The sequence below is a fragment of the Ursus americanus genome, chromosome 32 (genome assembly GCF_024610735.1).
Source record: "Ursus americanus isolate L20-20 chromosome 32, mUrsAme1.1.p, whole genome shotgun sequence".
NCBI lineage: Eukaryota > Metazoa > Chordata > Mammalia > Carnivora > Ursidae > Ursus > Ursus americanus.
This window is the reverse complement of record NC_142158.1, coordinates 15561860-15633948: the sequence shown is the minus strand read 5'-3', so window position 1 is coordinate 15633948 and position 72089 is coordinate 15561860. Positions and strand designations below refer to the sequence as shown.

The following is a 72089-nucleotide window of genomic DNA, read 5'->3' as shown; positions in this document are numbered from 1 at the left end:
AGAGAGTGCACGAAGGAGTTCTACTTGCAAGTACGTGGAGGGCAAATCAGATTCCGTTAAGTCCCCAGCAGCCTTGTTACAGTAATCATGACAGTAATAAGGACTTGCAGGCTGATGTCATCTCTGCCATGGCTTCTCTGCTATTTCAGCCATAAGAAGGCATTGCCCATGGTGGGGCTTTCCCATCTTGCTGAGAGAACAGTAGGCAAATCTCTGCCTCCATATATGTCTCTGGGCTTCTTACCAGTCTCCCAGGGCCATTCAGCGATTCTGAATCACAGAATCTGATTTTTCATACATTTCGGAAATTATGAAGCACCGTCTCTTCTATTTGCAGATGAGAAACCCATGGCCAAGAGGAACAAAGTGCCCAAGGTCATCCAGCCAGTCTGTGGCAGAGCCAGAGCCAGAATTCTGTCTTCGGACCCCAAACCCATGCTGGGTCCACTGCTGCCAGACAACGGCTGTCACTGAAACCCCATCCCACTCAGGAAACAGTTCAGTTCCTTAAAGTGAAAGGTTGACCTACCAGCGTCACTTAATAAATGCTTTGTTTCAGAAGCAGAGGAGATCATGTTGCTGGCCCTCGAGCAGCTCTGATTGTGGGAAAGCAGGAGGATGACCTAGCACCTCAAGCACTTACCGTGTGCTAAGCACTTTGCACGTGTTCTCTCATTTAATCCTGATGGCATCACCGCAACGCTATTGAGAAACTCATTTTACACTTTCGGAAACATAGGTGCCAAGTGATTAACACACCCGAGGTCACAAATATACATAGCGGCAGAACTGACCTTCAGAACTCCTTCACCCTTGAGCCTGGCTTACAGACTTGCTGCCTTTCCATGGCCTCAAGCTCTGACCCTACCACATTTCTCCTGGGGTCGACTCAGCAAGGAACTGGTTCACAGCTCTCCCAGGAGATTTTTTTCCTAACTGTGGATGTTCATTTGCTAGGGCTGCCAGAGCAGAAGTACCACAGACTGGGGAGGCTTAAGCAACAGAAATGTATTCCCTCATTGTCCTGGAGGCTGGGAGTCTACCACCAAGATGGCGGCAGGTTTGGTTTCCCCTGAGACCCCTCCCCTCAGCTTGCAGATGGCCATTTTGTTGTGTTCTCACATTCATTGTGTCCAGTCTGAGTTGTCTGGGTCCTAATCACCTCTTCTTCAAGGACACCAGTCACAGTGGATTGGCGCCCATCTTAATGGACTCATTTTAATTTAATTACCTCTTTAAAGACTATAACTGCAGATAGTCACATTCTGAGGTACTAGTGGTTAGGACTTCAGTGTATCAATTTGGAGCGGGCACAGTTCTTCCCATAACACCCGGATTAGCCTCACACACGGGTGTCTCCTCCGAAGCAGTTCTGAAATCCACAAGTGTAGACATGATGGACGAAGGTGGGGGAGAGGGGAAGAGCAGGGGGCATCTTTTCTGCCCAGAAAGTTGCACAGATTTCGTTTCAAACACCTTTCCGTGACCCTTTTTACCCCCTTGCGTGATTTTACTACTTGGTCATTCCCTGCCCCATCCATATTCTCCAATGAGCACTTTACACTGTGTGTCCCTGCTCAAAAGCATCATGTACCCACTCTGTAGATTGTGCTCTGCTCAAAGACACTTGGGGCAGGGGTGAAAGATGGCTGAATCCAGCCCTGAATCCACTTGCCAAGGCAGGGGGTACAGGACTGCATCTTCCTAAGAATGGGATGTCTTTTTCTTGATGCAAAAAAAAAAGCACATTTCTCTAATTGGTCTTCCCAGATGAGTACTTTCTCTAATTGGCCCAAAATCTTCATCTGGGCTCATGGGGCCCTGTCCCTGCCCTCTTCTCACCCACCTCCCCCCACAGCACTCTGAAATTTGGCTTTCTTCTGGAGCTGCCCTCTCTCATTCCCCTTTCACCCACCCAATCTGGTGACTTGCTCTCAGGCTCTATTCCACATCATTGGACATGGTACACCTTTCAGGCTTTGACACCCGTGACCTCCTAGAGTCCCCAGCATCTCCCTCCTGGCTCCTCTCCCACCTCTGAGGTAAGTGTGCTGACCTCTCTGCCCTTCTCTTTGAATTGATCTTGGAGATCCCAGCCACACTCCCTTCTCCACCTCAACTACATGGGAAACTTACGGATTGTTGCGTATCTATGGCCTTCCTTTCCTTCTGGATCAGACCTGTCTGGGGGCCATAACAGCCTGCTTACAGTAGGCAGCTACCCACTCCTCAAGCCCAACAGATCTGCCAATCAACTCCTCATCTTCCCCGACAGAAAAGTGCCTATGCTCTGTTTCAGATCATCAAAATCCCATTTCCTTCCAGCTCAAAACCTCTCTCATCCATAAAATGTTCCCTGAACTGCCCCCCTGCTCCTGAAACAATGGTCTGGATCACTTCTTGAACATCCGTCATTTGTGGCTTGATGCCGAAATTGTTTCCCATGTCTGTGGATATGGAGAGAGATGGATAAAAACAGAAATGAAATAAGAGGGATGCGGGGGAGAGAGATGGGAGCGGGAATATTCCATCTTTGTAAGTGCATCCTTGAAGGCAGAATCCTCTGCCTTGCATCTTTGGGTGTTCAATAACACCTGACGTGGTTACTCATACAGAGAGAGAAATTTGCTTACATTTACTCCCAGGAGGGTAAAGCTGGGTCAGGAATGGCAGTAGGAGTAAAGTCTATGCACATTTCAACTACAGGGCCTGGGATTTATTCCTATCTCTATTTCCGAATACCTCTAGGGCCCAACTATTTCTCCTGCTACCCCCAAATATACCAAGTCAAATTTTTAAGTTGACTCCAAACTCTGTGTGTTGCTAAATTCTTCTGATTCACCACCACCTCCTTCTATTATTTATAATCTCAGTGAGGGAAAAGACTACCAGCATCTTCCAGAAGCAAACACACAGAAGCTTTAATCCTCTATTCCTGGCTATTATCCTCTCAGATCACTCTTCCTCAGCCACTCTCCCTTCCAAGTTCACCACTCTCTCTCCTATCTTTTTTCTTTTGATCCTCTAGCACAAATGTAACCTATTTCTTATTCCCATCGCAGTGCTGAGAACCAAGCGCCTTCCAGGGCATTTCTTCTCCACTTGGAGACTGAAATCTGGAAAGGAGCTGTTGGAAGGAACTGATGTCTTGGGTGAAATGCCCAGACATCACTCCTGAGGCCCTTCGTTCCCTTGTGTAGACCCTGCTTTTTATCAGGTAGCATTTTCCTTCCGCCTGCAGGATTTCCTTTAATGTGTCTTGTGGGATCTACAAGTGATGAATTCTTTCAACTTCCATATATCTGACCGAGTCTCCACTTTTCTTTTGCTTTTTGAAAGTTATTTTTGCCGGTAGAGAATTCTAGGTGGATAATTATTTGTTTGCTTGTTTGTTCTTCCAAAACCTTAACATGTGGCTCCACTGTCTTCTAACTCACATTGTTTCCAAAGAGAAGTCTTCTAAAATTCTTATCTTTGTTCCTCTGTATATAATGTGTATGTTTTTCCTTCGGTCACTTTTCAGATTTTCTCCTTTCCATGATTTTTTAAAAGTGTTAATCTAAATTTAAAAATCTGCAGGCGCCTGGGTGGCTCATCGGTTAACCATCAGCCTTCTGCTCAGGTCATGATCTCAGGGTCCTGGGATTGAGCCCCACGTCGGGCTCCCTGTTCAGCGGGGAGCCTGCTTCTCCCTCTGCCTCTGCTGCTCTTCCTGCTTGTGCTTTCTCTCTGGCTGTCTCTCTCTCAAATAAATAAACAAAATCTTTAAAAATTAATTAATTAATTAAAAATCCGTCATGGACTTCATCCCCACCACCATTCTTACCCAGTTGAATTTGATTATGATGTGCCTTGATGTGCCTTTTTTTCACATTTCTTCTCCTTGATTTTTGTTCCCTTTCTTGGATCTGTGAGTTTATAGTTTTCTACAGTTTTAAATCTTCAGCCACTTTTTGGTCCCTTCCTACAACTTCATTTACACATACATGAAGCTATGAGTGCTTGACCCAGAGCCCACTGATATTCCATTCATGTTTGTTCATCTTTTTTCCTCCGTGTGTTCCATTTTGAACAGTGTCTACTGCTGGGTCCTCAAGTTCACTAATATTTTCCTTCACTGTGTCTAATCTGCTATTAAGGCCATGCAGTCTAATCGTATCTCAGACATGGCATTTTCATACTTAACTAGTTGACACAGGTCTTTTTTATTTTTAACTAAATGTCATGTTTTCCCTCCATATGCTCATAATTTCTTCTATCTTCTTAAACTCATGGAATGCAATTCTACTGGATGTTTTACTCTCTTCTACGCCTCTTACTTGGTGGGTCAGTGCTGCAAGGCCCCGTCACTCTTTACCCAGACAATAGTTCGGAAATGTTTTTGCAGCCTGTTCCCCTTTGGAAATGAGGCAACATCTCTCCCTGAACAAGGGCCAAGTTAGCTTCTGTTTGTAGTGGATCCTTCAAGTTCAGAGTCACTTAAAATGCAAACACATTGAGTGGCATCCATCTGGGCCATATTGTGTTTTGCTGGTGAGAGGGGTCATATGTTGGTGGCTTTGCCATGAGTACTAGAGTCCTTTTTCTCTGACCCAAGAATCTCGTAGCTTCTGCCAGCATCCAGGAAACACTAACAACCTAATTTGTTAGCTTGTATATATGGTAAAAATCAAACCCCAGGCCCAGCAGAATACAACAGCAAAAACTGAATAAAAAAGTAGAAGTGATCTGGATTTTAAAAATCTCAAATGAAGCTTAGGTGAGTGTATGTACACATACTCTCACACTTTGTTTACTTAATTATAAACTTTTAAAACCAAAGGGGGGGCACCTGGGTGGCTCAGTCGTTAAGCGTCTGTGTGTCTGCCTTTGGCTCAGGGCGCAATCACGGCATTCTGGGATCAAGACCCGCATCAGGCTCCTCCACTTGGAGCCTGCTTCTCCCTCTCCCACTCCCCCTGCTTGTGTTCCCTCTCTCACTGGCTGTGTCTCTCTCTGTCAAATAAATCAATAAAATCTTTTTAAAAAAACAAACAACCAAAGGAATTCAGAGTAAATGGAGTCCTCCTCTCACTGGCATTGGCTGAACCACTATCATTTTACAAATATTACATTTTACAACCACACATTTGCATTCACAAAAAGCAAAGCATCCATACATATTTCCTATGTTGACTCTCTGTATAAGTGATTTCCTAGCCCCATGTAAATCCCTCAATGACCAGTGTGTTCTGGAAGTCCCCGCATTAGTGCTTCAGGCCTGGAGGGCAGCTGTATGGCTGATATGGGTCCCACTGAGCCAGGGCAGTTGAAGAGGGGGAAAAATGGAAGCAAATACTGCTGATCAGCAGCCTGAAAAGGCAAAAAACAAAGGTGAACATGAAGTAAGTGAAGATGATAAGGCACAGAACTGAATGTGGAACAGCGCAAATACCATGAGACACGAGCTCAGCGAACAATGGAACAGCAGCATCATGGACAGAGGGATGCCTGTGCTCAGGAGGACCTGGCCTGGAACCCCGGCATGATGACCCCTCAGCAGCCCCCTCTCTCCCCACTGATGCACGCACCACCAGATTCCACCACCTCCTCCTCCCTAGCCAGCCAGGTACCAGGTCCCATGATGCCTGGGTAGCCCCTGCCAGGCCCCATGACTCCCATCACTCCCTACTCTTCTGGGAGCAGCCTTACCCTCTGGCATTCCTCCAAGGCCAGGACACATCTCAGAACCCTGGTATCCCTCACAGCACCCGACAGCACGTGTCCCGACCTCATTTGTTTGGTCCTGTCATTCAGAAGCTGCAGACCCTTCCAGGACTGTCCAACCTGTCAGCAGCTGCCTCAAGTGACACTCTCTGGCCCTGGGAGAGACAGTTCATCAGCAAGCAGTTATCACTCACCTATTTTGTGTCCAGCTAGGCTAAGCACCATGAGAGTTAAGAAAAGAAGACACAGAACTTGTCCAGGAATGAGCTTATCATTGAAGTGAAGAAATAAAATTAAGAGAAAACCATTAAAATACAATGAAATTTTTAAAAAGACAATGAAATCAAACATAATTAGGTTCTGGGGGGAAAAGAAGATAAGGTCAAAAATCAATGCAGCTTGGAGCAGGGCATTCGCTGAGCTGGGATCAGTCATTTGTGCCCCAACGGGATTTTGTAGGGGGCCAGGCAGTGTACCTCTGATTCCTGGAGAGCTGGGCCATTAGGAAACCAAGAGCAAACCAAAGTCATCAAAGACTTACATTCATCATAAGGTCTGAAGCTGGTTGTTGGCAAGAATGTAAGATTTTCGGGGGCGCCTGGGTGGCACAGCAGTTAAGCGCCTGCCTTTGGCTCAGAGCGTGATCCCAGCGTTATGGGATCGAGCCCCACATCAGGCTCCTCCGCTGGGAGCCTGCTTCTTCCTCTCCCACTCCCCCTGCTTGTGTTCCCTCTCTCGCTGGCTATCTCTGTCTCCGTCAAATAAATAAATAAAATCTTAAAAAAAAAAAAAAAAAGAATGTAAGATTTTCATTCCAGGCCTCCTGATAGACTGTCAGCTCTCTTTAGCAAATCCACGCTAGCTGCATGGCTCCCCAGAAGCTTCCATTCAGATCCCCTGTATTTCTCTACTGCCCTGAAAGTCTCATCCCACATTCTGCACAGAAACAGATGTAATGCCATCATCCAAGACCCCTATCTGTGAGGACTTGTATGATCATGTTTTTCTGAAGCCTCGGCCAGGCAAAACCAAGATTCGTCATTTGGTATGTCTTTTTTCTTCTGGGGGTGTCTCACTAGTCATTTTAACAGGTAGTTCCAATCTGTATAGAATCTTCTATTGCTTGACAAATAGTAGATGCTATGGGTACCCTTCCCATACCTGCAACACTCTTTCTTGGGCTTAGTTTCTGGCCATGGTAACCATGAGCAGAACAAGCCAGAAATGATAGAGAATTAATGCTCCCAGGAATACCCTTCCACTAATGATGGATGGAAAGTTGAAAGACAAACACCCCAACTTTCTCTGTTTTCATCTAGGGTGACTGTGGATACCGCGGTCTCCCGGGGGTCCCAGCAGGATTGAGCTCCAGTTCCCCACAGTGGTACCTAGTTTGATAGCACACCCTTAATTGGCCTCCTTCCCTCCCTCTCTCTCTCTTTCTCTCTCTCCCTCTCTGTCTCTTTCTCTCCCTCTCTCTCTTTCTCTCTTTCTCTCTCTTTCTCAGTCTCGCTCTCTCCTTCTCTCCATCTCTCTCTCCTCCCCCTCTCTCTCCCCCTCTTGGTGTTTTCAGGGATCATCTTCCAAATACATTACTTTCAGTCAAATCTTTATCTCAGGGTATACTTCTGGGAAGAACGCAAACACAGACAATCACTAAAATGAAATCCAAACTAAATGTGTTGTGAACACTAGTAGACCTGAACTATACAAACCTATGATTGGGGTTGAGTCTAACAGCCACTTTAGGTGTTTCTGCAAATATTTATATTTATCACCAGCTACCTGCTTGGTGGGGCCCAGGGAAAAATGAAAATTGTTTAAAAGCAAGGGGACAAATGTTGTCAAAGGTATGGTAATATAGGGGCGCCTGGGTGGCTCAGTCAGTTAAGTACCTAACTCTTGATTTTGCTTCAGGTCATGATCTCAGGGTCCTGAGACTGAGCCCTGCGTCAGGCCTCGCTCTCAGCAAGGGGTCTGCTTGAGGTTCTGTCTCTGCTCCTCCCACCGTTCATGCTCTCTCTCAAATAAATAAATTCAATCTTTTAAAAAATAAATAAAATAGATAAAATGAGATTTAAAAATGAATTTTTAAAAAGGTACTATAATATAGAGCCTTTTCTTTTCTTCTTCAGTCTCTCAAACTTGCCATGGTGTTTTTATTCCTTGTTATTTAATGCCCTATAGAAAAATGAAGCATTTTAATTATTAGCATGAGTTTTACGGTTCTTCTTTACATGTGCAATGCCAGTGTTATTGTTCTTGCAATGCCATTTTTAAACGCAAATCTAAGAGCATGTAACTTGTAGAATCACTGAAATTATATAATTCATATTTTGTAGTTCACTTTGTTCTCCCCGAAACAGTGGAAATGCTATTAAAAAAAAACTGACTCAACTGTTTTTATTTCATTTCATGATATACACACATGCTACCAACAGCCTATACCTCTCGCTTACTGGTGGGTAAGAAAGAACTGAAAAAAAAAAATACGTATCATTTGCTCTATCTTTCCATTCCTTTTTTTTTTTTAAGATTTTATTTATTTACTTATTTGAGAGAGAGAGAGAGAGAGAGAGAGAGAGAGAATGAAAGATTATGAGATGGGGGAGAGTCAGAGGGAGAAGGAGACTTCCTGCAGAGCAGGGAGCCCAATGTGAGACTCAATCCCGGGACTCCAGGATCATGACCTAAGCCGAGGGCAGACGCTTAACCAACTGAGCCACCCAGGTGCCCCTCCATTTCCTTTTACGTCTTCATTTTCAGCGAAAGTACTTGGCTTACACTGGGAGGCAACAGCAGTAAGGAAGGACATGACAGGGTTCCGTGATTATCTGTGTTTCTCAGAAGACCACTGCCATCTTTCTGGAGTGGAGTAAGTTCTGTGTGCACTTGGACTGCCAGTGCCCCCTCCTTCTTCCACGCTCCCACCTCAGTCATAGGCAGGCTTACCTTGTATTTGCTTTGAGTCTTTCCTGGACTCGGACATGTCAGGGGTCCCGTGGAATTCCATGCTTATGGGGCATCTCAAACGATACACGTAGATGGGCAGTAAGAACAAGAACCAATGGACATCCATATTGTGTGTAACTACTCAGCTCACATGCATATTCTGCTATCCCATCGGACTTCATTTACAGAACAAAAGTTCAAAAACAATATTATTAAGAATTTCAAGATCGTGACAGCAGAGTGTTACACCAGAAGGTGTGGGGCCCTTCTAAGAGTGGGCTCCGAACCACTGCACAGTTCACCCACCCATGATGCCGGCCCTCCTCACCAGCCCAGAGAGGGCAATTCAGCACGTGAACACCCGGAACTGGGAATCGCAGTTCTGCATTACGACGGACAGATGACCCAACAGGTGACCAAGGGCAAGGCACAATTCCTCGTTGGTCATCAGAGTCCTTATGAGTTTCTTGTATATGACCTTTGCAAAGGTCCTATTTCCAAAATTGTATCATTGTACCAGAGAGAGAGGGATCCTTAAAGTTCTTTTTCATGTTCAAGCAGGTCTCATTTAAGACCTACAATGAATTTATTTTTTTAACGATTTATTTATTTATTTAGAGAGAGAAAGAGAGTGAAAGAGCACGAGCAGGGGGAGGGGCAGAGGGAGAAGGAGAAGCAGACTCCCCGCTGAGCACAGATCCCGACTATGCGGGGCTCCATCTCACAATCCTGAGATCATGACTTGAACTGAAATCAAGAGTCAGACGCTCACCCAACTGAGCCATCCAGGGTCCCCGGACTACAATGAATTTAAAGAACATACCCGCCCCCTTCTTTGGGGTTCCCCTCACTCTCACTGGTAAAAGTGAAAAAAGCCTGCCCGCTTTAGAACATATGTGGCAAGAGCAAACTTCTTCCTAGATGTTAAGATAAATTCCACGGTTATTTTTCTCTGACACGCTTCGGGCTTTGTAGGCTTTCCACTGAGTCGTTTGTAAGCCGGAGTGTCCCCACAGACAGATGCACGCATGCCCTTGGCTTTGTTTAAGCGGCCACATCCTCCTGGTGGGGTCACTGAGGCTGCAGACGGGAGGCTTGTTGTGCTCCCTGGCTTCCAGCTGGGTTCCCTGCACCTGCCTTCACCTCTGTTCAGTACGTTGCTGGAATGTCCGCTAGTTTTCCGTATCAGGCCCGCGGAGGAACACAAACATTTTGCCTTTTCTGACCGAGACTTCGTGTGTGTGTGTGTGTGTGTGTGTGTGTGTGTGTGTATCTAACTTCCTAGAAACCAGAACTGTTTTCTCTTGCCAGGCGCCACAGTGGGCCTTCCTGTGCAGGAGGTCATTTCAATAAGGACTCGGAGCTTAGTAAGTGGAGAAAAGAAGGTCATTCTCAGACAGGATGTTGGGAAGACGCCCTGAGTGAGCCTTGCTGGGCAAGAGACGCCAACGGGACCAAGAATGTGGGCCAGTCCCCCAGGAAGTTATTCAAGAGCCTGCACTGTATGATAAACAGGCAACCAAAGCCTTTCTAAACAACAAAAATCACAATGCTCCGAATTCCAGAAAATCCTCGAACAATGACTGGACATTCCTTATCCCCAATTTGCTTATTTGTGTACCAAATACTTTCAAAGAAACCAGAAACTGGGGTCTGACTCAGGGCTCAGAGCTTAATGAAGTGTGCAAGGACATGTGTGGGCAATAGCCCTGCTCCCCAGCGCCATCTTCCTTTGTGAGGAGCGCGAGTCTCCTGTTGCTGTACCAGCCCCCACGCCTGGAATTCCCTCTGCTCCCAAGAGCCATCTTGGGCTGAAGGCCAGCATGAAGTAGCTTTAAGCTTGGTCAGCAGGACAGGGTCGAAAGGCGGGGGAGTTGCCTCTGCTGTTCATGTCACCCAGTTGAGCAAGTGAGTTGGATCAGGTTAGAAAGTTCTTCCTGAATAAACAAAAAGACTATGTGGGAAACTAGAAATTTCATATATATGGGAATCTATATCCACTTGGCTTGGAAAAGGTATCAGAGCTCCCTGAGGCTACATTTTTTAAATTAAATTATAGCAGGAATTATTATGTATCTGTGTATACAAAGAGAATGTATACATAAGTATAAAATGATATTCCGAATATTGCCTTATAAATAAACATAACTATCTGCAGAATATGAGATTTAATTCTACAGACAATGATATGTGTCTCATTGTCCTGATACTTGTTCATCGGCAAGACCAACCCTTCATAAGAAGGAACAGAAATTCTCATTTATTATTTTTCTCACTTGTTCAGTAAAGTTGCCCTTGAAAATTTTTTTACACTTTTCCTTTCCCCACGCCACCTGCACACCAGATTCCCCCTTTATCTGCTCCAATTTTGCTTCTATTTTGTCTCTATAACTTCTTTTTTTTAGGATTTATTTATTTATTTTAGAAAGAGGGAGAGAGCATGCATGCATATGGTGGGGGAGGGGTGGAGGGAGAGGGAGAGAGAGTCATAAGCAGACTTCCCACTGAGCGTAGAGCCAAAGGTGGGGCTAGATCTCACCACCCTGAGACCATGACCTGAGCCAAAACCAAGAACCAAGAGTCTGAGGCTTAACCAACTACACCACCCAGGCGCCCCTTGTTTCTATGACTTCTGATGTGCCACCCAGTGTACTTACTGTTTATTGTTTACCATCTGTCTCCCACACTCCCCCCCTTACAATGTGAGCTTTCAAGGCAACAAGTTTTCTTGTTCAGGTATTTCAAGGATGCAGACCAGTGACTGGCACATACTAGACACTCAAAATTAATTTATGCAAGAACGAATAAATGAATGAATGACTGAAGGCATCTGCCTCGCTTCCAAAGTTCAACAGCATCAGGCAGATGAAAACCACTGGTCAGTGTGGATCTTCCTGGAAGGCGGGGTTGGTACCGGGTGAGGGATAATTTCTGGAGGATGGACGGCTCAAACTCACAGGCACTAATTAAGATTTGACAAAAGAGGTATAGTATTGAACAAACAGGGCCAATTCGAATATGGCAGGAAGAGCTTCGATGGCAGGTGTTTAGAATTGAAGCCATGTTCCCTGGGATGGGCACGGATCCTGGTGCTCGGCCCTGGTACGCTGATGGGAGGTACCGGGCTTGAATGTCTAGCTGAGGGCTTCTGTTTGGAGAAGCTAGCAGCAGAGCCCGAAGGCCCTCGAAGGGGCATCTTTGCTTCATTATTACGTTAATCCGAAGGCTGAGGTTTCTTGAAGGGCGCCTTCCTGTCCTGGGTTTGTCTCACCAGACCGCTGCACCCCGCTGAGCATCCTTAGGGCCGTCAGTCGTCTGTCTCTGTCACCGGAGGGCAGGTGGCCAACTGGATCTGAAACCAGCTTGCGGCCTCTAAACAAAATGTACGCTACTTAAAGGACACGATGGTAAATGGAAGTGCCTGGGGAGGGGGAGGAAGCTGAACCTAGGTACAGAGTTGGGGGACTCCGAGGTTAACTCCCCGTTGAAATCAAGCCTGAAAGGAGAAATCACCTTTGTCCAGCACGGTTTTCATGAGCGGCGTCATCTGCAAAGGAGCAAAGGTACCGCACAAAGTCAGAGCGAAAGACAGCCTTGACTTGGTTCCCTGGATTCCAGCAAGCTTGCCAAAAACCTGAAGGGGCTGGGGGAGAGCCTCTGCTTTTATAAAGGGTCTTAAATGTAAAATCAAACTACCGTATATTGTTTTAGAAACACGCACTCCTTGGCAGCTCTCCTGCCGTCTGAGTGGTCAGCAGGGCCCATTTCAAAGACCTGCCCCCAGCTCCACTCATCAGACTGGGGCAGCTTGGAAATAAGCCCCTACGCCCAAGGCCAGGCTGCCTTACTCAGAACGAAAGTCGAAAGTCGAAGGCAGTGGCTTCTCTCCCCTCCATCCCCTGGCATTACTCAACACGGATTTTCAAGTTTTGCTTTCACACAAGTCAACCCAGGGCTTGTTTTCCTGGGAGGTTCAGATTTTTTTTTTTTTTTTTTTTTTTTTTGCAGGTGGTTCCCCGGGAGGCCTCCACTGTTTCCCCAGCCTTGAGAGCTTTATATTCTATTTTCGGCCTCTGTGCATGATAACTCTTTTGTTCTCTTTGGAGCCCTCATGCTGACACGGCGTCCTTCCTCCTTTATAATCTGTCTTTCTGTATATTTATCTCGGCAGGACTGTAGCTCCGAAGAAAGAAAAGTCAGCTACAGGTTTATTCCCTGCAGCTTAGCTGGCTGTTTATGTCTATACACAGCGTTCACCCCAGAAAGGAATGTGTGCAGCTGTAGGCATCCCAGAAAACAAACCATCCCGATGTCAGGTAACAGAGTCAGGTACCCGGGGAACTCACAACAGATCTATTTGTGCCTTTGTATGAGAACAAATGGTACCCATGAGGGCCCCAACTGGAGTGGGGAAAGGGGGGGGGGTGTTAGGAGAAACAAAACAAGTGGTGTTGCAATCTGGTTTTCTTCCTTTCCCAGGCCTCCTGCACCCCGCCCTTGGGGCAGCCAGGCCAAGAACAGGAGTCGATTCTTGACGGGAAAGCTCCAAAGGAGACCCTTGAAGGTTCTGCCTTGGGGTGCCTGGGGGTGGGGTGGTGGTTCCTGTATCTCCCCCACTGATCTACAAGTCCTATCTGTGGCTTTCAATGAGTCCTTTGTACTTAGTTACCTATTCCAAGTTCCTAAAAGAAAGCTGATTAACAGATGATTCAAAAAGGAAGCTTCTGGAAGCTGATAAAAATTGCTTAGGCTTAGAGGCAGAATGGATTTTTTATGCTATTCCATTCTTCTACAGAACCTTTTAAATAGACACAACAAGATTTTAAAAGGCAAGGTCTAGGGAGTCTAATTGGGAAAGAGCCTGGGGCACTCCTCTTCGAACCATTTTCTAACTCTGACAAAAATCAAATGAAACACACAGCGTAGACTCTGAGCCACCTGTTTTCTCCCTTCCCAGAGCCCTTTTCCTTCTGTTTCTCACTTTCCTGGTTCCCTTAAGTCCTCCTGCTGGGATTGCTTTTCTCAGGGGTTAAATTCCTCACTGCAAATAAAAGCTCTCTCCAGGCTGCTGTCCTGGGTCAGCCTCAGCCCGTCCCTGGCCATAGATGCTATCGGCTCTGTCCCCTGCGGCCCGCACCTGGCCCCGAGCTGCTGCGGCAGCCCCCACCGACGTCTCCCTGCCCTGAGCCAGTGTTGTGGCCCGACTGGCCCTCCATGCTTCTTGTTATGATTGCAAGATTCACCCAGCAACCGCCACCGAGGAACTTTGAAAAAACAAGGTTTATTACTCACAGGTCCTGGAGGGCACACCACAGCGCGCCCAAGACCACACAGTGAGGGTGTGCGGGGTGGGGGAAGAGAGAGAGAGAACTCACAGACCTGGGGTTTCGCTGCAGTGGGGTCGAAAGTGGAGTGCCTAGGGTTTTTCAGGTTCACTTTTTATTGGCGAATTTAAAACAAGAGCAGGAAGGAAAGCACAGGAAGGGAAAAGCAGGGTCACTCGAACGGTCTGTTAGTTCGGCCCTCGGAGCTTTCTGCAAGGAGACCTTCATGGGTGGGGTGGCCTGGCTCTGTATCGAGTTGTGGAGTGGGCAATGTGCTGATTCGAGAAGACCGTCTTTGAGATGGCCGCCTCAGCGATCAAAAGCTTCACGTCAGGGACCCGCCCTAGAGCTGCCCTGCGAGAAAGTGCTATCTCCCCTCCACCCCAGGCCCCTGCTCCTGGGTGACGTCCCAATGAGCCATCCACGATCTAGTGGAGACGGTGCCCTCGTAGTGGCCTGGACAGTCCGATCAACCCCAGACAGTGTCCTTTGGATTCAGTGTCACCACGACACGTTACAGATCTGACCACGGCCTCCATTCAGGAGGGCGAATTCCTGATTGTTTTGTTCCTTTCCTTTGTCTCTTCAGGCTCTGCAGTCTTGATGCGCTGATAGGTGCTCTGGCCCAGCTCTCCAGGGAAGGATCCCGGAGTGCCCCGTAGCTTTATGTCTCTTAGACACCCCCGGGCTGCATAGGGTAGTCCACAGTTAGGAATTCGGGGCCTAGCCACGAACAACCCACACGGCCCCTGTGGCTGAGCAGTCAGGAGTTACAATCTCAAGACTTTGGATTCCAACCAGGATTCTTGGGCATCGGCCTGAGTGAGGCCTGCGGGATGGGGCTGGATGAGAATGAGCTCAGAAGAGAAATCAGGTGCCCCGTCACCATTTTCTCTCCTGACATAAAAGCTTCTCGTCCACTCCCACCCCCGGGGGTGCAGACAATCTGTCCTGGAAAGTGACTTTGGTGGAAAAGAGACCCCAGGAAGCAAGCTTACGTGTCGTTTCTAAACCACAGTGCAGGCCCAGGGTCCCAGTCAGCATCTCTGGCTCTGGAAAAACACATCATTAGCTGTGCAGCTAGTGCTGCTGGAACTCACACAGGCTTCCCTGGATTAGTTCAATACTGCACGCGTGTTCAAACGCGTCCAGCGATGAAATCACCAGGGCCTTCCAGAGCAATAGCCCCGATGCAGTCGAATTGGGCAACACTTATCTTATGCCTGTTACATGCAAGGTAGTTTGGCCATCACTAAAGGGAGTGAAAAAGCCAACAGTTCCAGGGATGAGGATAGAGATACGCAAATAACTATAATAAAGAGCAGAGGTTTATTAGGAATCAGATGTAATTGGACACCCAAATAAAGTGCTGTGGGAGCACAAAGAGGAGGAAGACGTGACCTTCACTGGGAGGTGGAAGTGGGAAGAAAGACTTCGCATCACCTGGGCCTTGTGAGCAGGGTCTTAAAGGGATTCTTCCTGAGTGAGCCAAATGAGAAGTCGTTCAGGGTATCTGCGTCCCCTGGCTTGTGGGTGCTGCCCCAGAACTTCTCCTCTCTTCGTTCTGTTGTGAGTTTGAGGTATCTAGGAGAAAGGACTCCCAGGCAAAGACTGATATTCTGAATATCAAGTCACCAGGAAGGCACAGGCAGTAACCAGTGGGAATGGACATACGTAAGCCATAGGGCAAGTACACGCCTACGAATGTCATTCCCACTTCTCGGGGTGCAGCTGTTGGGGGAGAGAAGAACAAGATGTCAAAGAATTTTGGGGGCAAGGTTTGGGGGAGAGCAGTCACTCTAATGCTTGGTAGGGTTTTTTTAATTTTGATTTTGGGTTTTTTTTAAGGGAATCTTTGGATTTATTCTAATGGGTATGCCTTGTTTTTATCATTAAGTAATAAAGATACAAAAATAATCTACTGACTTTAAAAGAATTTTTCAAGATATGCAAAAGGGTTTCAAAAGGAGACTGTAAAACCACCTTATACCCATTAGGTTGGCTACTATTGAAAAAAGAAAAAGAAAAGAACAAGTATTGGCCAGAACAAGGTGGAGACATCCGAATACTCGTGCACTGTTGTTGGGAAGGTAACAGGGTGTAGTTACTTGAACAGCGATATGGCGGTTCCTCAAAAAAATTCCAAATAGAATTACCATATGAGCCAGGAGTTCCACTTCTCGTTATATACCAAAAAGAATTGAAAGCAAGAACTAGAACAGATATTTGCACACCCATGTTCACAGCAGCATTAGTCACAACAGTCAAAAGGTGGAAACAACCCAAGCGTCTATCAGTAAATGAATGGATAAACCAAACATGGTCTATACATATAATGGAATATTACTCAGCCCTAAAAACGAGGGAAACTCTGACATATACAACAACATGGATGAACGTTGAGGACATCATGCTGAGTGAAATAAACCTGTATGATTCCACTTATATGAGGTCCCTAGTACAGACGAATTCAGAGAGAGGGAAAGTAGAAGGGTGATTGCCACGGGCTGGGAGAGGAGGGAATGGGGAGTTAGCATTGAACAGCTGTACAGTTCTAGTTACAGAAGATAAAAAAAGTTCTGGGGGTGGATGGTGGTGAAGGTTGCATAACAGTGTGAATGTACTTAACGCCAGTGACCTGTACACTTGAAAATGCTTAAAATAGTAAGTTTTCTCACATATGTCTTTTGCCACAATTAAAAAAAAAAAAAGACCATGGAAAAGAAGGCTATTGCAGGTGGGGAGATTGTCTGTGCAAATCCTGGAGGGGGAGATGCAGAGTGCATGCCTGATCCCATCACAACAGTCACAACGCATTGCCTGGACCACACTCTGGAAATAAACGGTGAGAGAAAAAGTTGACGTATTTGTTTGAGTCAAATGGTAAAAGTGCCTGACATCAGAGTCTGATAAGTTATTGTACAGTGATTTGACAGTTTTTGAGGAAAGGGGTAATATGATGAACAGTGTATTTCAGGAAAATATCTGTAAACAGAAATATACATGTTCATTGAAAGCGGAAGAGACTGGAGACCTCAGCGAAGGAGGAAGAGCCAGAAGAACAGGGAACTTTGGGGACGCCTGGGTAGCTCTGTCAGTTGAGCGTCTGACTCCTGATTTCAGCTCAGGTCAAGATCTTGGAGTCATGGGATCGAGCCCCGTGTCATGTCAGGCTCTGCACTCAGCACAGAGTCTGTCTGCTTGTCCCTCTCCCTCCCATCCCCACCCCCTACTAATTACAAGCTCTCTCTAGCTCTCGCTCTCCAAAATAAATAAACAAATATATATATATATATATATATATATATATATATATATATATATATATATATAAATGAATAAAAATCTTTTTAAAAAATAAAAAATAAAAGAAGAACAGGGAATGTTTTCATGGGAAAGGCAGACGGGGAAGGACGAGATAGATGTTGCAAAGGTGGAGCCAACGTGAAGGGTGAGCCAACAAGGGGAGTCAGATATGACATTCTGGAGAGTTGGGGAAGAGATACCGATGTGACTTTTCCTGAGACCAGCATGCAAGGGGTGGGAAGGAATAAGAAGTTTGAAACCTGTCCAACCTGAAGGGTCTGTCCCAAGACGACGCCTCATCAGGTGGAGATTTGAAAGCAGGAATGGAGCAGAGGTAAGAAGCCAGCAGAAATGCATGAGGCCCTACTGCTTGGTCCTGCAGACTCTGCCCCGCACACAGTCCCCACCCTTTAGTTCTCTAGCTCATCCCATTGTTTCCCCTCAATGCCACTTCTTTGAGAAGAGTCTTTCCGCATCGTCCCCACCCTCATTCTGATTTAGTTGTCCCTACTGGTGCTCCCGAAATGTCCCCTTCTGCCCACATCACCGCACTTGCCCCGTGTCATTGTATGTGCTACTCCAATGTCCTGGTACAGGAGCTGGCCCACACCTGTTGGACAGACGAGAGGAAGGGAGCGAAGGGAGGAGGGCAGGGATGGAAGGAAAATCTGGAGTTTGGAAAAGATACAAGTGCCTACTTAGATGTCATTGACAGACAAAATCAGAAGAAAACCAAAAGGGACCAAAGAGTGTACATAGAGAAAACGGAATATATACCAGGACAGAACCTGTGCACTGAAGAGGAGGATGGGGAAGGGCGAGAAAGGGGGAACACAGTAAAGAAAACAGGATGATATCAAGGGTTAGGGGGAAAAAATCACAATGGAAAAAGTGCCACTGAAGTGGGGAAAGAGAAAGTTTCGAGAAGGGGACAGTACTGTGCATCAGGGAGGAGGACAGTGACCCGGAGGGCTTTGGGCTCGGCATCCAGGAAGCCTGTGGTGGTGGAAGTCAGAGAGAGGTCCAGCAAGTGCGGGCTGTGAGAGGCAATGTCACCTCTAAGATCTTAGCCACCGGCGAGGGGAGGAAGAAGTGCAGGAGTTCAAAGGAGGAGGGGACATAGGTTTTTCCCACTCAAGAAGACTGTAAAGATGTGAGACTATTCATAAAAATCTGCCAGAAGACCATCCCAAGAGAAATAAGAGAAGACACAGATAACAGAACAAAGTCAGTGGGATTTGCAGGAGGACTCAAAGTCAAGGTCAGGGACTAGGGCATTAGCCTTCGAGAGGCAGAGGAAAACATGGGTCCTGAGAAGAGGGGAGAGGCAGGAGGGACAGACAAGTAAAGAAAGCAGGCAGGTGAGGGAAGCTGAGGGGCCCCGTGAATGAGCCAAGGTCATTGACTGAGTGGGGAGTCAGGTAGGAGGGGCAGTAGAGGTGCGGCCCGTCTTGCCAGGTTTGGAAAGAAAGGTTTGGAAATCCCTATCTGGTTAAAGAGGAAAGAACGTTAATAGACACAGAAGGTCTAGACCCCACAGAGACCTTGAAATCACAGCACGCAAGTCTTAGAAGCTCGCTCCTTTCCAACCGCCCAAGTGAGCTCAACAACACTTTCCGAGAAAAGGAAAGGACTCTGTCCATTCCAAGATTTGTTCCAATCAGCAAAGTCAGGCTACTAGAACACCCGGGGCAAGCAGATCTCTGGCTGCAGGATGGCCCGCCCACACTCCCACCTCTGCTGTGTGACCTGTCTAGCTTTCAGCCCTGCAGCCCGCTCTCTCTATCCGGCAGTGGGTCTCTTGAGAGTTATGACCCTGGCGTGGCTGGAGCCAGCCTAACTGCCAGGAAGAACAGGGAATTCCCTACATGCTGGGTACACTGGAGGTGCTGGAAATGTGTCACTCTTTCACTAGTAGAGACGTGCCTTGGAAATCAGAATGACAAGAGAGGCACAGGAAAGAAGGCCACTCATGTGGTTGCCTGTGGATTGGTCACCTGTGGGTTGCCTGTCCCAGGAAATGAGACTGGGCGGAGGCCACTACCAGGACAGACCATTCTGGAAAACAAGGAAGGAGGCAGAACTGGGCAGGCCGTTGCAGTCTAGGTGTTTAGACCTCTGGGTACTTGGGATTTTAGGAGGGCAGGGAAGAAACAGAGATGAAAAACCTACAGAAAGAGGAGGTAGAGAGGAAAGAAAACAAAGCAATACCAAAGTGAAGCCCTCTGGGCATCACAATTTTACTTGGAGTTGGCTTTATTTTCGGGGCAGTGGAAGATTTTGAGAAAGAACCTGTTATCAGAGAATTTTGCAGAACAGGGAGTAGGATTAGCTCAGAGTTTATTTTATCCAAGCAATCCAGCCAGGTGCAACAATAGAAAGTCAGGGAGCACTGAAATGACACTGGAAAGTATGAAAATCCCATGAGAGCTCGATTGGGCATCCCCAACAGCTGGCTTCTCTTACACCCCTTGCCCCTTGAGCAGTCCATCAGTAGGTTTCTAGAGAGCTCCTCTCTTTCTCCTGAGAATTCCCTTGTACTCTTCTCTCCTTTAACCATCCTGGCCACCCCGTGAGGTGGCCACTACTACCCTTCCCACCTTACAGATCAGGAAACAGAAGCCCAGAGAAATTAATTTGCCCAAGGTCACGTATATAGAAAGTAGCAGAGTTAAGACTCAATTTCAGGGCATTGTGACTCTCAAGTCTGGCTCCTAACCAGAATCTTCACCACCTCCCAGGTGCTTCTTTTTCTTGAACACAGTAAAGTAAAATGAGAAGGAAGAAGGGAGGGAGGGAGGGAAGCAGGGAGGGAGTTGTAAGGGAGCATTTTGAGAATGGAGAAATGGTCCTGAGACGCATTCCCACAGGCAAGAGATGTTGTTCTACCAGTTTTAAGAGCAGAGTTCCAGACCATCCAGTCCAGAAAGACGAGGTGCTGTGAACGCAGGCCCCACAAAGGTATACCCCAAACTGGGATATTTTTACCTCTGACTTATTCCTGCTCCTGCTTCCCTTCCAAGTGTTAGTACCATAACATTCTTCTGATAATTTTTCCTTTTAAAGGAGATACTACTCTTACAAAAAGGACAACTAGCTAAAAATATTTTGCTTGAATTTTCCATGTGCTTTTCTGCATGATTTCTTTGCTTCAAGTCCTGCCTAGGAGAAACTGTGAAAACATTTTCCACACGTAGGGACTCATTTTCCAGGCCCTGGTGCCAAGCTTTCTCTTTTCCTTCTTCCTTCCCTGCTTCACCCCCTTTGGTCTTCTGGGTAACTTTCAGAAGAACCAAAAGAAAGCTTGTGTGGTTTTTTTTTAAAGATTTTATTTATTTATTTGACAGAGCTAGAGACAGCCAGCGAGAGAGGGAACACAAGCAGGGGGAGTGGGAGAGGAAGAAGCAGGCTCATAGTGGAGGAGCCTGATGTGGGGCTCGATCCCATAATGCCGGGATCACGCCCTGAGCCAAAGGCAGAGGCTTAAGAACTGCACCACCCAGGCACCCCAGGAAGCTTGTGTTTTTAAAGAAAGAGAGAAACATTTCTTTTTGACATTTAAAGCCTAAGGCCAAAGTTCCTTTTTAGTAAATCCCTTTATAATAGGGAAGGTGGGGCATTGTTGTATGTGGGTCATTGCAATGAGCATTTTCCTGGGGGTGGGGCCAAGGGTAGGCACAGCAGCTGTGGGCCCCATGGAGTGATTTGAGGGGGACCCCCAAACAGTACCTGGAAACCCTACCAGTATAATCACTTGTTTAAGCCAAGACATGGATGGTCTCCATTCAAAATTCTCTTCCTGGAATCTTCCTTCCTCTGTTTCTCTACTTGGCAAAATTCTACCCATTCTTTAGCACACAGTTCCGTTTTTTGGCTCAGGGTAAATGTCTCCGTCTTCTAGACTCTCACAGCAACTGACTCCTACCACCCTAACTTTTGCTCTTGTCATTTTTCTGTTTTCATGGCTCTCTTCTCATGGCAGACGCCCTCTCCCTGAGGATCCGTAAGCACTTCCATCCTAGATGGGACCAGTCTTAGCATCTCCATAAAAATAAGACCTGGGACCTAAAGGGTGCTGTTAAGGAGAAAATGATTCTGACACTTGTTAAAATGGTACAAAAGACTTTTTCAAGACTATTGCAGTAGGGGGAGAGAGACTGAGCTCACCTCTGAACATGGTAAGGACACGTGAGGATTTACACCCAAGGAGCAGGGTCGGAGGGAAGGTGTGGATGGGTATTACTCAGAGGTCATGTCAAAAAAGGGGGAATGAAACATGAGAGACTATGGACTATGAGAAACAAACTGAGGGCCTCAGAGGGGAGGGGGGTGGGGGATTGGGATAGACCGGTGATGGGTAGTAAGGAGGGCATGTATTGCATGGTGCACTGGGTGTTATATGCAACTAATGAAGCATCGAACTTTACATCGGAATCCGGGGATGTACTGTATGGTGACTAACACGATATAATAAAAAATCATTAAAAAAAAAAAAAATAGGGAACTCTTGCTAGATGACCTAGCAGGGTTCTTAGCTAAGTCTGGGCTGGGTAGGCCAAAGACAGGAAGGGGGCCAATTTTAAGGCCTAGTCGAAAAGAGGGCTCAGAGGAGCCTGACTAATGTTTGGTCAAGGACAGTCTTCGTAGCAAAGGGCATGTAGAATAAAAGGATCTAATTGCAGGTAGTAACTCATTCTGGACATTCAGCTCAATTCACGTTATTCTCTCTGTAAACCACCACTGGCCATTTGGTACAAATTCTCTTTGACCAAACTTGAGTCCAGGCTTTTTGGAACTCTTCCCAACTAGGCCTTGACATGTGGGCTTCTGTGTTTGTCTCTGCATTGCCCAAGGTCAACAAGAATCCTGCCAAGTCCATGTAGCCAGACTCCCCCTCCCCATATTTTTTCCCCTAAACTACTTGAGAGATGGCCCTTTACTCCTGGGTAGAGCAGTGTTTTTGCCCCTCCTACATAACCACAACAGAGTTGTCAAATTCAAGAAACTGACCACTGATAGGACACTGTTATCTAATCTCCAGCCCATAAAATATGGCTCTGATGTATCCCAAAAGTCTTAGTGTGGTTTTAGGCAGTTTATTGTTTGTAATAAAACCAAAGGAAAATGTTTTGTGCACTGCAGAGACCATTCCTGAGAAACTTCCCACCACATTCTACTCAAAACAAATCATTTGTGCCATAAATTATTTATTGATCTAGCTACGTATAGGTTGCTTACTGCCTAGCGTTCGAAGGCCTCTAAATACCTATTTACAAATCCAGGAAGATATTCTGACAATCCTGCTGGTAGCAAGTGGATTTGAAAGATCTGATATTTCATTATAACTGCAATTAATCAGTAGGGAAGTCGAAGAGGTAAAACACAGCCTTTAAAGTTTTAGCAGGATCTGGGCTTCTGGGGCGTACAGGATGGAAATGTAGACTCGCCATGTTCTGTATGAAGATTACCCCAGGCCCCAGAAGACCAGAAAAGGCACAATCAACAGCCGCAGCAGAAGCCAACAGCAAGAAGCCCTAAACTAAGCCCGCGACCAGCCCGGGCTCCTATGCTCTTCCTTCTTACAGAGAGAGAGCGCCCTTCTCCACTGGGAGGGTATGTGGTGATTTCACTATCACGTGATACAGATATTGTAGCAATGGTACGAACTTTCTTTCCCGCAGCCACACAGTCTTATATCCCGTTCTTCCCTGTCATTGCAAGAGAAGCCTCAGCCGGTCAAGGCTTTCACCCTCCCCCACCCTGTGTGAACTTCTGGAGGCTCTTTGCTCTCCTTCCTGGTCCCCTTTGAGACTTTCCCCCAACAATCTCTCTACTCCTCCTTCTCTCTCTTCCTCCCCTTCCCTCTCTCTCTATCTCTAGCTCTCCCTCCCCCTCTCTCCCTCTTCCTCCCCCTCTTTCCCTCTCCTGCTCTCTCCCTTGCCCCTCCCTACCCATCTCTTTCTCTTCCCCTCTCTCTCTGTCCTCTCACCTTCCTTCTCCCTCCCTCTCTCTTTCCCTCTCTCCCTCCCTTCTCTCTATCCCTATCCCTCTCTCCCTCCCTCTCCTCTCTCCCTCTTTTCCCCCCTCTCTCTTTCTCTCTCTTCCTCTCTCTCTCCCTCCCTCCCTCTCTCCGTCTCGCTCCCTGTCTCAGTCACCTTTCCCTCCTTCTCCATTGGCTTTCTTCCCTATAACTCAGAGCCTATGCAAGTTCTTCCCCAGAAACCAAGTCCAAGCACAGCGCCCCCTGGAGTAGAGCCGTGGTGGTGTCATGCCTGGAGGAGGCGGAACACACAGGAGCATGGACATGGGACCAAATGGACACGTGATAAAAAAGCTACCACATGAGGAGAGAATGAGACAAGGCCTTTAGTCCAGAAAGAGAGTCTGGGTTAAAGGGTTAAAATCAATTTTTTTTTAAGAATTATCTATTTATTTTGGGGGGATGGCACATGGGTGAGCAGGGGGCAGCACAGAGGGAGAGACACTCTCAAGGAGACACCCCACTGAGCACAGAGCCTGATGCGGGACTCGATCCCACGACCCTGTGATCACGACCTGAGCTGAAACCAAGAGCTGGATGCTCAATTGTCTGAGCCACCCAGGTGCCCCAGGGTTCAAATCAATTTTATAAAATCCCGACAGATAGAGACAGGAGAAGGACGGAAGGGGCATAAATAAATTGTTGGCTGGTAATAACCATTTACTAAGTGTCTTACAGTTTAAAATAAACTCTCACAGAGGAGAGTCTACTTTTGCTTCTTTTCAACACCTTGGGCCCCAGGTAGCGTCCAGGTAAGAGCTATTACAGACAATTCCCATCAGGCATTCCCTCCCCCAGTGAAGGAACTTCAGAAGGAAGAAAGGGGAAAGCCACGAGGGATTGAGATTTTCCAGCTTTAGGAGAAAACCGCCAGGCTGGGGTCAATGGGTTTCACCTCCCTCCGACTGTCTCCGTTGCCTGGGAGGTAATTGGGCAGATTGGGTTTCAGCAGTCCTGCTCCCAGAGCCAGCCCAGGTGGCTGATTTTCCCCTGATGACAGCTAAGGCTAGCGCTGATGCTGCCCACGAGAGCAGAGCTAAGGGGCTCCCTGCAACCAGACGAACACAGCCCCTCGAGATGGGGAAACACAGGAGCGGCAGGATCCTGTCTGTCGTGGGCACTGCGGGCCGTGTGGGCTCAGGGAGGCCGCTGGGGCACGTCCGTCAATGTCTCTGTGTCCAGCAGAGCAGAGTGATGGCCAAGGGCACCGCTCTCCCAGCTACGTCTGCAGCCGTGCCTTTTTTTTTTATTTATTTAAATTCAATTAGCCAACATATAGTACATCGTTAGTTTCAGAGGTAGAGTTCATCAGTTGCGTATAGCACCCAGTGCTCATCACATCACGTGCCCTCCTTAACGCCCATCCTCCAGTTGCCCCATCCCCCCACTTCCCTCCAGCAATCCTCAGTTTGGTTCCCAGAGTCAAGAGTAGAGTCTCTCCCTCTCTGATCTCTTCCTATCTGGTTTCCCCTCCCTTCCCCTATGATCCTCTGCACTATTTCTTATATTCCACATATGAGTGAAACCATATAATTGTCTTTCTCTGATTGACTTATTTCAACCAGCATAATCCCCTCCAGTTCCATCCACGTTGATGCAAATGGTGGGCAGCCAAGTCTTCTTCCAAGAGCGCAGCCGCTTGACGAGTGTGGAACTTGTCCCCTCACAAGAACAGGGTCCCTGCCGAGATAGCTTTTGCAATCATTTCATACACGGGGAAACTGAGATTTTTGAGAGATGAAGTAAGTTTCTCAAGATCATAAGGTAAGTGGCAATCCTCGGCGGGATCAGGAAGAGGATTCTGACTGGGAGCCTTTGCTCTTTCCTCTAAGATCGAGAAGGGGACACTGGAATGATGGGGAGTACCCGGACCCCACTGCTCTCCTTCCCTCTTATCTCAGATGGAGGTGTGCTTTTCTTTCTCCCGAAGTTTCAGTGGCTCCCTCTGCCTCTAGGATAAAAGTCAATTTCATGTGTCCAGGTCAGGGCTCTTCCATGTGGTGTCTATGCACCTTCCAGGCCCCCCTTCTGCTGTCTCCCACTTCACCCTCTCCCGTCTGTCACTCTCTTGGCACATCCCCACCCCTTGCCTGGGTTTCTGTTGTTCTTTCTCCTGCACTATCTGGCTCTATCCTTTTCTTCCTCAACAGATGTGGCCCTTTCTGCCTGGAGAAACACCCTTTGTAGTCCCATCCTGATGCCACGTCACTTGTGAAGCTGTCCCTGACCCTCCTGGCCCCTGGAAATGCTGTGACATCCAGCCTATACCTCTCACTTGACACTTGCCAGACACAGCCTTGGAGTTGACATGAAGATCCCAGTGACTATGTCTAACTTGAGCCTGCCTGGGTCATGGATGGCAAATGCCAGCCTGAGAATGTGAGACCGGGAAGCCCCAGAAGGGCACACCTAGTTACAGAAATGCCTGACATACATTCGCCACGCATGACATCACCTGGCCAGGTAGGGACCTGTGGGCAGAGGTCCCTGGGCCAGGCAGGGGATGAGGAACCAGAAAGTCAGTGTAAGTTGGAAGCCAGCGAGGAGCAACCCTGGGCCGTGGGGATTAAAAATTTAGGTTAGGGGGCGCCTGGGTAGCGCAGTCATTAAGCGTCTGCCTTCGGCTCAGGGCGTGGTCCCGGTGTTCCAGGATCGAGTCCCACATCGGGCTCCTCCGCTGGGAGCCTGCTTCTTCCTCTCCCACTCCCCTGCTGTGTTCCCTCTCTCGCTGGCTGTCTCTCTGTCAAATAAATAAATAAAATCTTTAAAAAAAAATTTAGGTTAAAACTTGGATATTAAAACCCTACTTCATATTTAGGGCGATTGAGCCAGCGGTCTTTGGGGTGGGTATACCAGGTGGAAATTTAGAAGTACGTTACATTTGGAAATGCTTTCCGGAAGACCACAGAATCAGCCAGCGAGATTTCCCTTATTGCCACGGACAACTTTTCAGAGGATTCATGGCAACAAAGCAAAGCCAAATAGGGTTTTTAACTCAAAGCTTTTCAAAGTCCTTAATAGGCTTGTGTGACTTGTGCCTGACTAAGTCAGGAATATGGAAGGCGAGTTTTATCACCTGTTTGTCCTGGGAATTCTTTTTCTCAAGAGCCCCTCCCAATGAGTGATCTTTGGAATACTCTTAGTAAATGCTATTTACATTTACATGAAACCCATGTTTCTCTGTGGCTCAAAAGCAGTGAGGTTGGGAAATTGTAGAGAGATTGGGCCTTGTATGCCAATTTTACTGCATTAAAAGCCCAAGTTATTGGTAGCTTCAGATAAAACGAGTCCAACCTGGGTTAATCACAGCCAAGATAATTACAGGACACTAAAAGGTGCACATCAAAAACTGGAGCCTTACCAAATGATTTGATACATTTCTCCAGTTGACATCTGATATTTTCTAATAATAGAGACACTAAATGGATATTTCTTAAAAAAAAAATTCGTACTTATTTTTAGCTTGATTGTTCTCATTTTAGCTTATGGAAGAAGCCCTGCTCTTGTGACAGAATCTATTTCAAGGGCTTATTTCGTAATCTTTTGGGATCGTTTTGACAAAAAAAAAAATCTTATCTGCTTGAACCGTCTTAATTCTGTATTCTGCATGTGACGAAACCCTTTGACCCTTAGCCACCTCTGCCCCCTTCCAGAGATGGGGAGTGAAGACAAAGTTTATATACATTTGAGAAAGAAATGCTTTAAGATATAAAGTGGTGTTTATAAAGTGGTGAGGGTTTCAGGCAAAAATTCTTTGGGGGTTATTCACCGATTTATTATCTCTGCCTCTTGTTTCCTTCATTGTGAAGGGGTTGACATCATGTTGAGTTGGTCCTTATTTATGGACACTGTTGTAATCTAAATTTTGGTTCAAGCTTTTAGTAATTTTCCCAATACAGTTTCAAGTACCACCAACAGATTCCTGATGTCATGGGTGGGTGTGTTTTCACTTAATCCTGATTCATGCTGTCCACTTGTCCTATCGTAGCCAACGAGTCTGCTGCTGACATACCACAGGCCCAAATCTACAGATGTCCCAACACACTGCTTCCCACCTCTGTGAGATCAAAATTACACCTTTTTCTTTGGTCTCTTCTGGATGCAAAATGTCTAGGAAGACTTAATGTTTTGCTTTGACTTGGCAACTTTTCCTGTCCGGATAATTTGTGGTGCACATTCAACCAGTTAAGGTGAAAACAAGAGTCCCTGACAATCATGCTGTTTTATTTATGAAAGTAATTGTCTGCTTGGTGAAGCTAACTCGTGGGAAAACCTTAATTAAATATGGTGGCACTTCCACCGATGAGCATTCTAGCAACACTGGCGTGGAAGTCTTAGGACTAAACGTGTTCATCACAAGGAAGATATTTCTGATGGAAGAAAATAGGCTAATAAAATCTCAGTAGAATACATATGGGCCTTCTGCATCCTTTCTGAAAATGTCTTAAGCCAAAGCATTGTGAGAATTATCTAGTCGTGGGTTATGCAGGAAGTAATCAGTTTCCAACGGGATCTCTTTAGGTGTTGAGGGTTACCTGAGTCTAGGCAAGTAGGCTGCTGTGGCCATTTTCTGTCTGTTCTTATTATTAGCATCTGTCCAAACTGCTGACTATAAAATATCTGCATTTAACCAGGTAAATGGCTTTGATTTAAAAAAAAAAAAAAGCATTTTATCTTTTCCTCAAATAAGAACAAATTGTGAGGATAAAATGAGATTATAGATGTGAAGAATTGTTTGAGAGTAAAAGTTGAGTATCAACATTATTACAAGGACTCCCCTATCAACATTATAGGCTTTACACATTTCCTCCAAATGTTGTTTAAAAAAACCAAAACAAAACAAAACAAGTTATACCTTAGATTTAAAAATTTCGTCCCTTTTCCTTCACTTTGCAAAAAGTCTCCAAGTTAAACAAGCTTCAGTAAGAAATCGAAAGGTGGACCAAATCTTCGAACTATAACAGATATGACAAATGTCAGGTCCATGATGCCAAACTGGTCTGGGTCTAGTAAGCGCCATGAATGACGGATCTATACTGATGTTGTCCCATGGAAAGTTTCAACCTGTATTTAAGATAAGATGAAAAGAGCCAGTCTATTTTCCAGAAGAAGCTGGCACAGAGAGATTACTCTAACATGAGGTCTCATGGGCACGAGGGGTCAGAACCAGGGAGAAGACCCAGATCTGATCCTTTCCCCAACAGCCCACACGCACAGGGCTTTCAGAAGGTTCTAAGTCCCTCAAGACTGTTGTTCCCTCAGCTCTATGTCTCCCACCCATCTCTGTCCCTCCTCCTGTTTTCTACACCGAAGACGACACAAGTGTCTTGTGTCACAAGTTGGACTCACCTACCAACACCGATTCCCACAAAAACGAAGCAAAGGGTACGGGAGCCGGGTCGTTTTGTGAAACTCAGTTTGGTACATTCTCTGGTCTTCGGCCTCGATTTCTTTAAGACCCTGAGTGCGTAGGCATGTGTGTCTCCACGGCTGCCACAGACCAGGCCGTGTACAAAGGCCTGTGCTTTTAAGGTCAGAAACTCTGGAGCTGAAAAGCCCAACACTTCCCTGGGTTTGAACTCTAAGCTGTCTCCGGAAACAATAAACAAAGCCAAGAAGACCACTCACAACAGGATCTGAGGTGGCCGCGGACGATGTGTACAGCTGACAGGCGAGTCACGGCTGTCGTCGGGCAACTTCCTTGATGTTGGCTGCGGTGGCTTCCTCATCTTGTACGTATTTGGTGTGCAGAATGCAAGGAATTCGCTTGCTGAGCAAGTTTGTCCGTTCTTTTTTTCTAACCGGCTCTTTTCTCCTGAGGTATGTCTCTGAGAAATTCCCTCAGCGGACTGTTGCCAAAGCAGCTCGTGGTTCAGTGGGATGGTTTGAACCTGAAACAAATCCCCTCTGAAAACACACTGTTACACTGTATGGAGACGGCATCCGGCTCTGACTTCGAAATGGAGGTATCTGAACTCACTACCAAAACGTACGGCAAAGTCTAGAAGTACATCATCTTTCCACGTGCACACAACACACAAGAGGAAGATGCCAGTGGGTCAAGTATTTGCTGAACGGCCGTCCAATGCAATAGGAGACACTGTCACTGTTTACTGAGGAGAAAACTGAAGATCACAGAGGGAAAATAACTTGGCCAAGTCCACATACCAAACAGCAGAGCAGGAATCCATAACCAAGTCTCAGGATACAAGGCCCATAGCATTATGTTGGTCTATTTCCTTTTATCCAACAAGTTGACCGACCACATAACTAAATGTCACTAAAGCATTAACTATTAGACTAACAACCAATTTGAGAAAAATGCATAATCCAGGTCCAGATTAATGATTTACCAAATCATACAATTAATGTGATTTTTCTTATTTGCAAATAACCCCTGAACACAATCTTAATGTTCTTTGGAAAGTTAAATTTGTTGGTGATAATACGTAGCTCTTGATATTTATCATATTTAGTTTCCTTATGTGTATTTTTGTCAGAAAACAAAAAATGAACATCAGATGTATCGTGCAGAATTGAGCCCAAAAGTACAGGCTGTGTTGGTAGGTGATGGCGAAGACAAAAGCAGAGGAAAATATAATAGAGCCATTGCGCCATCTAGTGATAAAACTCTTGCTTTGCAAGAAAACCTCCCGATGGTGATTCCATATTGCAAATCAGTCCCTAGAAGTCTCTGAGCCTGAAGAATATTCATAAAACTGGCCAAAAGAAAGATGTCTGATACCAACGAATAATGGAAAATCAATGGCAGTTCAGCAAGAACAATGGAACGGAAACGATTCTTCTGTCAAAATTCTTCTGGTAAGATTCCATTAGAAGCTGGAGGTGAACCCATGTTCTACTCCTTAAAGCTCAGCTATAGGTCCTATTTACCTTTCTCCCCGTACCCTGAAACTTTCGGCACTATTTTATAAATTAACAAGGGTTCTGTTTCAACACATAGATGGCACAGTTGCCTAGCCAGTAGGTCTGAGTTACTCTTCCTCCACGAGTCTGACTAGGACTCATGCTTCATCATGGAGCTCAGCCTAACACCTGAACATCTTTCCTCCAGATTACCTTTCCCTCTGCTCTTGTTCTGCCCCAGGGGCAATAACTTTGAAATTTGATATTTTTTCTCAATGCTCAGTAAATATCAAAATACCCAAAACTTACCCATTAGAAAAACATTGTAAAAATATTACTTCAAGAGCCAAAGATAATAGACACAACATAGAAAATGTCTTTTTAATCTCAAGATTTATGTTTTGCTCAAGAACGTTTTAAGACTTATGAAATAATAATTTTATAATTCTTATGGTTGAATGAAAAAGTTACTTAGAAAAAATAAATTATATTTGAATTAAGTAATTAGTATGTCCACGTATGTGGAAAAAAAAATGTTTACTTCCATTTTGCTTGCACAGTTTTTAAAGTTACCTCGCTTTTATTCCCGTGGGGTTTGTAACAATTACAGGGACTGGCTCTGTCAGTCCCAATCTTTTTTCAGGCAGGAGAACAGATGAGCCTAACTGGGTACCTAGTACCAGCCCCTGGAAATCCCTAGCAAAAAATCAAAATATTCATAAATTTGACAATACAAATCCTGAGTTGATAATTTTTTCAAATCCCCATGAGGCCATCTGGTCTTGGTCAAGAATGAGATTTTCTCTCATTGCAGGTAGGAGCTTCCAGAATGCTCTGTAGAAGCCAAGAGAGCAAACTGGAGAAAACACACAGGTAGGAGACTAAGAAAACCCGAGCACAGCATTATTAGCCGTGTGACCTTGAGAAGTTTCTCACCTTCTCAGAACCTCCAATGCTTTATCCGTAAAGGATTACCTTCGTAAACCTTAGTAATCCACTTAACTTGAAGGATACATATAAAATGTCTTAACAGATAATAAACACTCAATAAATGGTAGTCATTTATTCATAAAATTGATAGTGTGCCTTTTAAAACAATAATTCTTAGAAGAAGATGTTTATTTGGCCTACGACTGGTCCTAGGTAAAACAATAAACTCAAGCAAGTTTAGCTTGTGGACTTCTTGCTTGCTTTTTGCAGGACTACCTCCAAAATCCACATGTAAAACCAGCCAAGAAGACCTGAACAGGGGGAAAGAGAAAACAGTCCAGTCTGCAGTGAACGAGCGGAGAGTCTATGTCATCAAGAGTCAAAACACCCCATAAAGCTTTTAAAGACAGGTTTATTTATATATAAGTGCATGAAATTGAATACAGAAATTTTATTAAAATACTGTATATTACAAATTTTTAATCCAATAAATTCTATGTAATGATGTTTAAGTGCTGGATTCACTTTTAACAGTTGTCCTGTGTGTGTCAGTAAAGAGTTCACCCTGTATATTACAAAGAGGAGAGACACATGGACCTCAGAAACGGTCCTGTGATTAGACAGTGGATGATATTCATTGTGCATCTTTTCTTTAAAGCAACGAATTGGAACCTAGATCTTGTGTTTGCAGACCAACTTTCTAGAGTCAAAAATAACTTGCATATGCTTATGGCTGCCCTTCGAAGAAAATGAGTGGTGGAAAATAATTTAAAATAAAGACCAACATCCTGAAGGCTAGCCTGATGCTTACCACGATTAAAAAACAGTTCACTGCAAAACCTGTGTTCTCCAGGAAATTACGCTATATACACAGTGAGATTTGTACATGAATTGGGAAATAAAAAAATCGCTTATATAAAATTAAAAATCAATAGTATACAATATTTACAGCTCGTTAGGTATTATACACAAACATAGTCTTTAAAGTAATCCTTCGAAATTAAACTGTATTATGTAAACATGCAGTCACATACTCATACAGTGTAGTTTATAGTCTTAACAGAAGGGGCGGATTGTGTTCACATAACGCAGGGTTCCTCATCACATGTACCTTTGCTTTTGTGCGTGACCCCGTCCGACATTTATCCTTCCTGTCTTTAAACTTCACAGTACATTAAGTATTTCTATAGTAAAAATAAATCCCTGATGGTAAACATATGCCTAAAGTTTACATAAAGTTTCTGCCCTTGTACTACGATATAACGACACTAACACTGTTCACACTAGAGTTTCTAGTTTACGAGAAAACTAAATTTTAAAATCCCACATGTAATTGTCTTGACTACATTTTTCTCCATTTCAAACTTACTTGTAAAAAGAAAAAAAAAATTATAGACGAATACCGCATCGTGAAAATGTAAGGAAAGTAGTTGTCATCTGTCGGAGTCAATGGCAAAATGGCTGATTTTTATTCACCATAAGGAGTTAATTCAGTTATACCGTCCCTAAACTCTAAATCCCCAGTGACGAGCGCGCCAATCTTGAATCCTGCCAAATTCACTTTGCAAAAGTATCTTAACTTCCAAGGCACTAAGGCATCATTTAGCTTTTAAAAACTACTGTGTTTTACTAAATGATTCATCAGTGGTCTGAGAGTTAACACAATTTGAAAGTGAATTTTTAATACCTATCGGGTAAACTATATTTTTGCTATTTAAATCAAGCCATTTTTGTTGGTTAACTTGAAGTTGATCCACTTGTCCTCAGATGACTAGAGTCAGGGGTTAATACTTCATGGTAGAATCCGAGGAATTTTAGCAAGTTATAGTACTAAATGAAAAATACTGTGGAATTTTATTTGTTCATCTAAACGTGTATAGCTCGTGTGTGTGTGTTGAGTAGAGGGTTGAAACTGTAAAAATTTCTCCATCATAAATGCATCTGATATCACAGATACCAAGAAAGTGTCAACAATTAGACCATCAACTCATCCAACTTTGAAAGTAAATCATTTTTAATTACTTTTCAAACAAGTGCCTCTATTTCACTCTCCATGGAGAAAACTTTAAAACGTTCCTCCCCCCAAGATACTTAGTGATGATGTGCAAATATTTTAGTTTAAAAACAAGAGAAATTTCTCATCATCAGTAGTACTGTCCAGTTAGCATTCATTTATACAGGGCTCTAAAACAAGAGATGAACTTTGGAAATCATCAGTATGTATTTTGGAGAAAAAGTGTTAGTTACGGTAATTATGAATGATAGTTCCTCTTCCTATATATTTGTGTTACACTGCTTTCCAGTTTCAGTTACATACCTAAATACATTCCCAAAGAGGGGGCTGTCACATTCCCACTGAGGGGAGATCGTTATGGGTGCAGTGTATAATCCAAAAAATATGTAAGAAGTTCATGCTCTCTTGGCTTACCTATAGCATTTATTTTTCAGTAAGATTATAGCTGCATAACCATAAGGTGTTAAGAACATTTTCTTCTAAACCACACTTCTGGGTCTATCAACAAACTGTACATATGTTTAAACTAGAACATATGACATCGGTATGGAAGGAAGAGGGAGATTTTTATGAAACTGCAAAATTAGTTCTTGAAACCGACAAAGGGTCATTATGTAAGTTCAGCATATGCGCAATGAATGTAAAGCCGAGTCCTCCAAACGCGAGAGGAGACCGTTACAGTTCAGAGCTCAGTTCATTCAGAAATGTGGGTGCCTCCATCAATTTAATAAAGTATTCGCTGCTGCATTGCCACATTTACTGAAAATACTTTACATATTAACCACTACTTCCCCAAATTCACAGATACGTTTTCAGATAACGACTTTAGCAGCCTCCTCAAACACACTGTACTGTCTACACTGAACAGAGATCCTTCCGTGAGAAGAGCACACCCATCACCACACACACACGTAATAGGATTGCAAATGCTCCGTTCAGTCTCACAAGACACAGCATGTTGTAATCCTGCCGCAGACATCCTCACACAGTGTAGTTTACGGATCTACCACCAGGGGGCAGCTGTGTTCCCATCGCCCAGGGGACTTCTCGCGACCGCCCCAGCTGGCGGGCCCTTCCCTCCAGCCCTTCTTCCTGCCTTTAAACTGCCCGCTGCTACAAAATGCTACCACATGTTTGAAAAACCTTATCATCTTTAATGAAATAATGTCGTTTTGCACCTTAAGAGTGTCCCCACAAGCTGTTATAAAAAGGACTAGGAGTTCAGAGAAATTATGAGCCAACTGCTAGGATCACTAGCCTGTTTTCAACACTGAGATTCTCACCCCTGATTATTGAAAGGAATGGCAATTTACACAGCGACCCAGCAAGCGGTGCCCAGCTTCTCTCCATCTAGGTCTACCAGAATTTCTTCCTGACGTCCGATGGTCTTCACATCTTACAGACAAGTAAGGACTCTTTGAAGAGAGTCTGATTAAGACGTTCTGAGAGAGAAAAAATTTAATAGCAAGAGTGAAGTAGTTCGAGAATATTTCAGAAAAAATATCCTTAGCATCTTGTGACTTTGTGAATTATAACCTGGACGTAAATCAAAAGTAACAGTATCTCCTCGCAGTTAGAGACAAACGAGTAGGGCGTAAGCACCTTTGGTCCATGGGAGGAAGGACGCGGTAGGCGCTGAAGCCCGGTTCTCCTTCCTGCAGAACTGACATGACGCCTGAAGCCCGCAGCCCAGGGTGGTGGAGGAGAGGAGGATACAGAGGACACCCTTTCCCATCCCTAAAACGAGGACAGTTAGGTTGCATGCGGTAGACATTCAATGGATGTTGGCTGAATGATCCAAGGGAAGCGAGCGGGAAGCGAGCAGGGTAAGGCAAAGGCAGAGAAGTCAGCGCTGGCTACGCTCGTTTAACTAGCGATAAACACAGCAATTTCACCCTGCTTGCCCCGGCCATCTCCACCGCCACCAACTCCCACAAGTGGTCTTGGAGAATCTGCTCATTTTTGAAATAAAGAGGTGGAGAGGAGGTAAAGGAAGCAAGATTATAAGAGACATTTCTCAGTTTCCTTCTTAAAATATATGTAGGGGAACATGTGGAAACAGAAGAAAATAGATGAATTTTACAAAACCACCCATTCGATTGCTGTTAAAAATGTCATTAAAACCATTCTAATGACTCTCTTCTTGACCACCTGCTGCCAAACATGTACTGCTCTGCGCTCATCCGCAAGACGTCGACAAGCCCTGGCTTCGAGTTGATGGGGTGGGCTTAGAGTCTAGTGCTCCGTCCACTCTGTCACAGTGATGATATCTCAGCTACAGAAAGTCCTTTTGGTGAATAAAATGGGAAAACCAGAATTTGGGGGCAGGGGGAACAGGACTTCAACTCTCAAACAGAATTGGGAAGTAAAATGTCCCAACCTTTTTAGGGTGTACAATCAATCACTTTGCTAGCTCTCGGTGGACTCAAGGGCAGGGATCCCCCCTCGGTCATCCTTGTACTTACTATAAAAATACTCAGTACAGCACTTTGAAAACAGCAGATCCACCAAACACGCTTATGAGACTAAGTTAGTTGGCATGGCAGTGCTGGCTTGGCCACAGTAACACGGCAGCGCTGTTTGTGTCTTAATTAGATCTTTAAAGGCCTGTTCAACAACACTCTTTGACTTGAACTTATCCCTGTTGCTTATATCACAGATGCATGATATACGGGGCAGCTCATTTCCTTATTTCTCACTTAAAGTACAAACAAAACCCTTATGCTTTTTTGGGCAATGGAAATGTACATGGCAAATACTAAGAAAGTACATTGGGTAACAAACTATAAGACTATTTATTATACACTGCGATCTAAAGTGAGAATGATTAAGCTGTGTGCGCCGAATAGAGCCATCATTTAGAAATGTCCTCGTTCTAGGCAACCAGTGGAGTCATCCCATGGGGAAGATCACTGGCACCTCCTTCATTTAAAAGTTTTATGTATTACTTGTAGCTTTGGTGGCCCCCCTGATTGATTCTGATCTATGGACAGTTCTAATCAGCATGTTAAATAATAATTAGTTTGTGCATATTGGCATAGATCTCTTCTTTGGGGAACTGATTTCACCATCAGTAGTACTTTAGTAAACATTTTTTTTTTTAATAAAGGAGTGTAAACTCTAAAGGATTTCCCCCTTCCTTCCTGCATTTATCACGAAGAAAGTTTACTGCTAAATCACATGTAAATTTTAAGATGGTGTAACCCAAATACACCAATAAGGGCTTTTGTCACATCACAAACAAGGGTCTCCAGCACTAATAAACCAAGAAAAATGTCTCCAAGTTCAAAAATCTCAAACATCCTTACTTATTTAAAAGCTCATTCAACTGAACAAATATATAAAATTCTCTACTAGAACATGAAAGTGTTCACTGAACAAAAGCTTTCCAATTAGACTATATTCATATATAGCAGCTTTACATACATGTATATAATGACATATATGTGTGGGGGGGTATATATCATTAAGCATTAGTTGTCTCTGTAGGAAAACCACTGATTTAAAAAAAAATCTCGGCATAGAAATAGCTATTAAGACAATGTCATCAATTCACACTATTCAACTGCATTTCAAAACATCAAGAGAGTGACATTTGCACAAAATCCCAATGGAAAGAACTGAAAACAGCAAAGAAACCAACAATTCCCCCAATGGTTAAAAGTACACACACAGACACAATTGAGAGTGTAAAGCAACCTGATGGGGATAGCCGCAGGACACTCCGTAGACTAATTATTAACCATCCAATTATACTTCCATTCTTAGAGCAAAAACAGGAGTTGAAATCTCTTTGGTCCACACATTGATGGATTTAATGTGTCCAGGTTATTTTCTGGCTAATTTTGGATTCTAAACCATGTCTCCGTATTCCCTTATCATGATAACTTCCTTAAGTCGTGAAACAACCATATGTTAAAATAAATATTCATATCATAGATCTGAAACAACGTGAACACATTATTGGTAACTCCTCTCAAAGAATATGAACACTTGAAATTACCAACAGAAGAGCCAAAGTAAAGGAAGAACACAATTCAAGTCTAAAAGAAAAGGAGAAATCAAATTGACTTGGAAAATTTGTGCCTAAATTTAATTTGGGAAAACATCAGGAACATAAAGAACACAAGAAAATAATTTTAGGCTTGTACATAATAAAAAGAATTGATTTTAAGATTACTTCAAAGATCTCTAGGGATGCATAGTTGCTTACTGGTTTCTTTAAAAACAGATTTCCAAGCCACAGCATTAGTAAACCCCCCAAATTGGCTTCCATACTGGTAAAAGTATCCCCAACCCCCTATTGTTAAGTCATTGATACACATTCTGCTTTTCAGGGGAGAAAAAGTGGTGTGGGTAATGAAGGTCTTAAACTGAATGGGACCTAATAGAAACGTACTTTTTACCAAATCGGGTTATAAAACAGTGAGGCTAGAGTATGAAGATTATTTTTTAGATCGCCCTTAACTTCATATTTTCTGCAGTGGCTTTTTGAGTCAGCACATTTATAAGAGGACCTGGTATTTAAAACAATCTCAGGGGGTGCCTGGGTGGCACAGCGGTTAAAGCGTCTGCCTTCGGCTCAGGGCGTGATCCTGGCGTTCCGGGGTCGAGCCCCACATCAGGCTCTTCCGCTATGAGCCTGCTTCTTCCTCTCCCACTCCCCCTGCTTGTGTTCCCTCTCTCGCTGGCTGTCTCTATCTCTGTCAAATAAATAAATAAAATCTTAAAAAAAATAAATAAATAAAATTAAAAAAAAAATAAAACAATCTCAGGAGGAGACAAATTCAACCAGGTTCTGTTTCCCTTACTCCTTGCACTCTTAGAAACAACTGCATCTTGCCAAAACCTCTTAAAATGTTGTATTACTAAGGACCTTTTCATTCTAAAAATGTCATCACTGATTCTAGGAAAGTTAACTGCACAAATCAAGAACCGAACAACAGAGTCAGCGTAATGTATGTTCAGTACTGTACCGATATGCTGAGATTAACTGCCAAATTTTTAAATTATTTATTATATTCCCCAATTTTTACTTAGCGAAATTATGTTACCACATGCCCAATGTAAGATAGTTTATTACTCTTCTTATATAACTTACTTGTTACTTATCTACAAATGAGGCTCTTTGTTTTCACGGCCTAATTTAGGCCACTCTTTGAATATAGGTAATACTCCAGAATGAAAGACTGTTTATGTTTTGTCAAAAATCAAGATATATGCAACAAGTAATATAATCCCACCGAGATACTAGTTATAAAGATGTTTTCTCCATGAGATACATGGCAAAAACTTTCTTTAGAAGGGTCAAAGAATGCAACATGCATTTCAGACTTCTTTTCTTACAAAGTTTATAAGAAAATTTTCAAATTATATTTTTATGACACACGAACTACAGTCAATGTGTGTGACCCATGAAGTTTTTGAATTCATGTCAATAGAATAGTTACGTAGGAGGGAAACTATTAAAAGAGTGTTATTTAAGTGAGTGGAAAGGATGCACCGTACGGGTCTACTTGGAGTCCTTGAAAGAGTTCAGCTAGTTTTCCATTACATATTATTTTCCATATAAATTAAAGTAAATAACAATGCCTAAACATATTAAAGCCCTAAATCCCAGAAACGTTCAACATTAAAAACCAAATAGTTTACCTCCTATTAAATGATTCGGTGTTCAGCACTCATACGGGATTTAGCATCACGAAACAAAAATCTCACTAGTTACCTGAATTCATGTCAAATATGGTTCACAGCACTCATCTACATCTGCACTTGGAAATTGTCACATGATCAATGTTAAAAAAAAGAGAAGAGTTTGGCACATATATCAATTCCTCCAAACGTCCCTGTAACTCAACACAACACTGTTAAGAACAATGAGTCAACACCAATGTTAACCTGATTGGCAGCTAAACAAGGTGCTTCTTCGAGTAGCTTCCCGTAGTGTGATGCGCCTGGCCTGGGACGGAGGCACGTAAGGTGCAGTGCGGTAGTGCAATCACTTGGACACCAGAGGGCGATCTTTGCACACAGCTCAGGCCGGCTGCTGCGACCTGCTCCTTCCACATTCTCCTTCTCGATTTCATTGCCGCTCCTTCACAACGCCGTGTTCTGACAATCTGTACATCTGTTTCCTTAAGTGAAGTAAGACATTCCCACCGAAAGCTCAGAGTGTGGCGAGGATCCTTGAGAAGGAGATGATTAATGTCAATACAGTCTGTCCCACGCCCCACACCAGCGCCTCCAAAGGGGCCATGTTCTTCCCTGCAACCCGGTAGATGCCCGCGACTGCTGCGCCTGCATGAGAAGGGGGCAGAGAAACAAAACAACACGTTCATTCCCTTCGTAACACACTGCACCGTGGGGACGGCAGATCGCTCTACATCCCAGCACGCCAGAGTCAGTCATCCGTCATTCTCATCTTCCAAACTGTCCACGGAAGTTCCCGTGGGAGTGGAAAAAGCCACACTTGCCCACACCACTTCACCGAAGGAAGGCTTTTCTATCCAGCTGCAAAATACATATCTACAGTACATGCTGTTTACTTGACACCAAACATGTTCATAAAACATGAATAATTTGTTATTGTACTCTCTCACCTGGGCATTGAATTAAACAGACCACTATTTTTATAAACATACAACTCAATATACTGATAATTATAAATGAAAATACAGAAAACTACACAATTTAATGCAGTTTCTAAGTTATTCAAGAAATTTTTTAAAAATTAATTCTTAAATGTCATGAAATATTGAATAGTGACTACTACATTTCAGAATCTATCATATAAAGTTTATTATGTTTTTTTAATAAAGCATACAACCATAAAGTTATTTAGAGACCAGTATCTTGACATCTAATAAAAATGCAAGATGCACCTGACATCTGTTCGGGGAACAATGTTTAGATCATGCACACTTCCGAGACTGGGAGAATCCCAGAGTTCAGGAGTCTCAGAGCCCATCTGATTCAACACTTCACCTTATTAATACACTATATAATGAAACATTTAAATTTGAGTATGCCTTCTCACAGATTGAGATGGCCTTCAAACTTTCCCCTAGAAAAAACTATCTATCCTAGAGTGGCCAAACAAAAGAAAAGACCAGAAGTAAATGATTCAGAGACACTGAAATGACAATTATTTGAGATAGAAGTCTGTTCATAAAAAATTAGCTAAGAATTAACTCTGTATTTCTCTTAAAATCTCCCAAATAAAAGTAACTATATTCCTCTAAAGAGATATAAACCAGAAAAGGAAGTTATTCATCTATGCCAAGGACTTCATATGCATATTTTTTAAGAAGGAAATCAAAATGTATTACATTTTTACTACATACAATGTATATTGATATAGCAACTTTACAAATACTATCTTTAAATATCATTCCACTCCACAGTATTATCACCTAATGTAAAGATGAAAAACAGAGGTTCAGAGAGTTTCAATGACTAGCCCAAATTGAAATTCCAGGTTAGTCTGACTATAAATCCCCAAATCACTCTATCACATTTCACACGTTCACGTACGTGAAAAAGAAAACAAGGAGTTCAGAAAATCATAAGTAACTGATAAACACCTCAACATTAAATAAAACTCCTAGTGGCACCAACATTTACTTAATCGAGTAATAAACTTCACTAGTATAACTGGTGATATCCTCAAATTTTAGAATTGGTGAACACTCTTTAAAAATTTTAAAGATCTGGGGCATCTGGGTGGCTCAGGGGGTTAAGCAGCTGACTCTTGATTTTGCCTCAGGTCATGATTTCAGGGTCCTGGGATCAAACCTTGCACTGGGCTCTGTGCTCAGAGAGGAGTCTGCTTGGGATTCTCTCTTTCCCTCTCCCTCTGCCCCTTCCTCCTACGTGATCTCAGTCTCTTTCTCTCTAAAGTAATAAATAAATAAATCTTTGAAAACAAAAAAAATTAAAGATCTTATGCTTTGTTATCAAAAATTATATTAAAATAAAAATACTAAAATAAACCTGAGAAATACTGTTTTTATGTGGATTTACCCTAAATTTCCATGGTGTTGGAACAACTAGCAGCCATTAGAAGGAATAAATCTAGGTCCCTACTTCACACCACTGCCCAGAATAAATTTCACATGGGTTAAAGAACAAAATGTTAAAAACAAAGCTATAAATGTAAACTTTAAAACAGAAGAGAATGTATGTATGATCTTAGGAAAAGAGGACTACTTAAAACTACATAAAAAAGAGGAAAACCCAAAAGGGACGGACTAGAAAAATACTTGAGCCATGTCCAGAGTACAGACACAAACATATATACACACAAACACACATGTAATAACAAAGGTGTATTTTTTGTAGTAGCAAAAACAAAAACAAAAACAAAAAAAACTACCACAAAATCAAAAGCAAGAACCCAATATTCTTCAGTCTGGCATGGGTAAACTAGATCAAGCCCACACTATGAGACCCATACAATTTCAAAAGAAGAATAAAAACCTTATGAACTGACATAGAAAAAACCTAAGACATATCATTTATGCAAAAAAGAAAAAGAAACCTAAAACTATATATATTCTCTACTAGTACATATATCTGTGTGCGTGTGTGTAAGCATGTATATATGTAAATATGAATGAATGTAATATTCATATATACATACAGTCTGGGGGATATAAGCCAAACTGAAAATAGGGATTACAACTGAGAAGGGCACTGGTTTGGGAGTGCTAGTCCAAAGAGACCTTTGCCTTACCCATAATGTTTTAAGTTCTACAAGGAGAATATGCAGTCGTATGTTACTTATGTAATTAAAATTAATTTTAAAAATCTAACAATTTCTACACCAACTTGCCTACACTTCTCTCTAATTCCAAGAAACTTTCATCTTCAAGTCAGAATATCTTTCAATCCTATTTTCCAAACTAAAATACTAGTAAGTAATGACGAAATTCACTGAACTCCTGATCTGAAATAATAAGGAATAAATTATACTTTAAGCTAGGTAGCAAATGCTTGTAGAATAAGAAAAATTGTGTACATGTTCAATGTCAAGTGTTTGCTCTGTGACTAAAAGGAATGGTGCTTGTATTTATTATTTCTGTGCCTCTGAAGTTCAGGGTGGGGTCCTTTGGCTGGAGGTGGAGGACCCGGAAAGCATGTTTGGACATCTCCTGTAGGGTTTAGAATTTAACTGGAGGTCAGGAGCCATGGAAACGTACTACCCAAAGAGACAAAGCGAGAATGGAATAAGAAAAAGAGATTTAAGGAGTAGAAAATGAGTACTGAGAACCTTTCCACTCTACCATCATCTTCTTTCCTAAATAAGCTGACTCCTTTATTATTGAGCTGGTCTTGTGATTAAAACAGATTTCATGCTGGAAGGCCCTGCTGTTCCAGGAAAAACAAACAATACTACTAAATAACCCATTCTTCTTTAAAATCTTTCAAGGAACAGATGGACAAGCCCTACAAGCCTCCACAGTGTTATACAGAAAATAGAACAAACCGCCATTTTCTTTCCAGTGGGTAATCAGTTAGGAAGAAATTCAGAAGTTACAACTTCCCTCCAAAAGAAGTAGATTTACAGAAGCCCCCACTGCACTGGGATTTCACACCCAGAAGCACTGGTCAGAAAAGACCGTACCAGTGGAACTCTTAATCTAAAGGATTGGCAAGAAAACAACTTTGCGTGCCTAATAAATGAATTTGGAAACACTGCTACTAAATATTGAGCAGATTTGAAAGAGTATTTATAAAAATATATGTAGGGGCACCTGGGTGGCAAGTCAGTTAAGTGTCTGACTCTTGGTCTCGGCTCCAGTCATGATCTCAGGGTCGTGGGATCCAGCCCCACGTCGTACTCCAAGCTCAGCATGGAGCCTGCTTGAGGTTCTCTCTCCCTCTGCCCCTCCCCCTCCACTCTCTCTCTCTCTCTCAAATAAAAAAGTCTTTAAAATACATATTTTATATATATAAATATTCAATACATATATTGAAGCATGAATATACCATAACTTATCCATCCAACTGCCAATAACATTTGTTTCCAACCCTTAACAATGACAAACACTGATTCTGTGAACATCCTTGTGCCCACACATGCAGTCAAAATTTCTCTTCAACATGGGTAAAAGCAGAATTGCTCAGTCTTACATTATGGGCATTTTCAACTTTACTAAGTAATGCCAAACTGTCTTCTAAAGTAGTTGTACCCATTTATATTCCAGTTAACTCCGTATCTTCAGAAGCAGTTGGTATCTTTTTTTAATTTTTGTCAGTCTTGTAAGTAAGAGATGTCATCTTTGTGATTAATTTGCATTTCCCTGATAATTAATGTGACTGAACTTTTCTTCCCATATTAGAGACCAGGAGGGTTTTCTACTTTTATGAAATGCTTGTCAAATCTTTTGTCTTTTTTTCTACTGAGTTTCCTTCTTATTGGATTTATAGGGTTTTTTAAATACAGTTTGGATATTAATCTTTTTATATTTATATATGTTCACAAATGTCTTTCCCCCCAATTTTTGCTTTAGTTTTCACTCTCTCTACAGTGTATTTTGCTGAACACTAGCCAGATGAAAGACCACAAATTTTATTGCCTTTATTTTTTTGGTGAAATACAAGGCTAAGTCATACAAGAACAAAGAAGACACAAGCGGAACAGGATGCTTGAAATAAATGATGCCTGTCTGGAACTGCCACTACCAACAACGGCAGAAAGAACCGCTTAGAAATAAGGAGAGAGCTCCCGAGGACCGAGGGACTAGCGAAGGCTGGCAGAGTGAAGACAAAGTGGAGGAAGCAACACTGCTGAGCTGACATAGGGTTAGTGAAAGATATGAACCTACAAGGTCGAGAGAGGCAAGAAGAAGAGCCACCAGTGGACGGAAGATGTCAATACACAGCAACACACTAATGGAAGTGATCTGATTTGGCCTCCGTATTTTCCGAGAGAAAGTAGATGTGAAGGTTAAGGCAGATTTGGCTTTAACGGTGTTGGTTCTATCAGCCTGTGTGGTCAGATGAGGGGCCGGCGAGCTGTGGTCCACAGGTCCGACCTGCATACCACATCACACAGACGTGGCACAGGAGCGAAGACCGGTTTTTACATTTTTAAGTGGTTTTTTTTAAAATCAAAAGAAGAATACTTCATGATACATGAAAATCATACAAAATTTAAATTTCAGTTTCCATAAATAATGTTTTATTGCCATACAGCCATGGTCATGTCTGATCCTGAGTTATCTTTGCATTCCTACGGTAACACTCAAAAGGTAAATGAGCGTATACTTTTCCACTCCTGCTCCGTCTTTATCTTGCTTAACAAGATTACACTGGCGTCAGCAAATTAAGCTGTGCATGGCTTTTACTTTTTCCATTTCCTCAATAATTTGGATAAAACAGGAACTAAACCATTCCTTCAAAATTTGGTAGAACTCATCTGTAAACTCCAGTTGAGCTGGAGTTCCTTTGGGGGGTGAGGGTCTTCAGCACTGCAATTGCTTAAATGTACTCATACGCCAATTTTGACATTTCATACTTAGGAATATATCCCTGTTTGCAAAACTGTCATTTTTATCATTCTTTATTCTATCTCTATCATTGGGTCTGTAGTCATTTATTCTATTTTGTTCTATACTTTGCTTTTCTGCCTTAACTTTTTTTTTATTAGTTTGCCAGCAATCTATTCATCTTAGTATCTTTCCAAAGTACCAGTTTTTTGCTTTGTTTATCTTTCATAGACTCAACTCAGAAAACTGAACGGCGTTTCTCTACACCAATAAAACTAACCAATGTCATTGAAAGATACCACGAACAACAACCACAATATAAGAGTTTAAGAATTAACCAAAAATATGCAACCCTCTTGTTGAGAAAGACATTTTTAAACTCTAAGGAAAGACACAGAAGATGATCTGAAGACATGGAAATCTAATACATGTTCTTGGGTGGAACAGTTTACTCTGCCAGTTCTTCCCAAATTAACCTCTCCATTCAATTGAATCCCAACAAAAATCCCAGTTATACTTTTAGAGAAACTGAGTAGACATATTCTAAAATCTATGTGAAAGAATAAAAGTCCATAACAGCTATGTTAACTTTGGGGAAGAAATGAGAGGGATCTAGCCCAACCATGTATTAAGAAATATCACAAAACTACAAGGATTTAAAAAAAAAAAAAAAGTGACCTTGCTGTAAGGACACATAAAAAGACTAACAAATCAGAACAGGTTTGAGACAGATCTTTGTGCCTTGAGCATAATACATAAAAAAGGTGGATCAATGAGGATGAGTGCTTTGAGTGGATGGTGTGGTCAAAACTGACTTATTATGTGGGATGAAAAATAAATACACCCGGAATCCTATCTAATACCAAATACAAAGTTAGACTCTAGACCAGGGCACAAGTCAGGAATTTATGAAATTATGCCTAAATGCCAGACCCCTGTTTGTAAATAAAGTTTTATTGGAAAAAGCCAGGTCTCTTCATTTACACACATCTCTATCTGCTTTCACACTACAATGGCAGAGTCAAAGAGCTGTGACAGGGACCACCAGGCTTGCAAAGTTTAACATAATTCCTTTAAGGAAATGTTTGCTGACTCCTGTTCTAGAGGAATTAAAGACCTCAGTATTAAAGGTAAAACTATAAAATTAACATTAGAAAATATATCAGCATATCTTTTGACCTTGGTGTGGGGAAGAACGTCTTAAATTATAAACCATAAGGCAAAAAACTCTTTGAGCTGATAGCACAGAAATTAAGGCTTTCTCCTCAGTAGATATCATAGATGAAGGTAACTGATAAAAGACTGAGAAGTTATTTGCAAAGTCCAAAACCAACAGGAGACCAATACCTCTCATGTATAAGAAGCCCCTATAATTTAAGGAGAAGGAAGCAAGAACCCCCAAAGAAGCACATAATTTAAAGAATCAATTTGCAGAAAAAGAAATCAAAATATATAATGAGAATAGGAAGAGATGTTCAAACTCCTTAGTGATCAGAGAAATGCAAATTAATCCAACACAGAGATGTCGTTTTATACCTTCAGATTTGCTAAAATTAGTCAGGTGTATAATGCCAGCTGATGGCACTACCCAGACACCATTTTTCCCAATTTTGGATTAACTAACAATCAATACCAACTAAAACGAAAAATCACTATATTGAAAATAAAATCTAAGAAGGAGTAAAATATAATAGGTGTGTATCTATATTCAGTCAATATCTTATTCAGAATAGATATGAAGCAATCGTTTGCACACTTGAATACACAGCTCTGAGTATACAGATGCTCACAAATTGCATTTAGAAAATATAGCTAAAATAGTCTCATTTTGGCTAGTGTTCTTAATTCAACTGTCTTCAGGTCAAAAGACTAGCCAGAAGTTTAAATGTTTTATGGCTAATCTGGATACAAATTTTTACTTGAAATTATGTCAGACTTATCTTTTTAAGGATTTAAACTATAACACTGCAGTTTCTAAAATGCACCACTAGAGATAAACTGAAGGACAGTGACATTTCTCCTGCTCTCTGAGCTTGTACAATAATTTATGGCAATAAATACACATCTCCACACACTACTTACAACTCCTGAGTGGGCTGTTCCTTCTTTCCTCCTCTGTTCGTGGGTTCACAATTATAGCATTGGCCCCCATCGAAAACACTGGCAGTCCCTTCCGAGCCTCTCTGTATGCCACCACGGTGAACAAAACTAATTCAGACTGTTTCCTTTTGCCATAGTCCTTACGTCATGTTCAACCACAGGTACTACTCCTGTTCAGATCCCAGCCTCAAGTTCAGATCACAGGTGAGGCCTCTTACTTCCTCTTCCCTCCCCCATTTCTTCCTTTCTTTCCTCCGCACCTCCTCCACTACTCCACCCATCCCTCCAACCAGTATTTTCTGAGTATCTGTTATGATGCAGGTACTGCTTTACTGTTAGGAACACAGCGGTGGTGAAGACAGACAAGGTCCCTGCGCTATCAGAGTTTTCTCTTGGTTCTTTACGTATAACTATATTCAGCTATTAAAACAAATTTTTCTGTTGGGCTGCTTTGTCCCTTGCCAACCTCATTCAAAATGATCTTACTTGTTTTGCGAGGCCTGCAGGGAAAAAAGTCCAAATTTTTTGGCTCGCCTTCCACGACCCTGTAGGATTTGGCTCCACTGTCTTTCCGGCTGAATCTCTACCCTTCACTATGTGTAGCCTGTGCTGCAGCTAACCCTAAGTGCTTGTTTCAAACCCTCTCGATGGCAAAATGCATGAGGCACCGCACAACAAGGTTACAGGCTGCAAGCAGCCACAACAAAAACCTAATACGGAGTAACACAGAAACACCGAACGGTGAGTGAAGGAAGGATGAAAAACAGATGAATACATGGAAATCTAATACATGTTCTTGGGAGGAACAGTTTACATGCCAGTTCCTCCCAAATTAACCTCTCCATTCAATTAAATCCCAATAAAAAATCATAGTTATACTTTGTCCCACAACTATTTTATGAATGTCCTATCAGCGCCACAGGACAGACACAGAGACGTGGGAACAGGGCTTTCCTCCCCAGGCAAGGTATGCCAATCCCTCTGGGAAAAGGTGACTGTCCTACACAAAAGGAGGCCTTTGAACTACAGAAGAAAAGGACTTACTCTTATCTGGGGGCCTAGGAACCAATCAGAAGGGAGGAAGATGTCCTTTTTGTGGCAGCAATGAGCTGCCCCAGACATACGGGAGCAGGCTAGAAGAGAGTGGCAATATAAGCCTCTTCTACCCCCAGCTGTGGCAGAATTCAGCAGCAGCACAGAGAAGCAGCCGGTGGCTGGCAGAGTCGCACCAAGGACGAGGCCGCAGAACCCTCCGGTCTCAAGAGGACGCATCTAAGTTCTGGCTGAACAGCACAGCAGAAACCAGCACCAGCTCTCTGAACCCCAGGTGGAGCTGGGGCCCCGGTCCGGTGTGAAGGAGAGGCAGAGGGAATGACCCCGAGGCCTGTATGCAGTGCACTGTGCACAGCCCAAGAGGAGAGCTGCACACAGCTCGAGGACACACTCATGTGGCTGATCTCTAGAAGGTCAGAGGAGATTTGTGTCCTAACAATTTGTGTTTAAGAAGCAAGTGCGATTTTACTTTGTATTCCTAGGCAGATCACATTGAGGACCTACGGGCTCTATTTTCACTTTTTTAATGACAATTATCACTGTCAAATTTGTGTGCCTATCTCTCTCCCAGACTACTTAGGGAGTTCCTTTAAAGCAAAAACTATGTCCACTAGAAAATAAATTTCCCCACGAGTTTCTGTGCCCCTTGACAATTTTTATGAGTTGTTCTATTTCTCACAGAACCTTGCATAATGAGTCTTCACAGAGAAGGACAAAAACTATCCGTTCAGCGAGTAAACGAACTGATCTTCACCTTCCAGGGGCAGTGTGATCGGTGCTGAAAATAGCCGCCGTGGGAGATGACGCTAAGGTCACAGTCGTCGTAAGAATACAGTGCATATACAGTTAGGGCCTTAAACAAAACAAAATCAACTTACTAGTAATCATTGCTCCGGTTACGGAAGCCAGAAATCCGATGCTGACTGCAACGAGCGAGATTACTCTCCCCTGCCTATGTCTCTGCAGCATCACAAACATCAACACGCCCGCAGCACCATGGACAAACAGAGAGGAGAAGAGAGCCCACAGAAAGATCCAGTACCACATCTCTGAAAGGAAAAGCAGAGCGTTAATAATTCTGTTGAAAACATCCTAGAAAATTCGCTTTAACAAACAGGGAGCGCCCAGGGTTTGGAGGAAGGGTCAATGAGATATTGGGTATAAAAACGCCCAGGACAGCGCCTCGTACGTAGTGTCACTGAATAAGCGTGAACGACAGTCACCGTCACGGACGCTCCATGGGGAAAGGGTTCCAAGACTTCAGAATATGAAGGATACACTCTGATTGGCTCTAAATGTCTCCATCATGCAGCTATAATCCATCCACGGGTCTAATCAATCCCTAGTATATTTGCGAATCTTTCGGAATAAAGTTAATTAATTGTTGTTTGAGATATGATTTTCCATTCTCTACACTAAATAACAATGTTAAGACATGTTTGAAATCTACTCCTTAATCCAAATGGTTCCAGAAATCAACGATTTTATCTTTTATCATTTTAAGAATTTCAGGCAATTCCATCCCTGGCTCTCAACTTTATATACTAAGGCATCACTCAGAATTTTTTTTAATTCTTTGCCAACTTTATATACTAAGGCATTTCAGGCAATTCCACCCCTGGCTCTCAACTTTATATACTAAGGCATCACTCAGAATTTTTTTTAATTCTTTGCCAACTTTATATACTAAGGCATCACTCAGAATTTTTTTTAATTCTTTGCCAAAGGTCCTTACCCAGACCTTTCCAAGCTCCATTGTTCTTTCTTCAAAGTGTCCTCAATTACTGTTCATTCTGGTTTAGGTCACGGTTGATGAGCGAACCCTCCATTCTGTCTCTCTAGTGCTCATTTCATTTCTTTCTGGCTTCCTGCACCCTCCTAGACAACCCGTACAGCTCCTCTGGGCTTTGCCAGGTCCTTGCATTGACTCCATCTCCCTGCCCAAGCCCGCGGTGAGGTACATCTGGGGAGGCAACTGATCCCAGCTGGGCCGATCATTCCCTTCCTGTGGGAATTCTGGATTGGGCCCAAGGGAGCACCTCAGTCTTCAGGTGGCTGAAGGATTTGTGAAGAGCCATTTCTTCATCACATGATGAGAGCCACGGAACAGGACGAAAGAAAAATGTCTCCATCAAAGACACGAGACAACCAAATCCCTCATTCCAGTGATTTCTAAGGCCTGCCACATTACTACCCTTTGTTTCAAAGCAACATCCCAGTTTCCTTGTAATAAAATCCTGTTTTATGTAAACTAGTTCAGGTAAGTCTTCTGGTACTTAGAGCTGAAAGAGCTGACTCTAAAATGTTGGGAGGTCACCTTGAGGATCGTCCTTGGCATGCAAACATTCTGAAATGCAAAATATCTGCTATTTGTGCTAGTATTCACTCTCTATCAAGTGTAAAAAGAAAGGTCAATGAAACAGTCATGAAATAAAGAGAACAAAAATGGATGAATTAAAACATATTTAACATCATTACAGATATGCCCTGTTGACGGGAATGTAAAATGGTGCAGCTACTATGGAGAAATATGGCGGCTCCTCAAAAACTTTAAAAAGGAACTACCATTGATCTAGCAATTCCACTTCTGTGTATACACCCCAAAGAATTAAAAGCAGGATCACAAAGAGAGATCTGCACACTCATGCTCATAGCAGCATTATCCACAATAGCCAAGAAATGGAAGCAGCTCGAGCGTCCACCAACGGACGAATGAATAAACGGACAGTGGACTGCACATACAATGGAGTAGTATTCAGCTTAAAAAAGGAAAGCAACCCTGGGACACGCCACGACAGGGCTGAACCTTGAGGACTTTATACTGAGTAAAGTAAAGCCAGTCACAGAAAGATAAATACTGTATGCTTCCATTCACGTGAGGTAAATCTAAAGCAGTCAAATTCATAGAGAGAAAACAGAATGATGGTTGCCCGGGGGCTTGGGGGAGAAGGAAACGAGGAGCTGTTATTTAAGGGTACAGAGCTGCAGTTCTGAAAGGTGAGAAAGATGTGAAGATCTGATATACAACAGTGTGAAGGTACTTACCACGACTGAAATGTACACTTAAAATAGTTACGATGGGAAATTTTATGTGTTTTTTTAACTACACGAAAAAAATAAACTTTTTAAAGTATGGATATAAATTTCAAAGATAATTATTTTAAGTCATGACCATAAATGAGAAACAAACAAAAGACTCATGAAGTGGGGGACCTGGGTGGCTCAGTCAGTTAGGCGCCCAACTCTTGATTTTGCCTCAGGTCATGATCTCAGGGTCCTGGGATGGGGCCCCACATCTGGCTCTGCACTCAGCAGGGAGTCTGCCTGTCCTTCTCCCTCTGCTCCCCCCGCCCCCCTGTCCACTCTCAAATAAATAAATAAACAAACAAACTTAAAAAAAAAAACTCATGAAGGAAGGAAGGTGTAGAGAGAAGAAGGTAAATACTAGGGATCTTTGTGGCAATGGAACTATTCTATAGTTGGACTGTAGTGGTGGATACATGTACGAGTGACAAAACTGTACAGAAATAAATACACATAAATAAGTACACGTATACAAGTAATACTGGTGAAATCTGGATAAGGTTGGGGGATCAATGTCAATACCATGGTTTTGATATTACACTGTGGTTTTCCAAGATGTTCTCATTGGGTAAACCGGGTAAAGGGTATATAGGTTCTCTCCACATTATTTCTTAAAAATGCATGTGAATCTATAATCATCTCAAAGTAAAAAGTTTAATTTTTTTAAAAAAGGGAGGATACACAGAAAACAGATTTAAAAAATAAAATCATTTTCAGCCTACCAAATTCTTAAGCATTAACATTTAGACTGGATGCAATTGATGTGAAATCATTTGAAGGAAGAGACATTGGATATATTTTCCAATGTGTGCTGAAGGACTATGCATGCTTCTCGATGGCATAAGAGACAGATGCTGGTCATTAAGGAAAAGTAGACAAAGCTTGCCTTTTAAGGTTCTTCTCTTCTAGCTTTCAGGAAAATAGTGTTTTTCATGCTGTCACTCCCAAACAAATAGCTTCAATTTATAATAAATGCATTAAGGATAAAAAGGCTTAACCTGCTCAGAAGATATTTCTATCTTAAAAGATGTAATTTTTCAAAGTGAACCTAAAAAGGTGGGAATATAAGGGAATAATAATATGGAGGCATTTTCATCAAGGGAAGCTCTGAGACAAGAAAGGCTCTGTAGCAACAGGCATGTACTATTAAGAAAGAGGTCAATCATCTGCCTCGCATCCCAAGCCCACTTCTGGTAGCTAACCAGATCTACCCCAGAAAGCACTTTCCTTTGTTGTCCTTGGAATACAAATAGCGTGAAAAAATTCTTGACTATATTTAAGACTATGAGTGAGGGATTATTTGACATTATAAGTAATAGTGTTTGCCTGGTGACTATCTAGTTATTGGCCTCAACAATAAATTTGCCTGAACATTTGGAAATGTAAATTCTAAATTTAACATTTTAGAAAGCCTCAAGATATCGAAGAATTATACAACTAAAATAGAACCTCAAACAGTCCTCTAGTGACCAGGTCAGGGTTATCCCTTAAGCAGACTGAGCACAAACGACCTAAACTCAAATTTATTTTCGTATTTCACTCTTTTAAAAAAAAATCGAATTATTTATCTTGGAAAAATTGAACTCTGCTAAGAATATCTATAGCTAACTTAACGTTTTACATTATCACTATGATTGTGAATTCCCTGACAGATGCACACAGCCTGGTCCGTGGACAGGGCCTCTGAAGATCTTGATCCACTCTGTATAAGCAAGTCTGTCCTAGGCCCCGCTCACTACTGACAAACACAGGAAACCTACCGGGTTAGTTTAGGTGAAGAGAACTGTAGGATCCTAAGAGCAGAGCAAGAACAGATGTCCAAGAGCCCTAGAGGAAGGACAAGTGCTAAGAGGACAGGCGTGGAATGCCACCACCTTTTCTTAAACTGTCTAGGCCATACAGCTGTGGACATCCACAGGCCCAGTGTTTCCTGTCCACCCACAGCCCACCTAATCCAAGCTTCCAGCAAGTGAGCAACAGTGAGAGGAGGACAGGCCAGAGGGAGACTTTGCGAGTGCTAAACAAGATGCAAAACAGAATTTTAAAAATATAATGCACAAAACAGAAAACTCTGAAATCTGCCATCCATATAATCGCCTTAATTCACTGGAAGGAAATATTCCTTCTTCCTGGGCACGTCTCATAATGTCCTGTGGTTATTTTTCCCTATTCAAAGCTGTCCATAATCTTCATCCTAAACAAATTTTGCCTGGATTGTTGCACCGGAGAACTGTGATGTGTCCCGGCCTCCAAACAATACTCGAAATAGCCCTGCTCCCAATCTGTGTCTCTCATCAGCTCCCGTTGCCAAGTTGCTCAAAAATTATCTTCTGTGCTTTTGTTTTTAATCCTTGGACAAAATTATTTATGAGAAATGGTTTTCTCTAGATGTCTAAAATGTATTAACTGAGTAAAAACAAGTCAAAGAATGGTACATACTGTACAATCCTATGTGCTTAAAAATGTTTGTTTATGTGCAGAAAAATGCACATAATGGGTGATATTATTTTATATATTCTTTATATTTTTCTGCACCTGCCTGAAATATGTATTTTTTAAATTTTGCTGCAAACATTCTGTCTTTAAAAAGTAGTTTTTCATTCTAAAATTCATCGAAGAAGATGCTCTATAGGCCAGAGTTTCTCAACCCAGGCTGCTCACAAGAATTGCTCTAAACTAAAGCAATCTTTGTGGGTAGGACCTAAACAACAATATTTTTGTCAACTCTACCAAATAGTCACAATACACAACAGAAATAGAAATCACTACTCTAGGCTAAAGTTACATAAGAGATACTTATTAAAAATCAAAAAGTCATAAAAACAACAAAACCATCTCATTAGACAAACACTAAATGTATTTTTTAATCCTCTAGAGAATATCTCACCCTTCTAATAAAATCATTAACAGATACTGAACCCTTACTGTGTGCTCAATATACTCTAAGCCTCAAGCTGAAAATACCATGCCAGTAAGAGCAGACATTGAAGCTGTTCACGATTTCTACCTTCTTTATAGAAATGGTCCACACTGTATGTTTAAATAGTCTGTGTTCACATTAGATTATCTCAAGCTTTGTTCTCATTCCAGCAAATCTAAAGTGTGGAAATCACTCCCCTTAGTTTCCAACATCAATGACTTCTCAGTTTGGGGATGTGTCTCACATAGGTGGCTTATTAGACTCTTGGGAAGATGACGCATTTATAATTTGAAAAAGTCCCCCAGATCAGAGGTCAACAAAGTAGGGTCCATGAGCCATAGCTGGCCCACCACCTGTTTCTGTATCGTCTATGAGCTAAGAATGGTTTCTACATTTTGAAGTGGTTGAAAATCAAAAGAACAATATTTCATGACACATCAAAATTACACAGAATTTGAATTTCAGTGTCCATAAAGTTTTTGAAACGTAGTCCTACTCATCCAGACTGTCTATGGCTACTTTCATGCTATAAAAGCAAAGCTGAGTAGTTATGAGAGAGATCATATGGCCTGCAAAGCTGAAAACATTTACTGTAGTACTTTAATTAATTTAATACAGTGTTTTCATATATTAGCAAGAGCTGACACTTTGAGTGTATAGTTAATGATACTTCAATGGTGTATATTCTAATACCTCAGGTTCTTCAGGGCACAGTATGTAGCTGATGTTATGGGGAACAGAGGCCTGAACAAGAAGGACAATGTCAAGAAAGGTCCCAAGAGAATTCACTGTCACATGTGAACTTTTAAAAATAAATTTAATTTAACCAAATGATAAACATATTGGAGATGGAATGAGGGTAAAGAAAATAGGAAAAACAATCCACTGTCAAGAAGTAAAACAATCAATAGAACCAAACTCAGGAATGACTGAGACTTTACAACAACCACACAGGGACTTTAAAATTACTATAATTTACATGTTAAAGGCTCTCATGGAAAAGGTGGAAAACTCATATGAACAGATGAGGAATTTTAGCAGAAAAGTGGAAATTCCAAGTAAAAGTCAAATGGAAATGCTAGAAACTTTTTCAAAAGTAAACAACAAAAACCATAATATCCGAGATAAAAAATTCCTTTAATGGTCTCACCAATAGAGCTGACACAGTTAAGCAAAGAATCAGTAAACTTAAAGATAGATCAAAAGAAATTATTCAAGCTAAAATATGAGAGAAAAAAGAATAGGACAGAAGGAGGAGGATAAGGGATGAGAGGACTCATCCATCTAAGAGCCGTGGAACAATTTCAAATGGTTTAACATACATGTAATTGGAGTTCCAGAAGGAGAAGTAAAGGAGAGTGGAGAAGAAAAATATTTGAAAGGATAGTGGCTGAAAATTTTCTTTTTTTTTTAAAGACTTTATTTATTTATTGGACAGAGAAAGACACAGCAAGAGAGGGAACACCAGCAGGGGAGGGTGGGAGAGGGAGAAGCAGGCTTCCTGCTGAGCAGGGAGCCCGATGCGGGGCTCTATCCCAGGACCCTGAGATCATGACCTGAGCCGAAGACAGATGCTTAACGACTGAGCCACCCAGGGACCCCTGAAAAATTTCTAAAAAATAATGAAAGATATCAAACCACAAATCTAAGACTCCCAGAGAATTTCAAACAAGATAAAGACTTCCCAAAATAACCAAAACACAATAAAATAAAAATAAGCCACACACACATAACTAGATACATCATAGTGAAATGACTAAAAATCAAAGATAAAGGGAAAATATTGAAAGTAGTGAGGGGGGAAACACTTCACATATAGAGGAACAAAGATAAAAAAGTCTAGCAAACTTCTCATCAGAAACTATCAAACCAGAAGACAACAGAGTGACATTTTTTTAGAGCCTTAAAGGGGAGGAGGGAACCTGTAAAGTCAGAAATCTATATTCCAGAGCATTAGCTTTCAAAACTGAAGGTGAAATGAAGACTTTTTTCAGAAAGAAGAAAAGTTGGGAGAATTAATTGCCCGCAGACCTACAATACATATTAAAGGAAGCTCTTCAGACAGAAGGAATATGATACTAGATGGAAGCTTAATTCTACACAAAGAAACGAACAAAAAAGAAAGTTAAAATGAAGGTAAACGTAATGGACATTTTTTCTTCTTTTTAATCAGTCTTAACGTATTAAGCGGATTTAAAAGTAAGTTGCTGTATTTGTCCACTTGCAACCTCATTTAACATAGAAATTGAAGCTACTATAAATATTTAATAACTGTCTTCTTCTGCTTCTTAAAGAGAGCAAAAACACTAGTTTTTAAATTTAATGGTGATACTTTCAAGGGTTGCCTTAATTCATTGCCTTTCTCAAAGCTTATGGCAACACTTATTACCCACTTACACTAAATTATCCTTTTGCCAGCTAATTATATAATTTCAAACTGTAAATTACAGTACTCATCATTGAGTAGTAAAAGAAATTTCTTTAAAAAGCAAGTTTTTTTAATTTAAAACAATCAGAATATCACTGCTTTAAAGAAATCAGGTTAAGGCTAATTAGAATAGTTCAAAAACTGTTCTATATTCAAGCCGTCGTACTGTCTTCCTAAAAGATGTCATTCAACTTGTTCTTCCTCATAATTGATTAGCTACTCAGTTACAAAAGTATAAGAATTAAATGTCAAAATCTGAATCCATTATGAAATTATAACAGCATTATACAATGGTTTCAATTGTTATTACTTGTATGCCCTCAAGTATCTTAAATTATACATGTCATACTAAAAAAAAAAAGGTAAGTCAGTAACAACATGTTTGTTTGAATCAGTCACTGATCTAAAAAATCTTGTCAGCAATTGGTAAAATGTTTTACAATCTCATGACACAGTATTTCCAAGGGATAGTGACACTGAACACTGAAAGACGAAATTTCTACATCAATGAGCACAACTTACAATGAAATTCTCAATGTAACAAATTCCTAAAGTTAAATCTCAATGTAGGACCAAATGAATGACAGGTCAGAAAATACAAGCACAACCAAGAAAACTGAGCGAGCAATACACACGCACAATACACACGCACGGTCAGAACTGTCACACCTTGGATATCACTGACAGTAATCCTGAGTTCCGCCACACACAGATCATCAGAACAAAATAAAACAAAGACAAAATTTCAGAGCTAGAAGGGATCTTCAGATACTGAATCCAGAGTTTCCTAAACTAAGTTTTAAGAAGGACCAATCCTAAGAGCTATTAAATGGTGTTCAGAGAACAAAGACTTTCTAGGTCCAAAGCCTCACCTTACAAATCAGCCTATTAAAAGTCTGAGGAAGTCCCACTTAAAAAAGAAAATTTCTTAATTTTAAAGATTAAAGATTAAATGCAAATAGTAACCATTTTTCTTAACTCATAGTTAACTAAACTTTTCTATCCAAACTAATTTCTAAATCAGCTTTCCCTTGACATCAACATGAGAACAACTGGCATCAGACTGTATTACATATGAGGAACCCCAGCCTGGGAAACATGTGGCTTGTCTAACGTGCAAAAACCAATTAGTCGCAGTCAAGGATAAAACTCGGTTTTTTGACCCATAAATTTAAGGATCCTATTGCTTCTTTATACTCTTTATTTGCATACAAAGATCTGACAGAACCCAAATTATTCCAGAGGGAAAAATTCCAATAACTGCATATTATCTACGTGTTTACATAAATATCGTTAATGTTAAATTCTCCCACATATTTCAGGTCTAATATAGCTAAGCCATCTCAAATTATCAAAATACGATCACTTAATAGGAATTATTCTCTATAGCTAATAGTTCTTATAAAGAAAACATTACTAAAATATTAAAAATATTAAAAATAATATTAACAATTAATATTAAAAGATAGTCACTCAAAACAGGGTTTGAGCATCCTCCTGGAAATGAGTTGTTTATATTGAAAATTTAATAAGTCTTTAGTTATACCAAATTCTCCATATTAATTTGCTTTATATATCACAACACAGCTACAAATTGATCACAAAAAACTTGATTTTTAAAAATCGGGTGTTTCCAATCCTTGAGCTCTCAATAACAAAATCACCCAGAAGAACTAGCTAAAAATGTAGCTTCATAGACCCTGTTCTCAAAAATCCTAATTCCATAAATATGGACTGGGACCCTGGATCTGTATCTTTAACCAAACCCAGCAGCACAAGTCCAGAAACTATGTTGGAGGGGCGCCTGGGTGGCACAGCAGTTAAGCGTCTGCCTTCGGCTCAGGGCATGATCCCAGCCTTATGGGATCGAGCCCCACATCAGGCTCCTCTGCTAGGAGCCTGCTTCTTCCTCTCCCACTCCCCCTGCTTGGGTTCCCTCTCTCGCTGGCTGTCTGTCAAATAAATAAATAAAATCTTTAAAAAAAAAAAAAAGAAACTATGTTGGATTAAAGTAATTCACGGTAGGGAATGGGAGAAGGGAGGAATTTTATCATGAAAATCCAGTTGCACAACACCGACAAAAACATCTTAGCTAGACATTGATACTCAAGAGTAGTATACAGGTATCCTCTGCTTTTCAAAAGCTCCTATTATACCACTTCACTCTTACAAAAAGTCCTCCTAGATTATATGCCAAGATTTATAAGAACACATGCAACTGGACCCAGGTAAAAGTTTGGTTCTTCCTACTTACATGAAATTTGGTGAGAAATTTCCTTTTTTTTTTTCCTCCAAGTTTAATCTACTTAGCTAAGGTTACTAGAAATTGATAGTCTAATGAGACCTTTTTCAAATGTTTCCACTGCCACTGTTTATTCTATGACCACCTTTTATTGCTAAACTACTTAGCCACTAAAAGCACAATTAGCCTATCATTCCTGATATAATCACATACATTTAATAAAGCAGTAAGTTACACTGGCCACTTCAATTATAGGAAAAGAGATGCATGCAAAATGTTTTGCACAGTATCTGGCACGTAGTAAATATTCAGTGAACGTAACTATTTTACAATTTTGGTATTTATCAGAATTTTTCATCTGATACTTTGGTAAATTCAACATGCTGTACTCCCCAGGCTCTTTTCTTACATCTGACTTTTTTTTAAATAGAAGTGTAGTTGACACATAATGTTACATTAGTTTCAGGTACACAACATAGTGATTGGACAAGTTTATACATTGCACTATGCTCACAAGTGTAGCTACCATCTGTCTCCATACAACACTATTACAATACCATTGGCTATAGTCCCTATTCTATACCTTTTATCTGGGTGACTTATTCATTCCATAACCAGAGGCCTGTATTTCTCACTCCCCTTTATCTATTTTGCCCATGCCTCCATCTCCCTCCCCTCTGGCAACCACCAGATTGTTCTCTGTATTTATGGGTCTGTTTCTGCTTTTTGTTTGTTGGTTTGTTTGTTTTAGATTTCACATATAAGTACAATCATATGGTATCTGTCTTTCTCTGACTTATCTGCTTATTTCACCCAGCATAACATCCTCTAGGTCCATCCATGTTGTCACAAATGGCAAGATCTCACCCTTTATTTGGCTAATATTACATTGTACATATATGCCACATCTTCTCTATTCATCCATTAATCAATGGACACTTGGGTTGCTCCCACATCTCGGCTACTGTAAATAATGCTGCAATAACAATAGATCTGTGTGTATCTTTTGCAAGTAGTGTTTTCATTTTCTTTGGGTAAATACCCCACAGTAGAATCACTAGATCATGATATTTCTATTTTTAATTTTTTGAGGAAACTTCATACTGTTTTCCACAGTGGCTGCACCAGTTTGCATTCCCACCAACAGTGTGTGAGGGTTCCTTTTAATTCACATCCTCACCAACACTTGTATTTCTTGTTGTTTTGATTCTAGCCAGACTGACAGATATAGACGATATGTAATTGTCGTTTTAATTCACATTTCCCTGATGGTGAGCGATGTTGAGTATCTTTTCATGTGTCTGTTGGCCATGCATGCATAGGTGTTCCTTGGAAAAATGTCTATTTAGATCCTCTGCCTATTTTTTAGTTTCGATTATTCATTTTTTTTTTGGTGTTATTTATGTTCCTTAGATATTTTGGATATTAATCCCTTATCAGATATATCATTTGCAAATATCTTCTCCCATTCAATGCATTGCCTTTTCATTTTTCTGATGGGTTTCCTTCACTGCACAGAAGCTTTTTATTTTGCTGTAGTCCCAATAGTTTAATTTTGCTTTTGTTTCCTTTGCCCAATGAGACATCTCTAGAAAAATGCTGCTATGGCCGATATTGAAAAGATTACTGCCTCTGTTTTCTCCAGGAGTTTTGCAGTTTACATTGAACTTTTCTTCATCCCAATTTCCTTTCCTGGTTTCACTGTCTCCTCCCCATCCCCGACTCGCCCTTTGTTTTCTGTTTAGGCTTCCTTTCTAGCTATTTTGACTTCTCTTAGTGAATTACCTTACTTTTCTGGTTCTTCCTTTCAATCACCAAATGAAGCAAAGGTAAGTTTATATTAAGAGTCTATTAAAACGTCAAAATTACAGCTTACACAGTCCTAAGACTTATCCAGAAGTGGCTTTAAGTTTAAGAAATGTCATCTAGACCTCAGACTTGCTATTGCCAGAGGATATGGATGAACCATATGGATGCGTGATTCAAAGATAATGAGATGGGGATTAAGAAAGTAAGAATCTGTACATGACAACTCTGGTTTTTGAAAAATAATAGTAGCTTCATTCTCAGTACGATATACAGGTAAAACTTCCAAAAAGTGAAAGCCTATAAGGTACAAATCGTAACAGAACTAGTTCATTGGCTCTGTACCACGAAAGAGTAAGGAATTCTTCACCTGTATTTCAGAAAAACCTCCTATAATAGAGCATTTAGAAAGAACTTAACCCACCAGAAAGCTGGGGAGCAAGGTACCCCAGAAAGCTGCACTTTCTTGGGAGCATACTAAAGGAAGGTGCTGGCTATATCAGTGTGAGTGTGAACAATTTCAACTACATACAATGGATACAAACTTCCCACTTCCCCCACCTTTCTCTCTCTCTCTTTTTTTTCTTTTTTTTTTTTGCTGACAATCAATATTAACACTAAAGTAGCTTAGCAAGTATAAAGTCTAAAAGGGAACTATAATAGTGTGTATGTATAACATAAACATAAGCACATATATATTTTATACACATACAAAGACATGTGACTTTCATTCAAGTTTGAATTCCCAGCTGCCCAATGTCTGTACCAACAGAAGAGGGGCACCTGCCCCACATTTGCAACGGACACTGAGAAAGGAGATGAGCCTGAGGCCAGCCTGTGCCGTTCTTCCCAGGGACCAATTATCCTTTTCCCAGTACCAGCCTGACCCTTTGTTTACCCATGGGTTTAGGGACCCTGCCTTTTTCTAAGTAAAAAATTCTTCTCTAAATTCTTAGCAACGAAATTTGGGTCAGAACACAAAATTGGGAGCCAAAGTAGTTTAAGAAAATAAAAGTAAAGCAAAGGAATATATTTCACTGTAGATTTTTTTTTAAGTCCAATTACCCATAAAACTGAAAGAGTACATGCATACCGACTGTAATTTTATACTGGGGGAGGGGGATTTAGAACATTTGGAGAGAAAGAAAAAGTATTTCATAAAGAAAGGTAGGCATTTATCTCTACTTTCGTAAGCTGAAGAAGCACATAACATATACACCTTTAATAATTTTGGAATCCTGTGAATTACACACTCTGGGAAGTGATGGATACAGAAGAAACCTTTGGCAATGGTGATTAACAGAAGAGATGGATTCTCCAGGTACTAATGTGTTCTATATGCAATCCCTATACTAGTGTCTTCAGGAAGAGAAAAAATAAATAGCAGAGCAAACTTGGTAGGATTTCTGAAACTACATACATAATAAATAGGGATCACTAACTTTCACACAGGCAACAGCAACTTAAAATTTGGGGAAAGAATTATTATTCCAGAATACCTGACATTTTCCAGTATCTTTTATTTGCTAGACAAAAATTAGTCCCATTCACACGTTCTTAGGCTCATTGGGGCAAATAATCCTAGGCTATTCTTAAGTATTTTTAAGATTTATCACCAGACATGCATGTGTTAAGAATCTGTGTGGGATAGGGGCGCCTGGGTGGCTCAATCATTGAGCATCTGTCTTTGGCTCAGGGCGTGATCCCGAGGTCTTGGGATCGAGCCCCGCATCAGGCTCCCTGCTCTGCTGGGAGCCTGCTTCTTCCTCTCCCACTACCCCTGCTTGTGTTCTCTCCCTTGGGGGCTGTCTCTCTCTCTGTCAAGTAAATAAATAAAATCTTTTAAAAAAAAGAATCTGTGTGGGATAAAATGAAAGGTACAGAATGAAGCATCAGTGAACGTCATCTCCAGGCCTGCCTCCGTCACCGAGTAACTGGCCCCAGCCAGGTCACTTCAATGATGTGATACATCAGTATTTCTAAAATGAAGGAGTCAAACTACAGAGCTTCTAATTCTAAAGCTTGTTCTAATTTCTAGTTATTTTCACTTTTTTGAAAATGTGTTTCTATCAAAGTAATACATACACAAGACTATTTCCTAAAGGTCAGTGTCTAAAGGAAAAAAAAAAAAAAATATATATATATATATATATATATATATATATATATATATATATATATATATATATATATAAACTTCCCTGCTTTGTTTAGGGTAAAATACAAAGAGAAGAATAAATAACACCTGATACTTATGTTTAGTATAAAGAAAAAACAGAGATGAGAATGCCTTCTCCTTTTGTTTAATTAACCAGAGTTCCTATTAACCAGATTTCCGCAAATCCTTCACACAGTCATTTCTTAAATCCAAATTAGTCTGGTTCTACACTATACTCCTTTCTACCTGTTTCATTTCTAAGTTTATCAAGATGACAAACATGTCTTCTAAGTTAATGGGTTATCATATCCTGAAAAAAAGGTAATAATTTTTCACTTATTAGGTATCAGAGCTGAGCAAGTTACTCTTAGCTTCAATGTCTGAATCCATAAACAATAATCTTTCTCAAGATTATTGAAAAGATTAAATACATAAAGCCATGATAACACAGAAAAGTGCATTTAATAAGCATTTGTGTAGTTTAAAAGTATGACATATCCATAGAAGTTGCTTAAAACAACTCATTCCCCGGTTAACAGCATATTCACTCCACCAGATGTACCCGGAAACTAATGCAACCAGAATGTTCAACTAATGCAACTGTTAAGTATTATTTTAGAAATGCAATTCAATAAACATGTATTGAGTGTCTACATGTGCCAGGTAGAATAATGCTAAAATTCCAGAATTCTGTGATAATGACAATGACCCACCCTCCAAAAGCTCACAGTCTAGAAGAGACAAAAATTATAATGTCATTGAATGATATAATAATAAAAGCATGTACATGGAGCCGAAGTAGCAGGGTGAAGCAGTAACTCATTCTGCCTGAAGAAAGTAAAGAGGAAGAGCAGAAGCAGGTGGCAAAGAGGAAAGAGTACTTTTGCAGGCCCAGACAGTGGTTGAAAGCCTTGCTCAGCCATTTACTAGGGATACGAGTTGGGGCAACTGACTTTTCCTCTCTTCTCTGCAATTCTACTTTGGAAAGTTATTCTGAAGATTTGAAATAATATATGTAAAGTGGCCGATACATACCACTTACTCACTAAGTAAGTGGTGGTAGTCTTGTTTTAGGAGGTGTGTGTTTGTTTTTAATAGACCAAATTCTAAACGGCACTGTGGTGAGCATCTCTGGACTAATGACCAAGCTACATACGGGTGACTAAGGTCACCAGCATGAGAAGACCACAATGAACCACATCACACCAAATGATACCACTTCCAGAATCCACCTTTTTAGAAGTGAGGTGGTTCCTAACATGTGGTACACTCACCTGCTGGTGAAGCCTATTTCTAACCTACATCTTTCTCCATTTCTACCCTGACAAGCAGAATTTTGCATGTTCACGCTCGTTATTTCCTAGAAGAGGTCCCCATGTTCCTAAGTCCCACCTGAGGAACTAGTTTTGGATGTTCAGCATATCCTTTACGAAATGGCAAATTCTGATGAGCAACTGACAATTAAGATTATATTAAGAGATCATGAGAGCTAACCCTGGGTTGAAACTACTATTATCAACCTACTGGTTGACTCACAGAACTGGAAGCCCCTATAATGACTGGAACCCTAAAGAAAGTATTTTAGAACTATTGTTAAATGTAGCCAAGTGGTAAGTTACATTTACACTACTCTATGGCTCCCCAAACTAATTTTCTCTAACTAAATGATGAGCTAAGTCAGTCCTTAACAAATACAAATATATATTAAGTTCTTATTTTTCACTTCACTCCTACAAACACTATTGATACAACATTTGAAATATGAACAGTAGATAAATACAAGCAAAGCCAGAAGTAAGATAACATAGGCTAGCTCCAAATTCAACTGAATCATGGAATAGTCTTCATGTCAATATATTTTTTTAGAAACAAAAATGTGTCCCTGACCCTCAACCATCATGTAAGGTCAGTTTGCTCCAAGTTAAATAACCACAGATTAAAAGTGAGGACACCATGAATCAATCCAGAATCTATGTTAATTTTATAGTTGACACATTCAAGAAAATCAGTGTCTTTAAAGTCATTCTGTGGTATAAAATTCCATAAAATTTTTCTCTACAGATACCTGAATTCCATGTCATGCCACATTTTGTAATAAATATATACATGTTACTATATTATAAATTATATATTTATCATATATATAATACTCATATGTGTATGTAATTTGTCAGGACAGGTTATATTCGTAAAATACTCTTCACAATTTAACCAGTTTCACATAATGTATTTTAAATGTTCCTACCAAAATTAGCTTTATACGTTTGCAAAAATTAAATCCTGAGTTTGTTAAGTTTTTTCTCTGAGAAGCAGAGAATGAGGAGTCACCAAATTGCAATGGAATCTTTCTTCTAACCACTAATCTTTAAAGAGTATTTTTTAAATTCATAACTCAGAGTACAAGAATTTCCACGTTAACAAACGTGTTTCTTCACAAACCAAACCTACAAATTTGATACAAATGAGTATTACTGCTCACTTTTACAACTAAAATTGAGGTTAATTATTATAATGTAGTTAAGTCCAATTCCCTCTTGACAGCCTTGACGAATGAAGGGAAAAAAAAAAAATCAAATGTCACAGAAGCGGCAGCACAAGGCCAGAGGGAGAGACAGACAGACAGACAAAAGGAAATAAGAGGGAGAAAATATATGGTTAAAGCTGAAATGCTTAGTATACACTAGACCTTGGCCCAAGCCCCTGACCCACTATAACCTACTTCATTAGTCATCTAGAGCAACAATTTAACAGTTGAAGCGAACTGATCTCTGTGAACAGAGAATTTAAGTCCTGCATTCGGTTTGAGATTTGTCAGAAAGAAAAGGATTTAAGCAGCAAGAAGCGGGGTGTGTGTGCGCGCGTGGGGGGGGGGGCGGTAAACCAACGCTGCTCCCGAGTCTCAGCACTAACGCTATTCGGCTCGTACTACACAAGGCAGCGCCGTCGGGAGCCCTCCCCGAGCCGGGCGGGAGGCGGGGGTCGTGGATTCCCCGCCCGCGATCAGGACCCTAGGAGCGCCCGGGGAGTGGGTCGGGCGTCGGCGCCCCGGGGACCCGCGCGGAGTGCACCCAGTTAACACCTTCCTGGCCAGGACCCGGGACCGCCAGCCTGCCATCGGGGCGCGCACGGGGGTGGGGCGGCAGGAGCGCGGCCCCTCCTCGGGAGGGAGAAAGGAGGCAGGGGGCGGCACCGCATCCCAGTCCCCACCCCGGGCGCATCAATTACCCGTGAGGTTCCTCAGCACCGTCCCGTGGGCCCAGAGGCTCAGGACCTGCTGCACCGACAGGTTGATCATGGAGTGGTCGCCCCCCTCCGCCTTCATCTTCCCCGGGGGGCGCCCGCTGCCCTCTCCTCGGGCGCCGGGTGGCGGCGGCGGCTGCGAGGCTCCGGGGGCGGCGGCGGGTGCGTGGCTCCTCCAGGCCGCCGCCGCCGCCGGGGAAGGCTGCGGGGCGCCGGGTCGGGCGCTGCTGCTGCCGCCGACGGGCCTCCGGGGGGGGCAGCTCAGCGCGTCTCCCAGGCAGCCCCCTCCCCGCCGGGGAGACATTGAGGACGGCGGACGGGGGAAGGGAGGGGGCCGGGCGCTCTCCCCGCGCGGCCCCCGAGCGAGGACTCGGGGCGGAAGAGGCCGCTGCCGCTCCCTCTCAGGGGCAGCTCCGCGCCGCGGGGGCCGGGCACGCGAGGAGGCCGAGGTCACGCAGGGAGGCCCGGGGTGATGGGCAGACGGCAGGTGCAGCCCCCGACCGGGCCGAGCTCATCACCGCCGGAGGACGAGGAGACCCGGGACCCGGAGGAGGCTGCGGCGGCGGCCGCAGCGGCACCTGCCGCTAGCCTGCCCACCCTCCGGCCGCCGACACTCGAGGAACCGCCCCCTCCACCCGCGGCCGCCGGCGGGCCGCTCGTGCGCGCGCGCACGGGTCCCCACCTCCCCCGCCATCCCCGGAGCCGCTGCGCATGCTCACTCTGCCCCTCCCCGCGACCCGCCGCCCTCCGACAGCCTGCCGGCCCCCAAAGCCCTCCTCCTCCCCCTCCCCGCGCGCGCGAGCTCGCGTGGCTGACGGCACCGAGCGTCGGCCCGCAGTGGGGCGGAGGGAAGCGCGGCCTACGTCACTAGCGCCACCGCCCGGCCCCGCAGCTGATTGGGTGCTCCAAGGGAACCACCTCCACTCCCTCCCCGCCCGCAGACCCCGGGCGCGCGCCTGGTGAGAGCTGGAGTCTGACCCAGAGCCAAGCTGGGGGCGGAGATACTGGAGCCCGGGCTTGAGGGGCAGCCCTGACCCACCTTGTGGGGAGCTGGGGGTGCTCAAGCACGTGTGATAGATTCTGTGGCATTACAGATCTTTGGCCTCAAAATGCTTTTGATAAAGACGTTTGCGTGCAAGTTTTTTTTTTTTAAGAGCGTAAATATCTCACATTTTAGATGTATTAATTTGCGGGTTTTGTTTTTTTTAAGTGAGTCAGCTGATCTGGCTAGGTCACTACCTGCAGAATATATTTTTAAGCCGCTAAAACAGAAATAGACCCGCTTTATCATTCATCCAGTCCTTCTCGCTTCAAGAACTTGGGCCTCCCGTGACGCTAGCATCTGAAATCACCTATTGACAGAGGAATCGGCAGGTGTCCTACTCCTGAACGCCATCCCCTGGTCTAGCTCTCTTTTCGTTGCAATATTCTTTTTATCTAAATTGTGGAAGTCTCTGTAATTTTTTTTCCCCTACGACAAACTACACTATCTTCCTATGGTTTGCTGCCTTTCTCTGTGTCCAACATGAGCCCGAGGAACCGTCTAAATTACAACTACAGCAAATTAAACTCCTCCTTGAAGTGTGAAACCTTTTAACTTGAAGAATAAGAACTGAATTTTGGCAATAACATAAATATGCCCTAGACAGCCCCCCTCCAGCCTTTTTCAACCCCTCTGCCTTCTGGAAAAGAAAATCTACAAAGAGAAGTAAAGAAGTTCATGTTTTAGCTAAATCACCAAGTATATTTGGCAAAAGCACAGAAGGATTGAATCACCTGTAAAACAATGGCCTTGGTGGCCACTTTAAAAATAATCTTATATGTATGTAATTGTTTATATATGTGTGTGTTATCTGTTTCATATCACAACGCAGGGAGGGGAAATTTTTGCATCATTAATAGGAATTGAGCCAAAACTCATAATGTAGAGTTTATCTTCTTCCAGCAATTTAGAAGTATTAGATCTTAATTAAAGATTATAGAATATCAGATTTAAAACAAGATTTAATATTTTTATAATTGATTTTATTTTACAGGTAGAAAACTAATCCTGCAGAATTAAGTGATTTGACAGAAGTGACACTACTTCAGGGCACCTGGGTGGCCCAGCCGTTAAGCATCTGTCTTCAGCTCAGGTCATGATCCCAGGGTCCTGGGATCGAGCCCCTCATCCGGCTCCCTGCTCCGTGGGAAGCCTGCTTCTCCCTCTCACACTCCCCTTGCTTGTGTTACCTCTCTCGCTGTCTCTCTCTGTCAAATAAATAAATAATATCTAAGAAAGAAAGAAAGAAAGAAAGAAAGAAAGAAAGAAAGAAAGAAAGAAAGAAAAAGAAAGAAAATGACACTATCTTTCTCACCTCACTAATTAACTCTATAGTTTAAAGTTCTGAATGGGGAAGTGCAGGTTACCTAATGGTAGCATTAAGAGACTTGGCATTATTTGGTTAGTGGTATTAGAGAACGTGAGCACATCCCATGAAGGGTTTATAGCAACAGCTCATTAAACTCTCACATCAGGAACTTTTAGTCAGTTTGCATGAAATTGGTTGGGGTTCTTATGGTTATACACATTATTTAAATATGGTAGCACACATTTAAAACATTAGAACTTGGGGCAGGGCCTAGCACGTAACAATCAATAAATATTAGCTGTATGAATAATTGAATGAACTTCATAGAAAAATCAGCATTTTTCTTGTTTCTCATAATTTTTTAAAACTAAACCTAAGCAATTTCAGGAAATGAGAAAGTAAGACGCAGTAACGAAGCCTCAAGTGGATCTCTGCTTTCACAACCCAACAATTTCCCCCCTCCTTTTCAGTTTAATTTAATAAGCATTTATTTGTCACCTACTATCCGTAATGTTCTGTGTTAGGCGTTATCTATAGGATTTGAAGACGAATAAGGTCCCTATTCTCTAGGCCAATGCATTGCATTTAATTTGTCTTTGCCTTGATAAAACTAATGACACCTACTACATGGAAGCCTATATTCCTTAGAGAATTGAACATTGTCCGAAAAGCCAGAGTTATGAAACTCCAAACTGAATGCAAATAGAAGTCACCTGTGTAACTTCTTTCCTTGCAGATTTTTGATACTGAATTAATGTAACAATGGCTCAGTCACACTGCAGAAGTCAGAGAATGCCTCAAATGAATCCTAGAGGTGTCTTTCAATCTTGTGCCCAATTCACAAACAGTTCCTGGTTTATTTTTTACTTGCAAGTGAGGGGACATCCATAAGTCTTAGGCATCTTATTAATTAATTGTCCAGAGAGGGCCCAGAAAAAAGCTTTCAAAATCAGCTGGGATATAAAATGATATTGATCCTTTGAGAAAAACATTAATTATTGAGAATTTTTTCCCTTCACTTTATTATCTTCCTTTCTTGCTCTACAGTAGTACAGCATAGAATCACATTATGCAGGCAATCTAATTTCATCTTCTTGCACATTTCAGCGGCTCCAAACCCTAAGTGGTGGAGTAGGTTAAAAAGATTGATTATCTGAAAAATATGGTTTGAACACTGGCTCCAACACTTACTAGCTTTAACATGGGAATAATATTATCTCTCTCTTCAAATTTTTGGTGTCCTTTAAGAAGTAGTAATGATGAACGCCAAGCTCCTTTCTCATGTCAGACCTTGTGTCAAATATTATAGATTTAACTTTCACAAGAATGAGTTAAAATTTCACAACACTATTAAATTATTTTGTTTTCAAAATCCATACACAAAGCTGTCCAAATCTTCTTTGTACACACACACACACACACACACACACACACACACAAATTGAGAGCACTGTTGGTTGTTTTCTGAAGAAAATAAAATCAGTTGAAAGAAATGACAGAAGTAAGAAGAAGAAGTCATATATATTATCCTAAGATAGCTATGGCACTGAAATTTACATGTTGCAATGTTTCTCAGAACACCTATTACAGTCTAGAGACGTTTCCATCACATGAAATCAGAGAAACAAGGTAGAGTATTTCCTTCTCTAAAAGCTGTAATTCTAAAAACAATGTTGCAAAATGAAAATGTGGAAATTCACATCCTAAATGTAATCTACCTACCACAATTAGAATCATTCCACTTTGCCCACCTTGGGAATTTAAAAAGCTGAAATTTCTGGGACCAGGAAATACAAAGGTGTGTCCTGTTGTATCTCCCCAGTAAGATATGGCACACTTAGAATGCCAAGCTACCATTATGGAGCTGCCCAGAAAAGGAGGAGCTTCTCCACATTGGCGATTGATATGACATCCATCCACAGTCACGAAGTATCAGGGGTATGTTTGAAATGGAAGGACAGATAGATAACTCTCAGTGCCCCCAGCTCCATTTTCCACCTTATTTTTGTGCCCTCCCTCTACCTGTGTATTCAAACCACCTTGTTTATTATCCCAAGTCTTAAAAAGAGAGAATACATAATGATAGTTGGACTCTAAAAATTCATACATTGAAGCCTAAATGTGAGCATAAGAAGAAAAATACTACTAAAATCACATACACACAAAATCCTGCATTTGCAACATACAAGACTCAGTTTTCACCCTAAAACACAGTGTCTACAAATTACCCTGCATCCATCCTGGTCATATTACAGATGGAAGGCCAAATATAAAACATTAAATAGTCTGTTGACTGAACAGCAACTGTAAATTTGTGACACATAGTCCACACTACATTCATTTCTTAAATTATTTCACTGTTGAGCTAAACATCAGCGAACATTGTATGCCAAGAACAAAATGGTGAAAATGGTATTTCATTGTATTTTACTTAATGTTTTTCTAATTTTGGGTGAGGTTAAACATTTTTTCATGTCTATAGGAACATTTGGATTACCTTTTCCAGGGACTTCTACCCATTTTTCTTTTGGGTCTTTTATCTTTTAAAAATTACATGTGAGACCTTTTAGATACTTAACAAGTGTGAATCATTTGTGATATGTGTTGCATTTATCTTTTCCATAAAGTTTTTCCATTGCCTTTTAATTTCAGCAAAATCCTTTTGTCCTACAGAAATTTCTGCTATTTACGTTGTCAGGCTTTCCTTTTATGGTATCTGAGTCTTCAGCCATGCTTTAGAAAAAGTCTTCCTCTCTCTCAGATTTGATTTTTAAAGTCTCTTACACATTTTCTAAACATTTTATGAGTGCTTTTGTTCACAACTTTGGTCCACTTGGAAGTTTTTTAATTTAAGGAGTTTGGTAGACATCCAATTTTTTTTTCCAGATGGCCACTTGGTTGTCCCAAAACATTTATTGAATAATCCATCATTTTCCCACCTAAATGCCTAAAATATCTAACTGCCTAAAATATCTAACCACCTAAAATGCCAGCTATATCATGTACAAAATTCTTTATATACTTCTATTTCCAGGCATTCATTTCTTTTCTTTTTAAGATTTATTTATTTATTTATTTATTTGACAGCGAGAGACAGTGAGAGAGGGAACACAAGCAGGGGGGAGTTGGAGAGGGAGAAGCAGGCTCCTCGCGGAGCAGGGAGCCCGATGCTGGGCTAGATCCCAGGATGCTGGGACCGTGACCTGAGCCAAAGGCAGACGCTTAATGACTGAGCCACCCAGATGCCCCCAGACATTCATTTCTTTTCCATCTATCTGTCTGTTCATGTGTCAGTATTACACTGTTTTTATTTTAACTGTAGAATATGCTTCAGAATCTAAATTCCCTCTTGTATATTCTTCATTTTCAAAATTTTTTTTCTGATTAATCTTGAATGTGTATTATCCCAGAGGAACTTTAAAATCAGCCTCCTAATTCTAAAAATATTACTGGTTATATTTTTAGTGGAATTATGTTAAATTTATAAGTAAGTTTAGGGGAAATTGAGAAATCTTCATATTTTAAGAATTTGGATTTTGAAAAGGGGTTGAATATGTCTGGTTAACATCTATTGATGATGACCATGCGATTCTCCCTTTGGTTTTCCACACATGGCGAATTGTATTAATATATCCCCTAATGCATTCTCCTTGAATTCTTACAAGTAATGCCACGTGGTCATGATCTCTCATTCTTTTAATATGCTACTCAATTCTGTATCTTAATTTTTTTATTGGAATTGTGCCATCAAGGGCACCTGGCTGGCTCAGTCAGTAGACCATGTGACTCTTGACTACGGGGTTGTAGGTTCAAGTCCCACATTGGGTGTAGAGATTACTTAAAAATAAAATCTTTTAGGGGCGCCTGGGTGGCACAGCGGTTAAGCGTCTGCCTTCGGCTCAGGGCGTGATCCCGGCGTTATGGGATCGAGCCCCACATCAGGCTCTTCCGCTATGAGCCTGCTTCTTCCTCTCCCGCTCCCCCTGCTTGTGTTCCCTCTCTCACTGGCTGTCTCTATCTCTGTCAAATAAATAAATAAAATCTTTAAAAAAAAAAAATCTTTTAAAAAGGTGGGA

General features: G+C 42.0%; 1 protein-coding gene and 1 long non-coding RNA gene across 3 annotated transcripts; both read right to left on the bottom strand.

The window, feature by feature from the left end:
- Positions 1-11306: 11306 nt before the first annotated feature.
- LOC148107322 (uncharacterized) lies at positions 11307-29634 on the bottom strand. 2 transcript variants are annotated; one of them, XR_015722581.1, is made up of 2 exons: positions 28184-29634; positions 11307-12205 (listed from the first exon to the last, which is right to left on the bottom strand). It is a non-coding gene; the product is annotated as an uncharacterized LOC148107322 (long non-coding RNA). The 2 variants fall into 2 exon arrangements; XR_015722580.1 differs by lacking the exon at positions 11307-12205 and adding an exon at positions 12702-26068.
- A 1883-nt stretch (positions 29635-31517) lies between these two features.
- On the bottom strand, positions 31518-66348 carry TMEM170B (transmembrane protein 170B). The gene is made up of 3 exons (XM_045811536.2): positions 65648-66348; positions 48663-48833; positions 31518-39436 (listed from the first exon to the last, which is right to left on the bottom strand). The coding sequence occupies exons 1-3, from the start codon at positions 65964-65966 to the stop codon at positions 39306-39308; spliced, it is 621 nt and encodes a 206-aa protein (XP_045667492.1). The 5' UTR covers positions 65967-66348; the 3' UTR covers positions 31518-39305.
- Positions 66349-72089: the final 5741 nt, after the last annotated feature.

What these genes read in the sequence shown, in the direction of transcription:
- TMEM170B (XM_045811536.2), bottom strand. Translation starts at nt 65,966, where the DNA reads ATGTCTCCCCGGCGGGGAGGGGGCTGCCTGGGAGACGCGCTGAGCTGC. An exon ending in GGTGCTGAGGAACCTCACGG is followed by an intron (nt 48,834 to 65,647) that starts GTAATTGATGCG and finishes TTTTCCTTTCAG; the next exon opens with AGATGTGGTACTGGATCTTT. An exon ending in AACCGGAGCAATGATTACTA is followed by an intron (nt 39,437 to 48,662) that starts GTAAGTTGATTT and finishes CTTCTCATGCAG; the next exon opens with GCGCAGCAGTCGCGGGCATC.